This window comes from Entelurus aequoreus, linkage group LG07 (assembly GCF_033978785.1).
Source record: "Entelurus aequoreus isolate RoL-2023_Sb linkage group LG07, RoL_Eaeq_v1.1, whole genome shotgun sequence".
In the NCBI taxonomy this organism is placed as follows: Eukaryota; Metazoa; Chordata; class Actinopteri; order Syngnathiformes; family Syngnathidae; genus Entelurus; species Entelurus aequoreus.
The window spans coordinates 81,069,676-81,141,764 of NC_084737.1; the positions used below are offsets into that span (position 1 = coordinate 81,069,676).

Genomic DNA, 72,089 nt, shown 5'->3' on the forward strand with positions numbered 1-72,089 from the left:
ACACCTGATGAGGCCATATAGGCCGAAACGTACGTAGTGTGATTTTTAAAGACTTGACGGTGTTGACGCCACACTCGGCGCTTGCCGTTCGGGGTCCTTGGGGGGTGTGCGTCTGGTGGGGGCGTCACTCTGGCGGGTTGTTGATTGGACCGTGCCATCCTAATTCCTGTCCCATTCCCCTTACCCTAATCCTAACCCTAACCATAACCCTCTACAAACCTAACTTGCCTGTGCCTCCAATCCGCCTGTTGAGTGGCGTCCATGCCTTTCGTGCGCCCCCCCGGGGGCTCTGTTTGGCGACGTTGGTGTGTGGTGTTTGACAAAGTGCAGACCCACCAAGCATTATTAGGGTCAGAGGTCACAGACATGGACAGATCGTATCTTGATTTCGTTTGAAGTGATTTATACTTCTTTATTTGTGTGCTGTGATTTATTTACTTACCTGTGTGCAGTGCTTTTGAGTCCAGCTGGCCTGGACCACTTTTATCTTTACTTACCTTTTGAGTGAATATATTTTTTGGTGTTATTTTGCACCAAAGACTTGTCCATGTCTGTGGAGTGTGATTATTGCAGCTGTGAGCAATCGCCACCTGCAAACACTCTGAGCGATTCATTGCAGTTGAGGGCATAAGCCACGCCCCCTGCTAGCTCCTTTAAAACCTCTTTATGCATTCGCGGCTCATTTTACCTCCAGCAGTTGAGGGGACAACTGGTCTAGGAGAAGTAATGAAGCCTAAGTTTTTAAAGTTTCACACCTGATGAGGCCATATAGGCCGAAACGTACGTAGTGTGATTTTTAAAGACTTGACGGTGTTGACGCCACACTCGGCGCTTGCCGTTCGGGGTCCTTGGGGGGTGTGCGTCTGGTGGGGGCGTCACTCTGGCGGGTTGTTGATTGGACCGTGCCATCCTAATTCCTGTCCCATTCCCCTTACCCTAATCCTAACCCTAACCATAACCCTCTACAAACCTAACCCTAACCCTAACCCTAACCCTAACCCTAACCCTAACCCTAACCCTAACCCTAACCCTAACCCTAACCCCTAACCCTAACCCTAACCCTAACCCTAACCCTAACCCTAACCCTAACCCTAACCCTAACCCTAACCCTAACCCTAACCCTAACCCAGAGTTATCGACGGCAGAAGTGCTCCTGTGACCTTGTGTAAGCTTCTTTAAATTTTCTTTGACACTATTTTTTATGACATATCGTGCCTGATGAAGGTTTTACCGAAACGTTGCATCGATTTGTCATAGTTTATACATGTTTAATAAATAGTGCTATTTTTTGGAAATTTGGATTTTTCATTTTTCCTTTTCATCTGCCCATTGACACTTTAACAAACTACCTCCGATTCTGTTGCCTGCCTTATATTTGCATACAATGTCCGGGTTGTTGAAAAAGCAAGCCCCTCTTTTTATGGCTAGCAGCATTAGCAAAAGCCATGCGGTGCCACCATTTTGGCTTACTGCTGCTAGCGCCGGTGAAGATGGGCGTGGCCTCAACTATGAGTCACGCTACGGCGAATTAGCAGGCAACAACATCCAGAACGGAGATGGTCTCCAAGACTACCATTTCGGCCCTAAAATAAGAGGTATGCAAAACATTATCACAATGTTGCATCATCTTAAAAATATTAACCAACATGAGCAACCACAAACTATTTCCAAAATGGCAAATACATTGGCCAACAGAATAAGGCCTGCATTAAACAATGCGGACACGCAGGCCTTAATTGTAATTAACGCCAGAAATTGGGCCGGCGCAACTATGGACATTTTGAAGAGGCATTATTTAAACGCATTAAACGTTGAAAAGGACAAGCTGACTCCTATAATTGGATACAATTGGAGGTCTTCCTTTTTTATTGCCTCCAACTGGGCCAAAAAGAAGTTTGGCACAAAGATGACTTTTGACACCCTACAACTGGCGGAGAGCCATATAGCCTCGCTGATGATGACACCCAAAGGCCACAACGAGCGAGCGGTTCCACCAGGACCGAGCGATGACGCCGGGACGACGAAGCCTGTCTCTGCATCCCAGAAACCTCAGGCCATGGTGGAGATTGGCGGCGAGTTCCCTCCTCCTGCCTGCTTGGCGCCGGCTGTTCTGATGACTCCACAAAGTTCCAGCACACACGCAGAAGCTTCCTGCTCCGCTCCTGTGACGCAAGACGACAGACGAAGGCGAGAACGCAGACGGCCCGTGAGTGACCTGAGACCGTGGAACATCGGACCCCGCGCGCCCCAGGTACAGAGTGTGACTTGTGGTTCACCCCCTCCCACCTGCAGGCGACCTGAGACGGAGAGGATGAGACGACCGAGTCCTGAGCGCACCGTTCCTCCTGACTACAGCTCGCTCACGCCCATCGTTGTCCAGCCAGCCACACATGTCGGTGCGGTGACTTGGAAGTCCCCCACTGACGGGCTGACACGCTGGTTCCGTAAATGGGCGGGCCCACCACACATGACCCATATATCGGGGGGATGTCTAAATGGGGTGCAAAATGTCTGACTTTGTGGGTGTTATCTGGTTGGCCTCCTTTGGGGACTTCCGGTGGGTTCTGCGTCTGGCGGGGCTTCGCCTTGGCGGGGAGTTGATGGACCGAGCACAAACCCCTCCCCCCCTCTCTCTCTCTCTCTCTCTCTCTCTCTCTCTCTCTATCGCTCTTTCTTTCTTAATCCCCCAAAAACCTAACCCTAACCCTAACCCTAACCCTAACCCTAACCCCTAACCCTAACCCTAACCCTAACCCTAACCCTAACCCTAACCCCTAACCCTAACCCTAACCCTAACCCCTAACCCTAACCCTAACCCTAACCCTAACCCTAACCCTAACCCCTAACCCCTAACCCTAACCCTAACCCTAACCCTAACCACAAACCTAACCCTAACCCTAACCCTAACCCTTACCCTTTGGCACAAAGATGACCTTTGACACCCTAAAACTGGCGGAGAGCCAAATAGCTTCGCTGGTGGTGACACCCAAAGGCCACAACGCACGAGCTGTTCCACCAGGACGGAGCGATGGCGCCGGGGCGAAGACGCCTGTCTCTGCATCCCAGATTCCTCAGGCCATGGTGGAGATTGGCGGCGAGTTCCCTCCTCCTTCCTGCTTGGCGCCGGCTGTCCTGATGTCTCCGCAGTCCGACACACACGCAGAAGCTTCCTGCTCCGCTCCTGTGACGCAAGACGGCAGACGTAGGCGAGAACGCAGACGGCCCGTGAGTGACCCGAGACCCAGGAACATCGGACCCCGCGCGCCCCAGGTACAGAGTGCGACTTGTGGTGGACCCCCTCCCACCTGCAGGTAACCTGAGACGGAGAGGACGAGACGACTGAGCGCTGAACGCATCGTGCCTCCTGACCACAGCTCGCGCACACCCGTCGGTGTCCAGCCAGCCACAGAGGTCGGTGCGGTGACTTGGAGGTTCCCCACTGACGGGCTGACACGCTGGTTCCAAAGATGGACGGGCCTATCACACAATCCCCATATTTCGGGTTGGTGTCTAAATGGGGAGCAAATGGTCTAATTTTGTGGGTGTTGTCTGGTTTGCCTCCTTCAGGGACTTCCGGGGGGTTCTGCGTCTGACACAGAGGAATCGTCTGGATGTCTTTTATTTATTTATTTAAATACTTACCTTGTTTGCTGTGATTTACTTATCTTGTTTGCAGTGCTTACTTTATTTTGAGTGGTACTTACCTGATTTGCAGTGCTTTGCTTTATTTTGAGTAGAGTTTTATACCCAGCTGGCCTGGATGATTAATTACTTGCTTTGAGTTGTGTGCAGTGATTTCTTTTTTCAAACACCAGACATTCCTTTGCAATCAGTGGAGCGAACTGAATGACCGCAGGTGTGAGCCTTAGCCCCGCCCCCTGCGGCGCTCTAACAAAATCCTCCTCCGTCCATAGCTCCATTTGACAAAAGGCTCCAGCTAATGAGGAAGGCATTATGCTGGAGACCGCAAATGTGGTAGCTTTTACATGCCTGAAGAGGCCAAATAGGCCGAAACGCGTCGCATATTTACAAAATGAATGGTTGATGTGTCTGACACCACTCTCGGCGTTGTTCGATTGGGGCTCCTGGGGGGGGTGTGCCCTTGGTGGGGTGTCACTCTGGCAGACTGTTGATGGACAGTGCATATTCCTAACCCCCTCCCCCAAACCCTAACCCTAACCCCAACACCTAACCCTAACCCTATTTTGGCTTTGCAAAAATATTTTCGTATTTTCTGCCAGCCATGACTCCACCCTAACTCCAATGGTCTCACTTGCCATCTAACCACCCGAGGAGCAACAGCTCACGAATTTGCATGAACAACCCGAATTTCACATTTATTTCGTTAGACAAGTCTTACGCCTGAAGAAGGTACAGAGTACCGAAATGTTGCGAAATAAGACTTGCATTTATCAACATTTTACTGTTTTTTGCATTTCTTTCTCCCTTTTCCATATCTCCCTTTTATTTGGTACCGTGGCGAGCTGGTCTTCCACGAGGCGAAAAGTCCTTCGACAATTCGCTCATTTACGTTTAGTTTTATAAGCCTAAGTTTCTTAGTTAGCTAGTATAACTCCTTACCTTGGGGTTTTTTCATCGTTCTTCGCAGAGCCGCCCTTAGTTGTTTGTATATTTGTTTTTTTGTCGAGAGTGCTTCGCATTCTCGGCCATCTTGAGACATCCGGTCCGGACGGAAGTGCGCTACACAGCGGACGGAAGCCCTCCGGTGTCCTCTTGTTTAACTATTTATATATATAAACTTACATTCAATCTATTTTTCCATTTACCCTACTTACCTGAGTCCCTATCATATGTTCAGTATACCCACTTTATTTTACTTACCAAAAAATGCATTTTATCAAATGGCGGCGTGGCAGGACGAGGAGTGGCATCCGGTCCGTCCGCGCGGACGAAAACAGCGTCAGCAGCGCAAGATGGTTCCGCGTTCCCGATCCCCGTATCAAAACGACCGCCATTACGGCCAAAACACACACTATTCCGGCCGTTTTCAGCACCTCACATATGCTGAAGTGACTCGAGGTTGGCCTCATGATCGCGATCATTGTTGCGGCGGCCATGGTCGTCCCCATGGTGACACGCGTCGCCGTGATCATGACACGCGTCGCCGTGATCATGACGCGCGTCAGATGCGCAACAGCGCCCCACAGTGGCGAAATAACGACACTACACACCAAAACAATAATAACACATTTTTCAGAGGCTTCCAACCTCAATATCCCAATTTTCCGGCAGATGATATGCCCCGCCTAAACAGGGGAAATTTCCATCCCACCCATGATAACCCTCCCTATCCCAGGGGGACTCATAGGGCAAATCATAGGGGTAATAAACAACAAAAAACAGCACGGGGAAAACGCCGCAAGGAAAGAACAGCCAGGAACAACAAGGCACATCCCCCCAGGGCATCTTCTCCTGACAATCAGGACTCTGATTTTAGCTCCATAGCTAAAATTATGTACAACATTATCAAAGTTGTACATCATTTAAAAAATGTCAGCAAGGAACAACAACCGCTTACCATCACTAGGATGGAACTTGCCTTGACGACGGGAATTAGACCAGCTGTCACCAACCCCGACGCAGAAGACCTGATAAAGGGAAATGCTAAAAATTGGGCACATGTTACAATCATAATTCTCAGGGAACACTACCAAAAAACACTCCAATCGGAAGTTGATAAACTGGGGGAATTTATTGCACACAACTGGGAAGCCCCATTCAAAGTGGCCTCGGCGTGGGCCAAGACACACCTGGGGCGCAGGCTGACGGCTGAGACGCTCCGGCAGGCCCAGTCTCAGGTGGACTCGGTCTTGGTTGACACCCGGGCCGTTGAGGAGGTGTTGCCCACAGCGTGGACCCCACCCCTTCATTTGAATGTTTGATTGCTATTGACACTTTACGACTGCACTACCTCTTATAAACGGCAAGGTTAAAAGGTTGACTTTTGCCTACCTGTCGTGCTAACCTGCTAACTCTTGACAAACGAGTCAGGCCTGATGAAGGTATTCTACCGAAACGTTGCCCTCTGACTCGTTTCATGTAAATATACTTATTTTCAAATTTTCATATTTTTCATACACATTGTAGTATTTTTTCTCTGTTTGTTTACTCACCGAGCTCAGCTGGCCTGGGCTAGGAGCGACGCTTTCGTTCCTCTATTCGCTTTTTTCTGTAAATAAACAGCCTATTTTTGATACTACATGTGCTATTATTATTGACGAATCATTCCGGTGGCTGATTGACATCGGTTGCTTGCTAAATGCTATCAGCCAAGACCGGAAGTGCTCCCTTTGACCTCGGCGGAAGTCCCGCCCACGAGCACTCCGTTCTTATTTTTTACAAAAGAAACGGATAAAGACAATTTATTTTTATAAAGCGAACATGTCTTTGTTTCACCAATTATTTTTACCATTATTTACACCAGCGGCATTAAATAAATATTTTTAAACAACGCCACGGTGGGACGATGACGCACGACTTCCTGGTCGGTCCGGGCGAGGACGCGCATCGCGGCGTCAGGCGCCTTTCCAGGAAGGTGACTATTATGATGAGGATGATTACGACCATGAGGATGATTCTCCTGAGCGGTACGAGCAGCGGCCGCGAAGATCTTATGCGGATGTGGTACGGGGACACCAGGATTCCCATCCTGTTTGCCCCTACCATCGCCCCTACCCGCGGACACGCTGTCGTTTTGAGGACGAGCATCGAGAGCGCCGCAGCGCCCCTCAGTGGAATGATTGGAGTAACACACGCTCAGCTCACAACAGGGACTTTATGCCTCCAAGACAGCACTCTCGGGAATATTTTAGACCTCGATACTCACCTCGGAGACGTCCCCGCAATCCTCCTCGTCCCAGGGGGACACGCAGGAGGCGCCGGGATACTTCAAGGAGGGGTGTGCTGCCTCAGAGTTCCAGGAGAGACAGGGACTTTGGACCTTCAAGGCATTATTCACGTCCCCGCAATCCTCCCCGTCCCAAGAAGAAACGTAAGAAGCAGCAGAATGCTTCTCGGAGGAAGGGACCCCCTGACAATTCCCCAATATCCATGGAGGGGAATTTAAAAGCTCAGTGTTTTTATAACATTATTAAAGTCACACATCACCTGACCAATGTTACAAAAGACACTCACCCCCAGTCCATAATTAAAATGCAAGAGACGCTTGCCACCTTGATCAAACCGGCTGTCACCAACCCCGAGGTTGAGGCGCTTATCCAGTGCAATGCCCGAACCTGGGCATCAATGACGGTCGAAGTTTTAACAAAACATTATCAACAGACTCTACAAATAGAATTGGACAAGATAACCAGTTTTATTCAGGAGACTTGGAGACCCGCCTTTCAGCTGGCTTCTATATGGGCTAAGAAACATTTGGGAAAAAGACTTATGGGTACACCCTTGAGCAGGCTGAGGCTCTAATTGTTGCGGCCTTCGCCGACCCCCCTGTCAACGCTGGGGTGGCACGCCCGGCCCAGCCCTTACCAGTCCAGACTGCCACCCCGGTCCGGAGGTGATACACCCGGCCCGTTCTTTGCCGGTCCAGACTACCACCCTGGTATCGGTGGGTACCCTCACTGACCGTATGGGCCCAGTTGGGGCTCCTGACGTGATACGGGCAAGAAGCCCTCCAGCTCAGATAGTCACTCGGGTTTCAGTGGCTACCATCACCGACGCCGTCGCCCCAGATTGGTCTCCTGAGGGGGATCGGCAAGCAGCCCCTCCAGTACGGTTGGCCCCCATCTTCCTTCCTCGCCAACCGCCGGCTCCTGCAGTGGCGGAACCTCCCAAGGAGTAGAGGAGCACAACGCGCCGGGCTCCGGACAGCAGGCCCGCCGAAGACATCATCGATGAGGGTCCCCCGACCCGGCCCATTCCTGCACGCCGCAGGCTACTTTCTCTGGGATTACCTGCAAGACATGACACACAGGATACCCCCACTCAGACCGAGGACGACGATGACTCACCACGTGGGTCCACAGTCTCCGGGCAAAACAACACCCAGGAGACCCCCACTCGGACCGAGGACGGCGATGACTCACCAAGCGGGTTCACAGTCTCCGGGGAAAAATAAAACCCAGGAGACCCCCACTCAGACAGAGTACTACGGTTACTCACCAATGGGGCCCACATTTCATTCGCCCCTCCTTATTGACCTTCAGGTCCAGGAACAGGGACAGGATCTTTCTTCGATGTTGTCCCCAAGCATCTCTCCTGTCGCCGCCGCCACCCCCGTCTCTTCCCCGTTCCAGCCTCATACGGAAGATGAGACGACACCACAAGATGAATTTTCACCACAGGGGCCCACACTTTCCAGGACCCCTAGGGTGGACTGTGAAGACTCACCTTAATACATTTTGCGGGAGACACTCCCTGGGGAGATGCTTCCTCAGGAGTCCCCCGATTGGTCACATTTGTTCCCCGGGGCACTAAAAAAGAAACCACATGGGGGGCCTTTGGTCCCAGGTACTCCACAGCTGTCCATCTCGGATTGTGTCGAGTTGGTAGAGGATGTGACCTGTTTCTCCCCCCGTAGACCCACTAGACACATGGGCTCTCAGAGGAGGATGATGGATTGGAAGTTGTCGGCCAACAAGAAGTACTTGATGATCGGCGACTGCAATCTGTCTCATCTTCCACCTTTTTATATCGACGATCTTCAGATCGATAGCTACCCGGACGCCAATTTCCGACACGCGGAGGCCTTCCTAGTTAGGGCCACAGCCGCGGGAGACATGGTGCTGGACCAGGTTGAAGTGGTAGTACTAGCCTTTGGTATCAACAATCGTGGTCAGAAGGTTAAGGAGACTACTATCAAGCAGCTCCAAGGGGCACGCAGGGCAGCCAGGAACACCTTCCCACGTGCCCGTGTGCTAATCCCCCTGATTAATTATTCAGCTTATCTGCCTGCGGAGCAGAAAACCAATCTTCAAAATCTGAATAGTTATATCGGGAACCATTATGATCACATCCCGGCCCTCAACAGCCAGGCATTTGAGACCGAAGTAGACCGGATCCATTGGACGCCGGACACGGCCCAGCTAATGCTTGTACATTGGCTTAATTATTTAAACTAGGAATCCCCACAATCCCGAACTTTTGGGGGGGCCAATAAGAACGTGGTAAATTTGGCCCAAAAATTCACGCCAACCCCCTCACAAATCTCCCTTCTCAATAAGGGCCTCAACTTTATTCCTTCTACTAACCTGAGTAGTGACTGGCATCATCAACTGCAATTTGATCTGCAGCGCTACCATAGATGTGTCAAACTGGCGGATTATTATGAGAATCAAGACACTCTGACCCACACCTTTTACAGCCCGCTCCTGCTGGGAGCCCTCACCTTGACTTTTGCCTCCGGAATTCCAGGCAATGGTCCGGGCTGATGGGCTCACAGTTTCCGGTTCGGGCTGCGCACCTGCGGCCACCCCCACTTTGACACGCGAAGAAGTAGAGGCCCTGTATAGTCTAAAAACAAACAAACACATTGTGATCAAACCAGCAGACAAGGGGAGCGCTGTTGTCATTTTTGACAGATCACAATACATATGGGAGGGTTCTCGACAGCTGGGTGATACTACTTATTACAAACCCCTGCCGGAACCAATTTATCCCCAAACCATCACCATGGTAGAAAAGATTCTCGATAATCTTCTACTCAAAAAATGGATCAATTTGAAACAAAAAAGGTATCTCCTGGGGGAACCGGATCCTCGCCCCCGCAGGTTTTATATGCTCCCCAAAATACACAAGGAGCCAGACAAATGGAGTAGGCCCCACGAGATTCCTCCGGGCCGACCCATTGTGTCTGACTGCGGCAGCGAGACATACAGAACGGCAGAGTACATCGACCATTTTTTAACGCCCCTCTCCGTTCGACACGACAGCTACCTCAGGGATACCTATGATTTCATTGATAAAATCAAGAATGTGCGCATTCCCCCAGATGCCATCCTATTTACCATTGACATTGACAGCCTGTATACAAACATTGACATCAGTGAGGGTGTCCAGGCTGTCAAAAATGTCTTCTTCAAGTACCGTGACGTCAGCAGGCCTGAAAAGGAGCTCTTGCAGCTCCTGGAAATTAATTTGAGGAGAAACGATTTTGAGTTCGATGGTCATTTCTACCTCCGGCTTAAGGGCACTGCTATGGGCAAGAAATTTGCGCCGACTTATGCCAATATTTTTATGGCAGAGTGGGAGACCTCGGCCTTGGCCTCTTGCCCAAAACGTCCCCTCCACTACTTCCGGTACCTTGATGACATTGGGGGCGCCTGGACTCATTCTAGTGAGGAGTTCGGCACGTTTTTGAACGTGCTGAACACTCTCAATAAAAACATTACCATCAAGTCGACCACGAGTATCACATCTGTCGACTTTTTGGACACGACGACATTCAAGGGTCCGAATTTTGCTAAAACGCAACATTTGGACATTAAAGTGTTCTTCAAGGAGACAGATACCCATGCGCTCCTTTACAAAAGCAGCTTCCACCCCAAACACACCTTTCGGGGCTGGTGAAATCCCAATTACTCAGGTTTCATCGGATCTGCACCAGGCCGGGGGACCTTCTGGTGGCCTCGAAGGCCCTCTTTTCTGCTCTGAAGAGGAGGAGCTACTCCAGGTCCTTCCTCAGACAACAGTTGAGGGTCTTTTTGGACCCGAAGGCTCCCCCTGGGGCAGACATGATTCCCTTGATCACCACCTACTCTCCCTCGGCCGTACGGGTCGTTAGAAAGGCAAAAAACAACTTCCGGACCTTCGTGGAGAGTAGTGGGAGGCTGCCGGAGCATTATGTGGTGCCGGCCTACCGGAAGAATTCTAACTTGAATGATCTGTTGGTCAGGGCCAGGGTCAGCTCATTGAGAGACCCTCCCCCCACCCGGAGGGACACCCTTGTCCGCCATGCGCAGTGGTTGGTGAACCCCCATAACCGCAAGGTTTTCCGGCCGCTGTGCCGTGGCGGCCCACACACCCATAATTGTGTGTATGTGATTCGGTGTCAACGATGTGGCGAGATGTACATGGGCGAGACGGGCAATACCATAGCTAGGAGATTCGCCCAACACAAGTACAACATCGTTAGACACAAAAATACCGACACTCACCTGGTCCAGCATTTTGTCCGACACGGTTGGTCTTCCGTCCGAGCGACGGTCGTCGAGACGAACCCCAGATGGAGCCTCGCCCAACGCCACAGGGCGGAGCTTCTTTGGATCGTTAAGCTGGGCACCAGATTTCCGGGGGGCCGAAACGAGATGTGAGTGTTAGCCGATTGGACTGTTGAAGGACAGTGCACATTCCCTCTTTATTTCCCCTCTTTATTTTCCTTATATCGCCCCGCCCCCCGTCTCCCCTAACCAATTATTTTCTCCAATCCTAACCCTAACCTCTAGCCCTAACCCTAACCCCAAACCTAACTCTAATCCTAACCCTAACCCCAACCTCAACCCCATTTGGAAAAAGGCTCCAGCTGATGAGGTGGCATTATGCTGGAGACCTCAAATGTCGTAGCTTTGCATGCCCGAAGAGGCCAAGAAGGCCGAAACGTGTTGCATGTTGATATATATAAAAAAATGGTTGGTGTGTCTGACACCACTCTCAGCGGTGTTCGATTGGGGCTCTTGGGGGTTGTGCGCTTGGTGGGGTGTCACTCTGGCAGACTGTAGACGGACAGTGCCTATTCCCCTTCCCCCAATCCTAAACCTAACCCCCCAACACCTAACTTGCGAGTGCCTCCAGTCTGCCGTTGGAGTGGCCCCCTGCCTTTCGTGCGTCCCCCCGGGGGCTCTGTTTGGCATTGTTGGGATAGGCTCTGATAATAATCAGACACATTTTAAAATTGGGGTCAGAGGTCACAGACACCAAGGAATTATCTGGATGTGTGTTTATTTTGAAATACTTACCTGGATTTGTTTGCAGTGCTTTCCTTTTCCCAGCTGGTCTGGATGATTTCCTGTATATATTTTGCAGTGATTTATTTGTTTAGATTAGTGTGTGTTGTGATTATTATCTTTCTTATTTTGGATTGATTTTTCCACAACTGATTTTTGCCTTGGTGATCTGTTGAGCTGACTAAATGACTGCAGGTGTGAGTGCTAGCCCCGCCCCCTGCAGAGCTCTAATAAAATCCTCTTCCTTCCATATGCTCCATTTGGAAAAAGGCTCCAGCTGATGAGGTGGCATTATGCTGGAGACCTCAAATGTCGTAGCTCTGCATGCCTGAAGAGGCCAAGAAGGCCGAAACGCGTTGCATGATGACAAAATGGTTGATGTGTCTGACACCACTTTCGCAGTGTTCGATCGGGGTCATTGGGGGGTGTGCGCTTGGTGGGGTGTCACTCTGGCAGACTGTAGATTGGACAGTGCCTATTCCCTTTCCCCCAACCCTAAACCTAACCCTAACCCCTTTGGATCACCAGGTTGGGCACGAGGCATTCGGGAGGCCTCAATGAGGTGTGCGTGTGAGCCCGTCGGATTGTCGATGAACTGTGCACATCCCCCTTCTTACTTCTCTTTTTTATTTTCCTTCTATCCCCCCGCCTCCCTTCTTCCCTAACCCTAACCATTTTTCTTACCTTATTCTTCGGCTTCTTTAGCCCTAACCTTAACCCTAACCCCAACTCTAACCCCTGAGTATTATGCCTTTAGATTCTGAGATGTAACAATTGTTCCTGCGGCATATGCATTCTTGAGTCTTCTAAACACAGTTAAGACAGACTTACTTCTCTTGCTTAGCAGTGCAAACCACTTTCCTACTTGTTTAACAAATGATGCCAAAAGTCGAGTTGTGCTTTTTCTTTTGTGTCTTAAACTACATTTGTTAGACACGTTTACATGTGGATTGGTGAGAAAACCACTGTTGGTGTTACCTTGTTACAGCATGCAGTGAAAGGGAATGACACAGAAATCATTTTGACAGGTAGCTTTTACAAGGCTGTCACCATAAACAGACCGATGTTGATGTTGCTTTGAGTGTTCACGATTTGGGTCAGCTGCACTGAATTGATGTCCTTATTAAAAAAACATTTATGCCTTTCTCATGTGGGTGTGTTTTTGTTTATGATGGCACCTTTCAGGACCTTACCCTTTGCTGCACATCACAGCATAATCCTCTGGATGGGTCTACTGCATGCCTGTGTCAATGGGAATTACCACAAGTAAAAGCAAAGATTTTAAGCATGATAAAGTACCTTATGATTCAATATTGCAAACAAATCAAGAACAATTGCTGTGGCGGATTCTATTACAGTTTTTTTTAGTCGCTAACAAGCGTTTTTCTAAACAGTAGTCACATTTTCAAAACTCTAAACACGATTAGCACAACATCGGTCCTTTGTGGCCATACCATTCACACATTTCATGTTGTTTTCACACAATATGCAGTCAGTGAACACATTTATATAATGCTTACATTTTCTTAACAGACAAGCTATACCTCCAAACAAAATGATGGATTGTTTTTGTATTATTTACAAATGTTAACACACAACATCCCACAATTGCAAACACAATATGCCAAACCTTAGATACAGTATAAAAACCTCTGCTTCTGTAATACAGTAATATCAGTTCTAAAACAATATATCCCAGCAGATAATAAACAAACAATTAAATAATTGACACACAGCTGATGTATGTTGGGTCAACCACAGCTGATTCCACTCTGGCTTAGAATCAATGGCATTACTAAAAGGAGGACTTTGAGGAGTGATGTTTTTGGAAACAGAAACCGAAAAAGATGTCTGGACGAGGAAGAGTTAGAGCAAGGGGCCCAGGGAGAAGAGCAGGCCCAGTGAGAGGAGCAGTGAGAGGTGTAGTAGTGAGAGGAGCAGGAGTAGTGAGAGGTGCAGGAGAAGTGAGAGGAGCAGGAGAAGTGAGAGGAGCAGGAGAAGTGAGAGGAGCAGGTCCAGGGAGAAGAGCAGGCCTAAGGAGAGGGCAAGGTAGAGGTATAAGAATGCGTGGTGGTGGCATTCTAAGGGCTACAAGGGCAGTAGTGAGTGATGGAATTCGTGCCACTATCATTGACCATGTGATAAACCACGGTCTTTCACTAAGGGAGGCTGGTGAAAGAGTAAAGCCCAATTTGGGGCGGTCAACGGTTGCGTCAATTATACGCATCTTTCAACAAACCAACAGGTAAGTTTGCATTTTACATGGATTGTTTCTATTCTCACTTGACATGTCAATGAGGCCATACAGTAATGCATATGTTGATTTTTTTTTGTCCCTCAAAAGATTGTAACATCTTCCTCCCTCTGGGGGAAGAGGAAAGCTCCTTAATCATCAACAAGAGCTTGCCATAGTAGATATGGTTGTTGCAAATAACGCAATTAAACTGCATGAGATTCAAAGCAGAATTTTGGAGGACCAAGAGATATTTCACAATATCAATAGCATCAGCCTCGCAACCATTACGCGGACATTGTCCAAACACAGAGTGCGGATGAAACAGCTCTACACTGTTCCCTTTGAGAGGAACAGTGAGCGAGTCAAGGTGCTACGACAACAATATGTCCAGGTATAGTGTGTATATTCAATTATATGTACAGTTCTATAAACTTTGCACTTTTCAAGTAGGTAACCTACTCAGTAATAGGTTACAGTACTGTATGGTATATAGTACTATAATGGCATGATTTACATACATTTTGTTTCAGAGAGTTATGGAATTGGAGGCCAACCAGGCCCCTCATGAATTCGTATACGTGGATGAGGCAGGATTTAATCTGGCCAAAAGGCGTCGACGTGGAAGAAACGTCATTGGAAAAAGGGCCACAGTTGATGTTCCCGGACAGAGAGGGGCAAATATCACTATGTGTGCGGCAATTTCAAATGCAGGATCACTCCACAAATGTCAGGTTGGACCTTACAACACTGAGCGCCTCCTTGCTTTTCTCGACGATATCCACCAGCGCCTGGTTCCAGAGCAGGATCAGGAGGGTGAAAACAGGAGGACCTTCGTTATCACCTGGGACAACGTGGCCTTCCATCACTCACAAGCAGTTACAGTTCTTATGCCTTTTGATCTCTCTCTCTCTCTCTCTCTCTCTCTCTCTATGTCCACTACTTGATGTCCATACCCCCCCCCGCCCCCCACACCCCTGATTGTAAATAATGTAAATAATTCAAGGTGATTATCTTGTGTGATGACTGTATTATGATGATAGTATATATGATAGTATATATCTGTATCATGAATCAATTTAAGTGGACCCCGACTTAAACAAGTTGAAAAACTTATTGGGGTGTTACTATTTAGTGCTCAATTGTACGGAATATGTACTTCACTGTGCAACCTACTAATAAAAGTCTCAAAAAACAGCATGGTTTGAGGTCCACCCAAGACTGATTCGTCTATTTCTTCCACCCTATTCACCTTTCCTCATCCCCATAGAGGAGTTATTTTCTACATGGAGGTGGAAAGTCTATGACCATCAGCCACATGACCAGTTGTCCCTCCTTGAAGCCATGGATGCTGGCTGCAGGGACATCACAGTTGATGATTGTCAAGGGTGGATCAGGCATTCCAAGCGGTTTTATCCAAGGTGTATCGCCTTGGATAACATCAGATGCGATGTGGATGAAAACTTGTGGCCTAACCCTGAAGATCGCAGGGATTAGATACTATAAAGGAATTTTGTGCTTTTTTTTAGTTCTCCCTTTTTACTGGGCTTTTTGCTGTTGCTTTTTTGTTCATGGATATTTTGTTAACTTTACTGTAAACAATACTGTAAAACGTTTTCTGTTGTATCATACTGTAAACAGTATTTCTACTATACCTCCTGTAGTAAACAGTAAAGGAAAAAAAACGGATTCGCTTTTTACTGGAATGTTTTGAATGTGAACATTACATGTGGATATACAGTTCCCAACCAAAAAAATAGGCGTAGAAAACTGTGGATTGCATGTTTTGCATGCAAATACCTGTAAAACTGAAACATAAAAGTCTACGCAGTTTTTGTAATGTCCACAACAGCCAGTATTTTGAAACCTGGTGTACTTTGATTGGCTGCATGTTCCTTGTGAAGTGAAAACAAGAGTTATTGTTTGAAATAATAATTTCATTTAGAGTCAGATGTCCAGTGTTTTGGTAAAGTTAATGTGTGCAGAGAAAGATGTCTTCTATTTTGAAATGAAGAGTTAGTATATAGTTAACAAAATGTGCTTTTGAGAAGAAAATTATTTATTTGGCCAATTGTGTTTTGTAGGTGTAAGTGTCACGATTTAACAAGATGGCGGACCCAAAAGCAGACAAGACAGGCAGATTAAAAGTCCAAAGGGTTTAATTTGGGCAAATGAGGGATTAGGGAAAGGCGTCGTCAACTGGAGTGGAGGTGTCTGGCAGGCAGGCAGGCTTAGAGGAGGTAGGCACTGGATGCAGAGGAAACAATGGTGAGTCGAGGAACAAGATAACAGGAGCAAAGGCACAAACAAAAGATCATCAAAAGACTACTAGAACTGGCGAGAAGCGTTACCACATGGAGAGCTGTGAAACGATCTGGCAGCGTCGTGTGAGGAGGCCAGGGCTTTTGTGGAGTGGAGGTGATCAGCTGATGGCAGGCAGGTGAGTAGGCTGATCAGCGCCAGGTGTGCCAGACTGAGAAGCCAGGAACCCAAACTCCGCCCACACATGACCACACCCAGACAAACAACACAGACACACAAGACACTGCAGGGACTGTGACAGTAAGTCTGTGTTAAGAGTTTAGTAAAAGTATTTTAAGTATAGGTAAGCGCTTGTTAGCGATGGAAAAAAACTGTAAATACTAAACTAGATGGAGACAATAATCACCACCAAACACCCTTTTCTCCCAATTTATTAAAAGGCCACTGATAAGCTTTGATCTGCAGGATTCCAAATATAATAGCAAATTCAAACTCCTATTCAATATTCCACATAAATTTACAACATTTCAAAGGAGACCTGTCATAATCATTTTCCATACTTTGTGCTTCTCTAGAGCAATTACACACGATTACCCACTCAAAATGTTTGGAAGATATTTTTAGATTTGCATCAAATCCATGTATACAGTATATATATATATATTCCACCCACCCATCCATCCATTTTCTACCGCTTATTCCCTTCGGGGTCGCGGGGGGCGCTGGAGCCTATCTCAGCTACAATCGGGCGGAAGGCGGGGTACACCCTGGACAAGTCGCCACCTCATCGCAGGGCCAACACAGACAGACAACATTCACACTCACATTTATATATATATATATATATATATATATATACATAAAGTAGATAGAATCATTTGGACAGGGGCCAGGCTAAGCCATTGTTGCCCACGAGTCCAAACGTTTGGGCAGGCCTGGTCTAGATCATTTCTAGTGGATATGCTTTGGTTTAAATTGTGTATGAATGTTGCTCCACACTCACTTTTAGAACACGCTGTCCATTTGTGGAAACCGTTTAGGGATCCCCTTGAAAACGAGATGCTGTATCTAAAGGGACTATCCAAATACATTGAAATTGAGGTGCTCCCTAAATATGATTTAAACCCTCCATGCCACACCCTCTTTAAAGTCTCATAATTGATGTTTTAAAAATGGACACTAACCCTAACCCTTACCCTAACCGCCCGAATGCAGCTGAGATAGGCTCCAGCACCTCCCGCGACCCCAAAAGGGACAAGCGGTAGAAAATGGATGGATCTTGAAGACGAACATCAGCGTTTTTATTTACATTTTTTGGTCGCGATAAAATAAAACATTCTTAGGTACAGGGTCCGGGTCAGGGTCAGGGTTCGTCTGGTCACATCAATAAGTAAAGCTGCCCGCTCAGATCAATATCAATATAGCACTGCATATAATTATTTACTATTATTATTATTGTGCCCATGCCAAGATGATATGAAAATAACACTGTAGCCTATTGTCTGTCCTGTTTCCTGAGACCAAACAACAATATTGTAATGGCACCTCTTTTCAAGGCTAATCAAATTTTGCAGTGGTCCAAATGTCGTGTGAAAGTATTTATTTTATAGACATAGATCAGGCGGGAGGGTATGAAAAGAAAAGGAATACGAAAGCAGTTTCAGCTGGGGAGGGGGTCTTCAAATCTGTAGGCTGCTGCCGTTTGGTTTAGTGCACCTAAGGAGTTTGATATGGTGCACCTAAGGAGAACACCCAGGAAGACTTTTCACGTATTCACCTTTATAACTCATCAGATAGCAAAAATATCTCACAGAGAGTCTTTTATATTCCTAATGAATGAAAACAAAAAATAGAGTCTCCAACAAAAATGTTACCTGTGCTCGTGCCTGCCGGGCGCGACATTTTGCCCTGGTTTTGGACTTGCTTTGGCATGGTTTACTGTAACACGACCAAATAACAACAGTTGTAGGTCTAACAGAGGAAAAGCACAATAGAGTCCTCTTTCCTTGAATCATGTCCTGAGAAACACACTCTACATAGCAGGATAGTATACATTGTGCCAGACACAAATGACATGTTCTGATAAACATTTTGTATAAGACATAAAAATTTAAAAAAACTGCCATCAAAAGAAAAAATGTCATAATTTCAAAGCAAAACATCAACCCAACAACTCTATTGAGATACGCGTATATAACGGAAATTTACAGTGTTTTCATGGCACAATATCAAATGTTAAGAATGTCACTGTGAAAAATAAGTCCAAAATAAAGCATTTCTGTATATGACTTTTTGATGTAAGACTGGTCCTTCCTTGAGAGTGGCTCTAAACAAATAATTAGCCACTCTTGTCCTGTGAAAGTTGTGTGCCTTTTTCTCCTATCATCTGGTTGCAGATGCAACCCAAGTGCCCAAATTGTGGTCCCAAATCATTCAGGAAGTGAAAATCTTCTCCCGAATTGCTGAAGGACAGCTCATCCAGTGACTGGCATCTACTGCCCTCTCCTTCATAAGCATAGTCATGTGCTTGGTACTCTGGGTGGTTTCTGTCCATCATGTGGATTCTCTGTGGGGTGAATGGGTTACATGGCTGAACAGAACATAGCATGATGCAACACAAACAATCCTCTTACTCTGTTGAGCTGATCTGAAATGTTATTGTTGGACCTCAAGGAGCCTCCCTGCACACAGACAATTGGATTGTCATTGTAGTGCTGTGGAAACAAGTAAAATCTGAAAGGTGAATATTTGGAAATATTGCATATTTTTGAACTAATGTTAGGATTATATTTTATAACACAAACATTTGTGCCAACAGTGTTGTCTTTTTTCTTCTGTATGTGACCCCCAAGATAAACAAGTCAGATGTATTAAAGTCACATTTATTTTTGACATTGCAATAATAATAATACAAATGATAAATTGCATTTATGTTTCTCCCCAGCAGGATGCTCTCTCATCGACCGCTGGAGAAGGAATGAGCCGTTCAGGCAGGAGGAGGTTTTATAGGAGTGCTGTAGGGGGCGGGGCTTACGCTCACAGCTGCAGTGTCGTTAGTGACTCTCAAAGATAATTCCTACGTATGTGATGTGTCTGCTTGACATATTATGTGCATCACATAGTGGACAAACACACAGGTGAGTATTATGGTATTTGACGAATGTAATAAAATGTTTGCTTTGATGTACCTCTGTGACTCCTGTTTTATGATGTGTTTGAATCAAGTTCCTGATTTATTCGGACCTTTTTTAGGTTCCGGTAGCAATTTTTCTGACTTGTAGCCCCTCACCACATTCACACGGTGTCTATGCACACACATGTTTTACAAACAAAGTCACTAGTGGGCCCACGAACGGCAGGACGCCACCCAAACGACAGATTGGAGGCACGGGCCGGTTAGGTTTAGAGTTGGGGTTAGGGTTAGGGTTAGGGTTAGGGGGAGGAGAGGGTGTGCACTGTCCATCGACAACCTGTCCAAGCAACGTCCACGCCAAACAAAGGACCCGCCGAGGACCCTGAATGAAAAAACTCAAGTCGGTGTTGAATGGTGTGTCAAACACATATGTGGGAACACTAATTAATTATGGGCACGACTGGCCCTAAAAAAAATTGTGGTATTTTGCCATGGCAAGTCTTTCGCTACGCATTTCTGTCTGTTTGACCTTCATCAGGTGGACTTGCAATAAACGCTCAAGCAGGATTACAAACATCTTTCTAACTGCGTAAGAAGGATAACAAACATCTTTCTAACTGCGTAAGCAGGATGACTTTCATCTTTCTAACTGCGTAAGCAGGATGTCTTTCATCTTTCTAACTGCGTAAGCAGGATGACTTTCATCTTTCTAACTGCGTACTTCATGCCTACTTGGACTCTTCTAGTTCCCTAGTAGGTGTGGCACTTCTAATCCCTGAGGCTAATTAATATTGGCTTCCCCATGTTTCTCCCCAGCAGGATGCTCTCTCATCGACCGCTGGAGAAGGAATGAGCCGTTCAGGCAGGAGGAGGTTTTATAGGAGTGCTGTAGGGGGCGGGGCTTACGCTCACAGCTGCAGTGTCGTTAGTGACTCTCAAAGATAATTCCTACGTATGTGATGTGTCTGCTTGACATATTATGTGCATCACATAGTGGACAAACACACAGGTGAGTATTATGGTATTTGACGAATGTAATAAAATGTTTGCTTTGATGTACCTCTGTGACTCCTGTTTTATGACGTGTTTGAATCAAGTTCCTGATTTATTCGGACCTTTTATAGGTTCCGGTAGTAATTTTTCTGACTTGTAGCCCCTCACCACATTCACACGGTGTCTATGCACACACATTTTTTACAAACAAAGTCACCAGTGGGCCCACGAACGGCAGGACGCCACCCAAACGACAGATTGGAGGCACGGGCCAGTTAGGTTTAGAGTTGGGGTTAGGGTTAGAGTTAGGGGGAGGGGTCTGTGCACTGCCCATCGACAACCTGTCCAGGCAACGTCCACGCCAAACACAGGACCCGCCGAGGACCCTGAATGAAAAAACTGTCGGTGATGAATGGTGTGTCAAACACATATGTGGGAACACTAATTAATTAAGGGCACAACTAGCCCTACCAAAAAGTGTGGCATTTTGCCATGGCAAGTCTTTCGCTACGCATTTCTGTCTGTTTGACCTTCATCAGGCGGACTTGCAATAAACGCTCAAGCAGGATTACAAACATCTTTCTAACTGCGTTAGCAGGATGACTTTCATCTTTCTAACTGCGTAAGCAGGATGTCTTTCATCTTTCTAACTGTGTACTTCATGCCTACTTGGACTCTTCTAGTTCCCTAGTAGGTGTGGCACTTCTAATCCCTGAGGCTAATCAATATTGGCTTCCCCATGTTTCTCCCCAGCAGGATGCTCTCTCTTCGACCGCTGGAGAAGGAATGAGCCGTTCAGGCAGGAGGAGGTTTTATAGGAGTGCTGTAGGGGGCGGAGCTTACGCTCACAGCTGCAGTGTCGTTAGTGACTCTCAAAGATAATTCCTACGTATGTGATGTGTCTGCTTGACATATTATGTGCATCACATAGTGGACAAACACACAGGTGAGTATTATGGTATTTGACGAATGTAATAAAATGTTTGCTTTGATGTACCTCTGTGACTCCTGTTTTATGATGTGTTTGAATCAAGTTCCTGATTTATTCGGACCTTTTATAGGTTCCGGTAGTAATTTTTCTGACTTGTAGCCCCTCACCACATTCACACGGTGTCTATGCACACACATTTTTTACAAACAAAGTCACCAGTGGGCCCACGAACGGCAGGACGCCACCCAAACGACAGATTGGAGGCACGGGCCAGTTAGGTTTAGAGTTGGGGTTAGGGTTAGAGTTAGGGGGAGGGGTGTGTGCACTGTCCATCGACAACCTGTCCAGGCAACGTCCACGCCAAACACAGGACCCGCCGAGGACCCTGAATGAAAAAACTGTCGGTGATGAATGGTGTGTCAAACACATATGTGGGAACACTAATTAATTAAGGGCACAACTAGCCCTACCAAAAAGTGTGGCATTTTGCCATGGCAAGTCTTTCGCTACGCATTTCTGTCTGTTTGACCTTCCTCAGGCGGACTTGCAATAAACGCTCAAGCAGGATTACAAACATCTTTCTAACTGCGTTAGCAGGATGACTTTCATCTTTCTAACTGTGTACTTCATGCCTACTTGGACTCTTCTAGTTCCCTAGTAGGTGTGGCGCTTCTAATCCCTGAGGCTAATTAATATTGGCTTCCCCATGTTTCTCCCCAGCAGGATGCTCTCTATTCGACCGCTGGAGAAGGAATGAGCCGTTCAGGCAGGAGGAGGTTTTATAGGAGTGCTGTAGGGGGCGGGGCTTACGCTCACAGCTGCAGTGTCGTTAGTGACTCTCAAAGATAATTCCTACGTATGTGATGTGTCTGCTTGACATATTATGTGCATCACATAGTGGACAAACACACAGGTGAGTATTATGGTATTTGACGAATGTAATAAAATGTTTGCTTTGATGTACCTCTGTGACTCCTGTTTTATGATGTGTTTGAATCAAGTTCCTGATTTATTCGGACCTTTTATAGGTTCCGGTAGTAATTTTTCTGACTTGTAGCCCCTCACCACATTCACACGGTGTATATGCACACACATGTTTTACAAACAAAGTCACTAGTGGGCCCACGAACGGCAGGACGCCACCCAAACGACAGATTGGAGGCACGGGCCGGTTAGGTTTAGAGTTGGGGTTAGGGTTAGAGTTAGGGTTAGGGGGAGGAGAGGGTGTGCACTGTCCATCGACAACCTGTCGAGGCAACGTCCACGCCAAACACAGGACCCGCCGAGGACCCTGAATGAAAAAACTCAGAGTCGGTGTTGAATGGTGTGTCAAACACATATGTGGGAACACTAATTAATTATGAGCACGACTGGCCCTAAAAAAAATTGTGGTATTTTGCCATGGCAAGTCTTTCGCTACGCATTTCTGTCTGTTTGACCTTCATCAGGTGGACTTGCAATAAACGCTCAAGCAGGATTACAAACATCTTCCTAACTGCGTAAGCAGGATGACTTTCATCTTTCTAACTGCGTAAGCAGGATTACAAAAATCTTTCTAACTGCGTAAACAGGATTACAAACATCTTTCTAACTGCGTAAGCATGATTACAAACATCTTTCTAACTGCGTAAGCAGGATGACTTTCATCTTTCTAACTGCGTAAGCAGGATTACAAACATCTTTCTAACTGCGTAAACAGGATTACAAACATCTTTCTAACTGCGTTAGCAGGATGACTTTCATCTTTCTAACTGCGTTAGCAGGATGTCTTTCATCTTTCTAACTTCATCTTTCTAACTGCGTACTTCATGCCTACTTTGACTCTTCTAGTTCCCTAGTAGGTGTGGCACTTCTAATCCCTGAGGCTAATTAATATCGGCTTCCCCATGTTTCTCCCCAGCAGGATGCTCTCTCTTCGACTGCTGGAGAAGGAATGAGCCGTTCAGGCAGGAGGAGGTTTTATAGGAGTGCTGTAGGGGGCGGGGCTTACGCTCACAGCTGCAGTGTCATTAGTGACTCTCAAAGATAATTCCTACGTATGTGATGTGTCTGCTTGACATATTATGTGCATCACATAGTGGACAAACACACAGGTGAGTATTATGGTATTTGGTGAATGTAATAAAATGTTTGCTTTGATGTACCTCTGTGACTCCTGTTTTGTGATGTCAACTTGGAGGTTTGATGTCAACTTGGAGGTTTGCTCCTTGCAGCTGCCCTTTTTTCCGTACCCCTTTGTACGTCACAGAAATTGGTAGTATTGCTCAGAAGAAAACATTACATGTCGATAACAGCATTCCACTTGCTCAACACTTTGATTAATAAATGTGGGATTTGGGGTTATGAATGATCATTCAAAAATGTTCAATGTTTCATGGCTGTATGTCAAATCACTTCAAATATATAAGAAACAGCTTTATTGGCCAGGTATGTTTAACAGACAAGGAATTGGACTTGGTAGTCAAAATTAACGTTGTCCCTCACTTGCTCCCAGAGCTGAATGGTTCTATCAGGCTTGTCCCTGACAGTTTGGCCATGTTTTAGTTTTTCCTCTGCGTTTGTCTTTGTTTCCTGTCAGTGCTCTTATTTTGGTTATTTCCTGATTATCTCCCTGAGTGCTTTGTCCCCTCAGCTGTGGCTGATTGGCACCTGGCCACACCTGGTGTCAATCAGCCAGCTGCTATTTGAACCTGCCTTCCCCTCCAGTCAGTGTTGGATTATTGTCGCTAATACTTGTTGATGTCGTTCCGACCTGTCGTGTCGATATCAGTGTAGCTGTATGCAGTAAGCTATATTTTGTAGCTGTTTGTAGATTACTGTCTTTTTGTTCCTAGTCCCTGTTTGGTGGATCCCTGTTTCCAGTTTGTCCATTCCTAGTTCCTGGTTTGTGTCTTTTCTTTATTTTTCACATTTTGGACATTAAATCATGTTTTCTCGCACAATGCCTGCCGCCTTCTCTGCATCTTGGGGTTCATCACCAACACAATGTGACAGGTTCTTCTATTTACAGCAAGTCCAAAACACTGCTAGCCCTGTGCTACATTCATAACATGCTGGAAACATGGCTGTAATTACTCACACTGTACTACAATCATAACATGCTGGAAACATGGCTGTTATTACTCACACTGTACTACAATCATATATCCTTCATAGTTGACATGCTGGAAACATGGCTGTAATTACTCACACTACAATCATATATCCTTCATAGTTGACATGCTGGAAACATGGCTGTAATTACTCACACTGTACTACAATCATATAATCCTTCATAGTTGACATGCTGGAAACATGGCTGTAATTACTCACACTGTACTACAATCATATATCCTTCATAGTTGACATGCTGGAAACATGGCTGTAATTACTCACACTGTACTACAATCATATATCCTTCATAGTTGACATGCTGGAAACATGGCTGTAATTACTCACACTGTACTACAATCATATATCCTTCATAGTTGACATGCTGGAAACATGGCTGTAATTACTCACTGTACTACAATCATATAATCCTTCATAGTTGACATGCTGGAAACATGGCTGTAATTACTCACACTGTACTACAATCATATATCCTTCATAGTTGACATGCTGGAAACATGGCTGTAATTACTCACACTGTACTACAATCATATATCCTTCATAGTTGACATGCTGGAAACATGGCTGTAATTACTCACACTGTACTACAATCATATATCCTTCATAGTTGACATGCTGGAAACATGGCTGTAATTACTCACTGTACTACAATCATATAATCCTTCATAGTTGACATGCTGGAAACATGGCTGTTATTACTCACACTGTACTACAATCATATATCCTTCATAGTTGACATGCTGGAAACATGGCTGTAATTACTCACACTGTACTACAATCATATAATCCTTCATAGTTGACATGCTGGAAACATGGCTGTAATTACTCACACTGTACTACAATCATATATCCTTCATAGTTGACATGCTGGAAACATGGCTGTAATTACTCACACTGTACTACAATCATATATCCTTCATAGTTGACATGCTGGAAACATGGCTGTAATTACTCACACTGTACTACAATCATATATCCTTCATAGTTGACATGCTGGAAACATGGATGTAATTACTCACACTGTACTACAATCATATATCCTTCATAGTTGACATGCTGGAAACATGGCTGTAATTACTCACACTGTACTACAATCATATATCCTTCATAGTTGACATGCTGGAAACATGGCTGTAATTACTCACTGTACTACAATCATATAATCCTTCATAGTTGACATGCTGGAAACATGGCTGTAATTACTCACACTGTACTACAATCATATATCCTTCATAGTTGACATGCTGGAAACATGGATGTAATTACTCACACTGTACTACAATCATATATCCTTCATAGTTGACATGCTGGAAACATGGCTGTAATTACTCACACTGTACTACAATCATATATCCTTCATAGTTGACATGCTGGAAACATGGCTGTAATTACTCACTGTACTACAATCATATAATCCTTCATAGTTGACATGCTGGAAACATGGCTGTTATTACTCACACTGTACTACAATCATATATCCTTCATAGTTGACATGCTGGAAACATGGCTGTAATTACTCACACTGTACTACAATCATATATCCTTCATAGTTGACATGCTGGAAACATGGCTGTAATTACTCACTGTACTACAATCATATAATCCTTCATAGTTGACATGCTGGAAACATGGCTGTAATTACTCACACTGTACTACAATCATATATCCTTCATAGTTGACATGCTGGAAACATGGCTGTAATTACTCACACTGTACTACAATCATATAATCCTTCATAGTTGACATGCTGGAAACATGGCTGTAATTACTCACACTGTACTACAATCATATATCCTTCATAGTTGACATGCTGGAAACATGGCTGTAATTACTCACACTGTACTACAATCATAACATGCTGGAAACATGGCTGTAATTACTCACACTGTACTACAATCATAACATGCTGGAAACATGGCTGTAATTACTCACACTGTACTACAATCATAACATGCTGGAAACATGGCTGTAATTACTCACCACCGTGTGCCACTGATGGCCTTTGGACATTCCTCTGTGAGATTGCTGGCCCAATGAAGTCATGTCAGAGTTCCTCTTTTAGAAACAAACATTAATATACAGGTTTCAAAGTGGGATAGCAATGCATATATTAAGGTAAGTCCCTGAAAATCTATAATATGTGCTGTGTCAATGAAGACAAATATAGTCTTGTTACTCACCAGAGTGAGCCCAGCATTGTAAGTATCAAGGTATTCTGTCATTATTGGAGCCACTTGAGTTATCTGAGAAAAAAAACAAAAACATTTCTAGTAAAAAACACTGATAAATGTGTTTGGACTCATGTAGCTTTATATGGCAAATACTTGAGAGTGTGTTGAAAGACGTGTCAGAAAAGTTTCAGGACAACTGCAATTGATCACATTCTTGGAAGTGAGCGGTATTATTCACTGCGAGTATTTCCACAAAACTGGACAATTAGCATGTCTACTGTCGGGACAGCGCATGATCAGTTGTTGGAATGACGCACATGCAACGTGCAGGTAAAAGCTGATTTATTGATAGAAATGAAGGGAGCACCATCCTGATCAAGGCAGTGAACCACTGATGGACAGAACACGCAGACGTGCCAACAGAATACCGAGATGAACAGGCGCTGTCCAGAGGATGGCGGTGGTTCATCCATATGCAATCATGACATTTACAAAAGGATCCCGCTGTGTTTCCTTTATCAGTTATGTGAGAACAGGTGAACATTGTCACATAACAATGTGGCTGCTACTCCATGAAAACAGGCATGCTCACAACGCCCTGAACATCCACTTGTTCCTGGCTCCCAAGAAGATGGCATTGCTGGAGCAACAGCTCCGTTTAAATTGTTCTTCTTTTTCATGCTCAATGAGGTCATCAATGGGCTCTGGTTCGCATGAAGGTTTTGCGTGGCAGAAAAGAAGAAATGTGGCTGGGTTGCGCCCAGATTCTACCAGTCTTGGAACACACCTCAAATATATCTGGCTGTATTGGCTATAGTGGCTCCATTTATCTTAGCTCTTTGAGGGTTGCATTTTTGACAATCATAACATTTTATTAAACAAGCGTTCTGTTCTGGTAGTCAACTTCATCTCAAATTAAAAAAAAATAGAATTTGTATTTCTTCTACTATGTAGTTGTTGACTGATTCCATAGTGCAAACACTAATTAAACAGAAACATTCAGTTGCCAAAAGGTCTTGGTCTATAACAAGTAATACCTGAAGAGTGCCCGGGTGTTGTCCATTTGTAAAAGTCATTGCGACATCCTTTGCACGTGTCAGCAGCAAGGATGGCTCAGTCTAGCACAGGCACATTGGAAAATAACTGAACTTGCAGACAGTACAATACAATAGCTGGTTTATTTCCTATTGTCATTCCTCGTCATTTGTGTAAACCCAACACACCTTGCATTCAGAACCGCCTCCTTCTTGGTTGTACTTGATTAAGGTCTGGTGGCCCTCATCTGGTTGGACCTCGGACACATGCTTGAACTTGTTTCGACACTTACACGTCAGGAGGAATAACAGTACTGCAAACACATAAAACAAACAGTTTGTATGCATAAGGTGAACAAAGGACCTGTGAATAACACCCAAGATTCCCAACACGATACGAGCGTCCAATGGCCTACAGACGAGACTGTAGGCTGTGCTGTTGTCATAGTAACACTGTTGCATTGTATTGTATTGTATTGCAAGGATTTATTTCGGACATGTGCAAGAACAAAAAAGGGAAAAAACGAAACGAAAATAGTAATGTAAAGAAAAATAATACTAATACAGGAATTTGTGTTTTCAAATATGTTTAGTTACAAGGTTATAAGGTTCAGGATGTTTAGCATTTTTCCCCTTCCTTGTACTTTGTAAACACTTAAGTTTGAACGGTTTCTTAAAGTGGATCGTATTAGTACATTATCAATCCATTTCATAATTTATTTCCACATACTGATATATACTAAAGGTCTTAAGTGTTGTACGTGTGTACAAATGTTCAAATTACATTTTTCTCTAAGGTTATACTTTGTCTCTTTTGTTGAGAGTAATTGTTGTACATTCTTGTCTGGCAGGTTATAGTTTGCTTTGTACATCATTTTAGCTGTTTGCAAATGCACCAAATTGTTGAATTTCAATATTTTTGGTTCAATTAAGTGTTTGTATGTTTTCTATATTCTAAATGATGTACAAAACCCAAAAGCAGTGAAGTTGTCACGTTGTGTAAATGGTAAATTAAAACAGAATTCAATGATTTGCAAATGATTTTCAACATATATTCAATTGAATAGACTGCAAAGACAAGATATTTCATGTTCACACTGAGAAACCAATGTTTTTATTTTGCAACTAATCATGAACTTAGAATTTAATGGCAGCAACACATTGTACACAATTTGACACAGGGTCATTTTTTAGCACTGTTTTGCATGGCCTTTCCTTTTAACAAGACTCAGTAAAGGTTTGGGAAGTGAGGAGACACATTTTTGAAGGGGAATTATTTCCCATTCTTGCTTGATGTACAGCTTAAGTTGTTCAATAGTCCGTGGTCTCTGTTGTGCTATTTTAGGCTTCATATTGCACCACACATTTTCAATGGGAGACAGGTCTGGACTACAGGCAGGCCAGTCTAGTACCCGCTCTCTTTTACTGTGAAGCCACGTTGATGTAACACGTGGCTTGGCATTGTCTTGCTGAAATAAGCAGGGGCGTCCATGGTAACGTTGCTTGGATGGCAACATATGTTGCTCCAAAAGCTGTATGTACCTTTCAGCATTAATGGTGCCTTCACAGATGTGTAAGTTACCCATGTCTTGGGCACTAATACACCCCCATACCATCACAGAGGATGGCTTTTGAACTTTGCGCCAATAACAGTCCGGATGGTTCTTTTCCTCTTTGTTCCGGAGCACACAACGTCCACAGTTTCCAAAATCAATTTGAAATGTGGACTCGTCAGACCACAGAACACTTTTACGTCAATCCATCTTAGATGAGCTCGGGCCCAGTGAAGCTGGCGGCGTTTCTGGGTGTTGTTGATAAATGGCTTTGGCTTTGCATAGTAGAGTTTTAACTTGCACTTACAGATGTAGTGACCAACTGTAGTTACTGACAGTGGGTTTCTGAAGTGTTCCTGAGCCCATGTGGTGATATCCTTTACACACTGATGTCACTTTTTGACGCAGTACCGCCTGAGGGATCAAAGGTCACGGGCATTCAATGTTGGTTTTCAGCCTTGCTGCTTACGTGCAGTCATTTCTCCACATTCTCTGAACCTTTTGATGATATTACGGAGCGTAGATGTTGAAATCCCTAAATTCCTTGTTGAGAAATGTTGTTGTTCAACAATTTGCTCAGGCATTTGTTGACAAAGTGGTGACCCTTGACCTGTGACCCTTGACCTTTGATTGATTGATTGAGACTTTTATTAGTAGGTTGCACAGTGAAGTACATATTCCGTACAATTGACCACTAAATGGTAACACCCGAATAAGTTTTTCAACTTGTTTAAGTCGGGGTCCACTTAAATTTGTGACCCTCGCCCCGTCCTTGTTTGTGAATGACTGAGCATTTCATGGAAGCTGCTTTTATAGCCAATCATGGCACCCACCTGTTCCCAATTTGCCTGTTCACCTGTGGGATGTTCCAAATAAGTCTTTGATGAGCATTTCTCAACATTCTCAGTATTTTTGCCACTTGTGCCAGCTTTTTTGAAACATGTTGCAGGCATCAAATTCCAAATGAGCTAATATTTGCAAAAAATAAAGTTTTCCAGTTTGAACGTTAAATATCTGCAGTCTATTCAATTTAATATAAGTTGAAAAGGATTTGTTGTATTCTCTTTTTTGACAGGTGACAATTTCACTGTTTTTGGGTTTTATATTATTATAACTGATATTTGTTTGTAACAGTTGGTGAAAGAAGAGTACTTTTTGTAATTATTTCCCCATATTTGTAGACAATTATGGAAATACTAGCGAGTAGAAGAGAATATGAACTGAGTTGTCATCCTCAATATATTTAGCTTGAGTGATTATTGAAGTATTTCTTGCTACCTTATGTTTTATATGAGATGTCAAGTTCATTCTATCTTTTTTTAAAAAAAATATTCACACATGTAGTTTATTTCACTCTGTCAATAACTACTCCATCTATTTGTATTAATCTTTGACTTTCTCTTCTGAGATTGTAGGATACACTCTGTCAGTCCCAGAATTGATTCCTGGGGTACGCCACAAGATAGATTTAGCTCTGTCGACAAACGTTTGGCTCGCTTCAGGTATTGTTTCTATTGTAATGCCATACCGTTCTATAATTGGTCAATTAGAATATTATTATTGTATGGAATGCTTTTGTCAGATCAATAAACAGCAGCTTCACACTATTTATGTGTGAAGTTGCCCCGATTTACATTTATTCACAATTTTTCACAATTTAGGTGATTTTTTCATATGTCATCTTCTTGACGAACATCAAGATGGAATTTATTTCTATGGTGTTATTCAAGTCCTCAACTTACTGGGCTCAATGTTGCTACCAGAGTTTTTGATCATTTTGAAGCTCTTTTGACCACTGATTGCGATTACAGCCCCAGAAGAGTTAGCTAGCATCTTCGGACAATGTTTGGTCCGGTAAGAAGCACACATTTGCTGAAGTAAGGCCAATTGGAAGAGCTGTTAGCCTCCAGCCAACGGCCCCCATGCACCGCAATCATACTTGCCAACCCTCACGATTTTCCCGGGAGACTCACGAATTTCAGTGCCCCTCCTGAAAATCTCCTGGGGCTACCATTCTCCCGATTTTTTCCCGATTTTCACCTGGAAATCAATATGGGGGGCGTGCCTTATAGGCACTGCCTTTAGCGTACTCTACAACTGTCTTCACGTCCGCTTTTCCTCCATACTAACAGCGTGTCGGCCCAGTTACATAATATATGCGTCTTCTACACACATATACTTGTAAGTGAATGCAAGGCATACTTGTTTAACAGCCATACAGGTCACACTGAGGGTGACCGTATAAACAACTTTAACACGGTTACAAATATGCGCCACACTGTGAACCCACACCAAACAAGAATGACAAACACAATTCGGGAGAACATCCGCACCGTAACACAACATAAACACAACAGAACAAATATCCAGAACCCCTTGCAACACTAACTCTTCCGGGACGCTACTATATACACCCCCGCTACCACCAAACCCGCTCCCCCAACCCCCCATCTCCAGAATTCGGAGGTCTCAAGGTTGGCAAGTATGACCGCAATTCAAAGCAGATACCTAGTAACGAGAAGCTTCAATGAGATTGCACGGCAATAGTTTGGAGCTGTGTTAAAGTGTTTCGATCACACAGAGTGATCTCTGTTTACGGGATGACACCTCCAGTTGATCGCTGGACGGCGCAAGGTATGAAATTGTTGAAATGAACAAGTTACAAGTACTGCAAGTTGCTAAAGAGGTAACTGCTGTTAGCGATAAGCTGCAATGTCAAAAGCTTAAAAGAACCATCAAATCCTGGAACTTTCAGTGTCATCTGGATTAAATGAGTCTCTGGATACAAGAAACGATAGAAAGCAAAACTTAACGTTTCAAAAAGTAGCTGAACTTAGAGAAGAAATAGAAAAAGCAAGATTAGATAATAAGTGTGTAACGGTACGTGTATTTGTATTAAACTGTTTTGGTACTGGGTGTTCTGTTCGGAATGAAGGTGCACTGAACGAGTTTCCACGCTGACATATTAAGTAGCGCACCGCAAGTACGGACATAAGTAGCGTACCGCACGTTGTGTAAATAATGCACAACACATGGCATGATAGCAACGACCGAGCTAGGACAACATGCAAAAGCCAGAGCTGGAAGACCCTCCTGCCTCGTTAAAATCTCCCGTTTGGGAACACTTGGGCTTTGCGGTGCGATACAACAATGGAGGACGAGAGGCGAACAAAACGAAAGTGGTTTGCCGACATTGTTCAACAGCGGTAGGGTATGCTTCTGGCAACACGTCAAACATGTTAGTCAAGTTAGCCAGGCACTACCTCGCCATACCTGATAGCTCCGTGCCCAGCGAAAAGGTATTTTCCACAGCCGGAGACATTGTAACTGCAAGCAGGTCTGCTCTTTCTGCACACAATGTGGGTAAACTGATTTGTCTGGCAAAAAACATGAAGATTGAGTGAAAGTCACCAGGGTTATAGGCTGGGGGGGGGGAATAAAAGTTAATCTGAGGCTGAGTTGATTTAAAACTGTTTAATGTTGCACTTTTTATAAGTAGAAGAAAAGTTTTGTTAAAATCTGAGTCATTTTATTCCATCCGAGCAACAACTTGAAGCAGTTTAATGTTGCACTTTATATGTCAAGAAACCAATTCTGAGCCTTATCTTATTTAGTTTGAGTTTTTATTTGATAAATGTTGACCACATTAACCCTGGCAATGGACCCTGTGTGTGTATATGTATGTTATTGTTATGTGTGTGTATATGTATGTTATTGTTATCCTGAGCGTTCATGACTGCCTGTGTGTGTATATGTATGTTATTGTTATGTGTGTGTGTATGTGTGTGTATATGTATGTTATTGTTATGTGTGTGTGTGTATGTGTGTGTATATGTATGTTATTGTTATCCTGAGCGTTCATGACTGCCTGTGTGTGTATATGTATGTTATTGTTATGTGTGTGTGTATGTGTGTGTATATGTATGTTATTGTTATTGTTATGTGTGTGTGTGTATGTGTGTGTATATGTATGTTATTGTTATCCTGAGCGTTCATGACTGCCTGTGTGTGTATATGTATGTTATTGTTATCCTGAGCGTTCATGACTGCCTGTGTGTGTATATGTATGTTATTGTTATCCTGAGCGTTCATGACTGCCTGTGTGTGTATATGTATGTTATTGTTATCCTGAGCGTTCATGACTGCCTGTGTGTGTATATGTATGTTATTGTTATCCTGAGTGTTCATGACTGCTTGCTGTTGCACTGATCAGCCTAGTGGTGGCTCACATCCATCACACACAGAGCTATTTCTATTTTTGGGTAGAATTATTATAGTGTTCCCAATGTTAAAAGGATAAAGTCATTTTTTACAAATTTGGAAAATAAATAATCAGGAAATGTATATTTTGTTGTTTTCTTACTGTACCGAAAATGAACTGAACAGTGACCTCTAAAGTGACGTACGTACCGAACCGAGATTTGTGTGTACCGTTACACCCTTCTTAGATAACAAAGCAGACTTGGAATGAGCAATATTAGAACAAAAGGAAGGTCTGAGAAGTCTGCAGGAAAATATAGAAAGTCTGCAAACTCAGAATAATAACGCGAGAAAGAAAATTCAAGAAATGAGTCAAGAGATGAAGATTCTCCAAAGAAAGTTTTCGCAGTGAAACATAATCCCGAGGAATATCATAAATGAAATGGATCAGGATGATTGAATGACATCATTGTGACAGGGCACCAAATTAAAACAAAGATCCCCCGCGAAAGGTATGAATATTGGACGAGAACCAGAAGAAACGGATGTCTTCAGCAGATTAGCAAGCGGTGAACTTTCTGCAATCAAGGGAAATTGAAGCAGACACAAACACCATCCAAATATAATATTCTATACCATCTTTATTTATAAAGCCCTTTAAAAACAACCACAGTTGAAGAACAAAGGACTGTACACCACAAAGAAATACAGGCAAAGGACAGACTAAAACATAACATTTAAAACAGAGGTAAAATGCAAATTGAAAAAGCAAATACAAATTATCCTAAGAACAATTTGTTAGATAAAAAGCAGTTAAAAAGTTAAAAACAGTTTAAAGTTTCATGCTAGGTTGAAAGCCAGTGCATAAAAATGGGTTTTAAGAAGGGTCTTAAAAATAGCCAAAGAAGGGGCCTGGCTCACATGGAGAGGGAGATGGTTCCAGAGTTTGGGACCCGCAACAGAGAAGTCCCTGTCCCCTTGGACTTTGATTTGGGTACCTCCAGGAGCAGCTGATCAGCTGACCTGAGGGAACGGGTGGGGGCATAGAGGTGGAGCAGCTCAGAGAGGTACGGTGGGGCAAGACCACGTAAGGATTTAAAAACAAGTAAGATCATTTTAAAATGGACTCTAAAAGACACAGTGGAGGGAGGCTAAAACAGGAGTAATGTGCTCTCTTTTTCTTGTATTAGTTAAAAGTCGGGCAGCTGCATTTTGGACCAGCTGCAGACGTGAGAGGGAGGATTGACTAATTCCAAAATATAAAGCGTTACAGTAATCCAGCAGAGATGTGATAAAGGCATGGATTACTGTCTCTAACTGTTGCCTAAAAAGAAGGTTTTTAACCTTGGCCAGCTGACGTAAATAAAAAAAAAAAGCTGGCTTTCACCACTGTGCCAATCTGACGCTCCAAGTTAAAATCACGGTCAATACCAAAGCCCAGGTTGGTGACCATGGTCTAACGTGCAAAGCCAAGGGGCCAAAGTCAACAGGGGGAGCTCACAGGTACCACTGGGTCCAAACACTATTACTTCTGTCTTCTTTTCATTGAAATGTAAGAAGTTTAGGGCCATCCAGGCCTTGAGAACAGTCAGGATCAAAGCCCGCTCTGAACCATGGATGAATCCAGACCTATTAGCTGCGATAAAAGACAGAGACAGAAAATACTCAGAATACCAAAAGTGCAAAACCGAAGTAGACAAACAACCCAATAATAACCTTATATCACTCCTTACAACACTCAAAAAGCAATGCAATAAATTAAGAAATAAGACAACCAACCTGACTAAATCCTTAAAAAAAAATACATTACCGACAAAATAGAGGAAAACACAAATAAGCCACGTGAGCTCTGGAAAATCCTCAACAACCAGCTTCCTGGTTGCAGCCAGAAACTTAAAACCAGACTCACCAACATCAGCATCAAGGAGGGTGACTCCCTCATTACAGACAAAATGAAGGTAGTTAGCAGACTTAACACCTTTTTCACCAGCATAGTTACAACTCTTGTCAACAAGCTGTCCCACCACTCTGGTCGCTTTGGTGTAGAACACATTAAAGCCTTCTACAGAAAGCTAGGAGTATCCAACAACGATTTCAAATTAGAAATGGTCTCAGCTGACAAGGTGTTTAAAAAATTGAGCGCGCTCCACCCAAACAAGGCCACCGGCCTTGACAATATCCCCTCCAGATTCCTCAGGGACTCTGCCACCACCATTGCCCCAATCATCATGCACATAATAAACCTATCAATTACTCAAGGCCAAGTACCAAAAGATTTCAAAATACCAAGAGTAACTCCCCTCTTTAAAAAAGGAAGCAAATTAGAACCTGGCAACTACCGACCTGTTTCTATTCTCAGTTCCATTTCGAAAGTAATGGAGAAAATAGTTTATGAACAGGTCGATAGTTACCTTGCCACTAATAAACTTGTGTACTCATATACAAATTCCAATCCGGCTTCAGAACTAACCACTCCACTGAAACATGCCTTCTCTATGTGAGCGACCACATCAAACATGAGGTGGACGCGGGCAAATACTGCGGCATGGTCATGCTGGACCTTCACAAGGCCTTTGACACCGTTAACCACATTATACTGTTAGATAAGTTCAGAGCAATCGGATTTGATAAAACCTCATCGAGCTGGATGCAATCTTACTTGGAGGGGAGGAAACAGGTGGTAGAGGTGAACGGCACCGTGTGTCCCCCCCCCCCCCCCCCCTCTCTCAGTAAGCTGTGGAGTCCCCCAAGGCAGTATATTAGGGACTTTACTGTTCCTAATATACATAAACGACATGTCATCAGCATGCGACTGTGAATTGTTCTTGTTTGCGGATGACTCGGCCCTGCTGGTATCAGACAAGGACAAGTCACAGCTGGAGAAAATCCTCAGTGCTGAGCTGTGTAGAACTTGCACCTGGCTCGCTGACAACAAGCTATCCATACACTTGGGTAAAACAGAATCCATCCTGTTTGGGTCCCAATTCCACCTTAAGAAAGTCAGTGACTTCACTATTGAAGTGGGTGACATTGTTATCACCAGGAAGGATGAGGTCACCTACCTAGGTTCCATTCTAGAGGCTAATCTTTCCTGTGATAAAATGGCAACCAAGGTAATCAAAAAGGTCAACCAACGGACGACATTTCTCTATAGAATCTCCTCTCTGGTCAACAAAAGCACCATGAAGATTCTGGCGGGAACTCTCTTTCAACCCTTTTTCCATTACGCATGCACCTCCTGGTACCCTAGCACCTCCAAAACCCTCAAATCTAGACTTCAAACATCTCAGAACAAGCTAGTCAGGTTACTTCTAGACATCCACCCCAGATCCCACCTCACTCCTACCCACTTCTCCAAAGTGGGCTGGCTCAGGGTGGAGGACAGAGTAAAACAACTTGCACTGAGCCTAGTCTATAAAATCCGATACACCTCCCTGATACCGAAGTACATGTCAAACTACTTCCTTAACGTAAATGACCGCCATAACCACAACACCAGAGGGAGCTCCACTAACCACGTTAAACCCAGATTCTGATCTAACTTAACTCATTCTCTTTCTATGCCACATCAATGTGGAATGCACTCCCAACAGGTGTAAAAGAAAGGGCATCTCTATCCTCCTTCAAAACCACACTAAAACAACACCTCCAGGCAACTTCAACCCTAAACTAATTTTCTCTGATGATGCAATTGTTGATGACTGAAGTGTTGACATCAACCCAATCCTAACCCCCCCCCCCCCTCCATATCCCACACCCCGGATTGTAAATAATGTAAATAATTCAATGTATATACTCTGATGATTATCTTGTGTGATGACTGTATTATGAAAATAGTATATATCTGTATCATGAATCAATTTAAGTGGACCCCGACTTAAACAAGTTGAAAAACTTATTGGGGTGTTACCATTTAGTGGTCAATTGTACGGAATATGTACTTCACTGTGCAACCTACTAATAATAGTTTCAATCAATCAATCAATGATATCATCAAGACAAGCAAGTAGTGGCTGCATTGAAGAGGCATGATTTCTCTTTAACGCAAAATAAATGTGTGTGTCATCAGCATAACAATGGAAATAAATATCATACTTTCTTAGGATTGAGTCCAGGGGAAGTAAATAAATAGAAAAGAGCAGTGGCCCTAAAACTGAGCCCTGTGGGACCCCACATGTCAAGAGAGCAACAAAGGATTCTGAACCAGCAACATTTACAGAGAAGATCAAATATGACGTCAGCCAACTCAATGCAGTACCACAAATGCCCACTTGATGCTGTAGGTGGCTAATTAAAATATTATGGTCCACCGTATCAAATGCTGCTGTTAGATCGAGTAAGACTAAAATCACATAAACATGCATCCCACTGAATGGAAGAAACAACAACAACACTACCCCGGTCACCCTCGTGAAACTCGTTAACAGGAAATGTAGGCAACACGGCACCAATATCATGAAATAATAAACATAGATTCAACCAGTTGGATAGCTAAAATGTCAAGAAGTTGAGTGCTTGAATCCTTAATCAATGATACAATAAAAGTAATGTGTCTATGTAGCTAAAATACCTGGAGTTAATAATACAATAAATATACAATGAATCCTTCAAAAAAACAAGGACTGAATACTGTTCATGAGTCTGATTGGGTTGGGTATGGTGTTAAACTGGACATTGCTCCCTTAAATCTCAGCGAATTTAGACTGACCTTTTCAATAGAACTTAATTCTGAGCGATATTTTTGCTCCATCACAGTGTAGGTGAAGATGGTGATACTCACCCAAAAATAGGAGCAATCCTGCTATTATCAGTCCAATGGCAGCTGCTCCCAGACTTGTTGAGAGCCGTTTGTGGTGACACACGTTTCCCGCTTGGCAATCACACACCGTTATGACCGCAGTGTCCTCTCCAGACATGCCTTGTTGATCCTCAATCAGAAGGGGTACTGTGTATTTGCCATTAGCAAGTGTCTTCAGGCTAACCAGCCCAACTTCCTCACCTGACGCAGAATGAAGAGAAGCACGAGTGGTCTCTAGAATTTGGACCAATTTCAACTTTGAACAGAAAAGCTATAATTACAACATTTACCGGTGGAGGGGTCCACTTTCCATCGCTGTAACTGGGTTGCATCATCACGCTTCAGTGAAACGGTAAAGGGTCCGCTGTAAGGGTGTGAATCCAGATCCTTTGCAGCAATCATGACTTTGTTGAACTTGTTTCCACACATTGTGACGCTAGTGTTGATCAGCTTTGGCTTGTTGTCATTTACATCCAGGAGGTGAACCAGTACGGTTCCGGTGCTCGTAGCTGGAGGATCACCTTGTTAACAAATATTTGTATTATTTGGTGTTTTGTCCTATATGGTCGTTAGTAGTGGCTTCATACCATCATCTATTGCAGCCAACAGTATTTTATAAATGTTGTCATGGACAAAGGGTGACTCCCGGTCCATTTTCTTAGTGGTTGTGACTTGTCCTGTTTTCTTGTCAATTGTCACCCAATCAGCTGCATCTTCTATCTTTGTAAACCTAGAAAACATCATGTTTTCAATTCCCTCAATGACATATTGTATTGCCATTGTTATTGATTCTAACAATGTGAATGTCTGTTCCATATCATCTGTGTAGTTTTGAAATAAACACCAATTCACCGGTTTAAAGAAAAATCCCAATTAATCTTTCTGACACCTTTAACCAATTCATCTTGATACACATTTGACACATAAAGATCAAGTTGGTCCATTTATTTGTATTGTTATGGTTAAAAGATCCACAAAGATGTATTTAAAGTTATGCTCATAGTGAATAATATTTACAAAGCCCAAAACCAGTGAAGTTGTCACGTTGTGTAATTCGTAAATAAAAACAGAACACAAGGATTTGCAAATCCTTTTCAACTTAAAATCAATTGAATAAACTACAAAGACAAGACATTTAATGTTTGAACTGAGAAACTTTTTTTTTTTTTTGCAAATAATTATTAACTTAGAATTTGATGGCAGCAACACATTGCAAAAAAGTTGGCACATGGACATTTTTACCAGTGTGTTACATGGCCTTTCCTTTTAACAACACTCAGTAAAAGTTTGGGAAGTGAGGAGACACATTTTTGAAGTGGAATTCTTTCCCATTCTTGCTTGATGTACAGCTTAAGTTGTTCAACAGTCTCCCTTCTCATATTTTAGCCGCCACACATTTTCAATGTCTGGACTACAGGCAGGCCAGTCTAGTAAAGCATCCACTTCCTTTTAGAAGTTGTCTCTCTAGATCTGCATTTGCCATTGTTTTCAGGTAGCCATTGATCAGCCAGCATGAGGAGTTTGTTTCTTGAAGTGGTCATCATCGAATCATGTAAACACCCACCTAATGTTTGATATGTCCGAGTCCACATCAAGAACCTTTGGAGTGTACAGCAATCTTCCTGGTTCCTGCTCTTCTTTCTCATAGACTTTGACGGTATATTGTTCAAAGTCAGGAGGGTCATTAACGTCTGTCACTTTCATTGTAATGTTAACGGTATCCCAGAAGCCTTTGCTGGTGGTTGCTGCATCCCCACAGACATACAATGCTTCCTCATTCTCTACCCTGATTTGCAGCGTTGTCATGGTTGTTCTCTCGAAATCTTTCCCCTAGAGGGCACACATGCCAAGTCAGCTTTGGTGCAGCTCCAGTCGTGTTTGATGAATTGTTGACACATTTACCTTGATGACACTCAAAATACCCTCATTAGTCTCAGGGTCAGTTTCAATTTTGTAGTTGTTTTCCTCATTTCCTTTGACAAAGAAGTATTTGGCCCGCCAGCCAGGGGTTTTAGGAGTGTCTTTGTCTTCTACTGAAAGCCTTAAAACATTTTCACGTGTGACCATTTCCTGAATGTCACCAAGATACTGCATAGATGGAGTATCAACATCATTAGGAACTTCAATAGTACTTGTTGCAGTATGATACAAAACGAGCTTGCCTTCTTTGCTTTGAACGTCGGCGGATGACTGTTGCTGTCAATGATATTGAGAGTGATGACAGCGGTTGATGACAGGGATGGTTTTCCATGATCTTTCGCCTGAAGTATTATTTCATACGTCTTTACTTTCTGAAACATATAGACCAGTATTATACTTGGGATGTCACGTGAACAAGTTTTATCATGCGGCCTTAGGTAGGAAGTTAGCAAGACTTACGTCGTAGTCAAGACATCCTTTAAAAGTAAGCTGAGCCAGCCGGTCATCAATCTGGTGTAAATCCATTTTGGGGAGTTGTGGGGACTGTGATATGACACTCAGGCTAATGGTGGAGTTCGGGGTGTTCACTCCATCAGGGTCTGTGACCTCGACCCTAACTGGCAAGAGGCCTTGGCAGGAGTTGACACCCAAGGTAGTAAGAGTAAACAAGTAAAAAATAGGATGTAAGGAAAATAAATATTGTAATATTCATTTGGTACCAATTTGGAAACAATAATAATAAATCATTGACCCTGTTTCATATATTTTTCACAAAAAGCTCCTTATGTTCAATTGCTAGTTGAATAGATGACTCAAGATTTAGCTTGAACTTACCAGATTTGTTAGGAATATTAACAATTTGTCACTTTTTTATTTTCTTGCTTCCAGTGTAAATAAATCCATAAAAGGGTATATATACACTGTATCTGGCAAATGTATGTGGCCCTCACATTGCTCTGTGGTTAGGGTGTCACATGTTTTGTTCAGAAACTCACCCTCTGGTGTGTTCTCGCTCACATCAACGCTCATTCGTGGATGGAGAAATGTCGGTGCGTTGTCATTAATGTCCTGTATTTCTACATCGAATGCTAATTCTCGGTCTATTGTGCTGCCTGTGTTTATGTCCAAGATGTCGAACTTGATCTGTGGGTAGGCAAATGTTCTAGTTTTCTGAATGAAGATTAGAAATATGATAAATGTATGATGCACTTTGAACTCACATGAAAGAAGGCGTGCTTCTCTCTGTCAATGGGTTTATGGGCGAAGAATTCCCCACTTTGTTCATCAATAGAGAACACACCAAGTGGCTCCTCAGTCACACCCATTCCACTTATCACATATTTATGATCATTGTGTTGATAAATCCTGTCATTGAACATCTGCAAAGAAAAAGCACGGTTGAGTTGTTGGCTTGACTTTGCCGACAGTGGATTTTGGCTACAAAATGTTGTTTTAACCTGAGCAATTTGTTTAGGGTACGGTCCTGGGTCTTCTTCCACTACTTCAATGGTAGACAAAACCCACCTTCTTTTGGAACGTGCTAAAAGCTCCTGTTGACCACACAATGACCATGAAGCCAGACAGCACATGTTCTTGCACGTCATTGTGAAAGTGACAGTTACCCGCTTGGCACGCTGGCTGTTGTGCCCTGGAGGAGAGGCCAGTGTCGACATGACTAAAGCCTACAGAAACAACAGAACAAGATCACTTAGAAAGCACTTAGCTGAGTCTAGGCTCAAACATCGGTCACCTGCAAAGGGTTAGGGTTTAGTTTTTAGGGTTTAGTGTTACTAAAAATAACAATACTATAGGATGCATACATCCATGTAGTACCATACTAGCACCACTGCTGAATTGATCATAATTATTGTGAGTTACCCGGAAATTGAATGACATTAATCAACAGATTCTCATTGTAATAAAACGGTTCATGTCAGTTGTAACCACACCCCTTTCTTATTGTCCAGCCAACACAAACACACACTCTCACCCTTTTCCGACCCTAACCCTCAGGACTTACCTGTATACATTTACAGACTTTACAGAACGCAAACAAAATACATAAGTTCTGGGTCACTGCACTATTGACTTAGTGGTAACTGTAGAATGATCAAGGGCAAGTTCTTGGTTTCTTATGTGCATACTTGCCAAACCTCCTAGATTTTCCGGGAGACTCCTGAAATTCAGCGCCTCTCCCGAAAACCTCCCGGGACAAATTTTCTCCTGAAAATCTCCCAAAATTCAGGCGGAGCTGGAGACCACGCCCCCTCCAGCTCCATGCGGACCTGAGTCCGCTTTCCCACAATATAAACAGCGTGGCGGCCCAATCACGTTATAACTGTAGAATGATCAAGGGCGAGTTCTTGGTTTCTTATGTGGGTTTATTGTTAGGCACTTTCATTAACGTCCTCCCAGCGCGGTAACAACACACAACAACACACGTCACGTTTTCGTCTACCGTAAAGCAGTTTGTCTGCCGTAAACAGCAATGTTGTGACACTCTTAAACAGGACAATACTGCCATCTACTGTACATGCATATGTGACGATAACATCTACGGCTTTTAGAGAGTGCAGTGCACAACTGCGCACACAACAAGGAGACGAAGCAGAAGAAGGAGGAAGATACAGCCGTGGCAACGCCGACGACGAGTAAGATAAAGAAATACGCTTGTAAGTTCCAAGCCGCAGCTGCGATTGGACCTGGATAGCCTCCGGGAAGAAGTAGTGGACTACCAAGTGCTTGGCAGTGAAGATCTTCCTCAGGAAGCAAAGATTGACCGGTTTTGGGCCATGCTAGGGAGAGATGGAAGATTCCAGACTCTAGTGCATTTGATGAAAGCACTTTTGTGTGCCACACAGCAATGCATCACCAGAGAGGGTGTTCAGCATCACCAGAGAGGGTGTTCAGCATCATCAGAGAGGGTGTTCAGCATCACCAGAGAGGGTGTTCAGCATCACCAGAGAGGGTGTTCAGCATCACCAGAGAGGGTGTTCAGCATCATCAGAGAGGGTGTTCAGCATCACCAGAGAGGGTGTTCAGCATCACCAGAGAGGGTGTTCAGCATCATCAGAGAGGGTGTTCAGCATCATCAGAGAGGGTGTTCAGCATCACCAGAGAGGGTGTTCAGCATCACCAGAGAGGGTGTTCAGCATCACCAGAGAGGGTGTTCAGCATCATCAGAGAGGGTGTTCAGCATCACCAGAGAGGGTGTTCAGCATCACCAGAGAGGGTGTTCAGCATCACCAGAGAGGGTGTTCAGCATCATCAGAGAGGGTGTTCAGCATCATCAGAGAGGGTGTTCAGCATCACCAGAGAGGGTGTTCAGAATCATCAGAGAGGGTGTTCAGCATCATCAGAGAGGGTGTTCAGCATCATCAGAGAGGGTGTTCAGCATCACCAGAGAGGGTGTTCAGAATCATCAGAGAGGGTGTTCAGCATGGTAGAAAAATAGTGACAGACAATAGAACAAGGATGGACAATTCAACCCTTAACTCAACAATGAGTAGATGAGTGTTATGTGTGTGTATATGTGTAAATAAATGAACACTGAAATTCAAATACAAACCCCGTTTCCATATGAGTTGGGAAATGGTGTTAGATGTAAATATAAACGGAATACAATGATTTGCAAATCCTTTTCAAGCCATATTCAGTTGAATATGCTACAAAGACAACATATTTCATGTTCAAACTCATAAACATTATTTTTTTGCAAATAATCATTAACTTTATAATTTGATGGCAGCAACACGTGACAAAGAAGTTGGGAAAGGTGGCAATAAATACTGATAAAGTTGAGGAATGCTCATCAAACACTTATTTGGAACATCCCACAGGTGAACCGGCTAATTGGGAACAGGTGGGTGCCATGATTGGGTATAAAAGTAGATTCCATGAAATGCTCAGTCATTCACAAACAAGGATGGGGCGAGGGTCACCACTTTGTCAACAAATGCCTGAGCAAATTGTTGAACAGTTTAAGAAAAACCTTTCTCAAGCAGCTATTGCAAGGAATTTAGGATTTTCACCATCTACGCTCCGTAATATCATCAAAGGGTTCAAAGAATGTGGAGAAATCACTGCACGTAAGCAGCTAAGCCCGTGACCTTCCATCCCTCAGGCTGTACTGCATCAACAAGCCAAAACCAGGTTTGTAAAGGATATCACCACATGGGCTCAGGAACACTTCAGAAACCCACTGTCAGTAACTACAGTTGGTCGCTACTAGGGATGTGCGTATCGATCCTGTGGTATCGATATATCGATACTCACACGCTACTCATTTGGCATCACTTTTTTGAAAAAAGTATGGATATAAACCAAAAAACGGCATGTGGGGGGTGCAAGCATCACTTTCAGATGTTTTTGATGACTTACTTAACTTCCTATGTGCTGGGACACACCTGTACCTGGCAGAGTATAGAGCTGGCCCAGTCACGTGACAGGAGACAGCCAATGAGCGTCGTCAACGTGCAACACACACAGCCAGCCGACAGCGGAGGAGGAATGGAAAAGCCAGAGATGCGATAATGGCAGACAAGAAGCGAAGCGTGGTGTGGTGTTATTTTTCACCAGTAGATAAAGCCACGGCACGGTGCGAACTGTGTGACAAACATGTGCCACACAGCAGCAACACCAGCAATCTATTTAAACATTTGAAGACCACACATCCCGAGAGCCACAGTGAGCTGGAAAAAAGACAGGCTCACGCTGCTGTGAAAGCACCTGCAGCGCCACCCGCAGCCTGGCAGAAGACCCTGCACGAAAGTCTGCAAAAAAGCCACGTGTATCCAGGTAGCCTACAGACAGTTAGCGTCCGACCTTTGACAGTGTAGTGATGAAGTCTATAAATATTCCGATCACAATCTACTAATAACAGACACTTCAGGTGAAGGGGAAATTATATCCAGTTTTGTCCAATTGTTGACTTAAAACAGGCATTGTTTTTTTTAGTAATGTTTACTGAATATTTTTGTTTAAAAGATTATCCTAAATTCAAATAATTTCCACACAGGGGAATTTACTGTTAGTTGAAAATTGCTTGAGTATTTAAAACAAGATAAGAAAGAGATCAAATTTGGAGATTCTTCATCTTTGCATTACAGTTTTATTTTTTTCCAAGAAAATCTTGAAATATATGATTGAATGTGATTTTGGTTTTAATCTGTAACATGATTTCTTACATTTAGAAAACATTGGCCTATTTCATATTTCATTAATTGCTAATTATATCACAAACTTTAAAAAATAACTGCAGCTTCTTGCAATTCGGATTTGGCAGTTAATTGGAAAGCCCTAATATCTGATTAAATCCTTAATATCTTTTATAACAAATACATTTTATCTTCCCTATTGTGACATGAAAATGTTATACTTTTCAGATGAATCTCAAAGAGCACGTGAGATCACAACAAGCCTTGCCAAAATGATTGTGAAGGACTTGCAACCCATTTCAATAGTAGAGGACCAAGGTTTCCGGCATTTTATGAAGGTGGTAGATCCTCGATACCAGATCCCTAGTCGGAAGTCCATGATGACAGGTGAAATTCCCAAACTGTACAAGCATGCACAAAAAACAGTAAAGGACTCCATGCAATCAGCAAGCAGTGTGGTTTTAACAACCGACATGTGGACTGCAAGAACCACTGAAGGTTATTTGACTCTGTCAGGACATTTTATTGACAAAGACTGGCAGATGCAATCCTGCAACAATCCATGTAGCTGTGCAGCACACAGCAGACAATATATCTGAACTCCTCAAAAAAACAACTGATGAATGGGCATCACCAGTAAGGTTCATGCGGTTGTTACAGACAATGGAGCCAATATGGTCTCTGCTGTGCGTAAAACTCGTTGGAAACATATTCCTTGGTTTTCTCACACACTCAACCTCATTGTGAAGGACTCCATTAAGGCTGACACAAGTCTTGAGTCCAGCTTGGAGAAATGCAGTGCCATTGTTTGGTTCTTCCGTCACAGCACCAGAGCAACTGACAAGCTAAAAGAAGTACAAAATCAGTTGAATTTACCACAGCATAAACTAGTCCAAGCAGTGGATACTAGATGGAACTCTGTGTTGTACATGATTGACAGACTGTATGAGCAACAACAAGCCATCACAACAACACTTTGTCTTCTCGGGAGAAACAACATGTGCCTATGTGATGAAGAATGGTCCCACATCAGGCAGGCCAGTGATGTCCTCAGGCCTTTTGAAGAGGCCACCAAGGAGGTTTCAGCAGAGGAGTATGTCACGATTTCCAAAGTCATACCTCTGGTCTGTCTTCTTCTCCAGAAAGTAACCACATCTGCTGACCAGGGTAACAGTCTGGCTTCACAACTTGCTGCACAATGCAAGCGAAGGTTCCAAAACATTGAACACAACCACACTCTTCCAGCCAGCACCTTTTTGGACATTCGCTTCAAAAACATTGTGTTCAGTGATTCTGCAAATGTGGAGATGATTAAATCACGGATCATCACAGAAATGCGAGCCCTGGCCTTTACGGAAACACAGTCAACGAGACATGAGGCCGCCGCGACTGCATCAACTGTGACACAAGAGTCACCTTCTGAGTGCTCATCATCCAAGGGAATATGGCAGGAGTTTGACAGTCGTGTTCTGGCTTTTCAGAGCAATCGCACAGCAAACATAGATGTGTATGTTGAAATGAGAAGATACATGGAGGAAAAGGTGATCCCAAGGAGTGAGGACCCTTTGGTTTGGTGGAAAAAAAATGAAACCACATTCCCAATGCTGAACAAAGTTGCGAACAAATACCTTGGAACTATTGCAACGTCTGTTCCAGCAGAGAGACTCTTCTCTAAGGCCGGAGAAATAATCAGCCAGAGGCGTAATCGCATCAAAGCAGAAAAGGTGAACATGTTACTTTTCCTGAACAGCGATTTGAGACTTCACTAAAGGTGTGATGGTGTCAGACATTTTTGTTGATCATTTTTCCAAGTTCATTTTCTTTCGTGTGCAGGTTTATAGGACAAGGAAATCCTAGTTTATTGTGTTAAAGAAATTGTTGACTTTGCTTCAGAGAAGTGTTATAAGTTTACTTCCACAAAGAGGTTTGAAACATAACATTGTTATGAATAATTGTTTGTTTAAGATTTTTCTACAAATATTTTTTTTTGAGAAATAAGAAAAGTGAAAATGTGTATATTTTTGTTTATAATTAATTTATTTTTCATATTTATGTTATTTATTTTAATTTTACTTTTATCATATATTGACCACAATAAATGTGGTATAAATGGTCTGTATTTGTCTTGTGATTTGTCTTAAATAATAACAATAGTAATAATATTTTTGACTGACAAAAATTGCAATAAGAAATTAATGGTATCGGTATCGATGTGGCCGTTGTGTCTTCCAGACCAAAGAGGAAAAGAACCATCCGGATTGTTCTAGGGTGAAAGTGTAGAAGGCAGCATGTGTGATGGTATGGGGGTGTATGAGTGGTCAAGACATGTTCTAGGGTGAAAGTGTAGAAGGCAGCATGTGTGATGGTATGGGGGTGTATTAGTGGTGAAGACATGTTCTAGGGTGAAAGTGTAGAAGGCAGCATGTGTGATGGTATGGGGGTGTATTAGTGGTCAAGACATGTTCTAGGGTGAAAGTGTAAAAGGCAGCATGTGTGATGGTATGGGGGTGTATTAGTGGTCAAGACATGTTCTAGGGTGAAAGTGTAAAAGGCAGCATGTGTGATGGTATGGGGGTGTATTAGTGGTCAAGACATGTTCTAGGGTGAAAGTGTAGAAGGCAGCATGTGTGATGGTATGGGGGTGTATTAGTGGTCAAGACATGTTCTAGGGTGAAAGTGTAAAAGGCAGCATGTGTGATGGTATGGGGGTGTATTAGTGGTGAAGACATGTTCTAGGGTGAAAGTGTAGAAGGCAGCATGTGTGATGGTATGGGGGTGTATTAGTGGTCAAGACATGTTCTAGGGTGAAAGTGTAAAAGGCAGCATGTGTGATGGTATGGGGGTGTATTAGTGGTCAAGACATGTTCTAGGGTGAAAGTGTAAAAGGCAGCATGTGTGATGGTATGGGGGTGTATTAGTGGTCAAGACATGTTCTAGGGTGAAAGTGTAGAAGGCAGCATGTGTGATGGTATGGGGGTGTATTAGTGGTCAAGACATGTTCTAGGGTGAAAGTGTAGAAGGCAGCATGTGTGATGGTATGGGGGTGTATTAGTGGTCAAGACATGTTCTAGGGTGAAAGTGTAAAAGGCAGCATGTGTGATGGTATGGGGGTGTATTAGTGGTCAAGACATGTTCTAGGGTGAAAGTGTAGAAGGCAGCATGTGTGATGGTATGGGGGTGTATTAGTGGTCAAGACATGGGTAACTTACACATCTGTGAAGGCACCATTAATGCTGAAAGGTACATACAGCTTTTGGAGCAACATATGTTGCCATCCAAGCAACGTTACCATGGACGCCCCTGCTTATTTCAGCAAGACAATGTCAAGCCACGTGTTACATCAATGTGGCTTCATAGTAAAAGAGTGCGGGTACTAGACTGGCCTGCCTGTAGTCCAGACCTGTCTCCCATTGAAAATGTGTGGTGCATTATGAAGCCTAAAATAGCAGAAGGGAGACCCCCGGACTGTTGAACAACTTAAGCTGTACATCAAGCAAGAATGGGAAAGAATTCCACTTCAAAAATGTGTCTCCTCACTTCCCAAACCTTTATTGAGTGTTGTTAAAAGGAAAGGCCATGTAACACAGTGGTGAACATGCCCTTTCCCAACTACTTTGGCACGTGTTGCAGCCATGAAATTCTAAGTTAATTAATATTTGCAAAACAAAAATAAAGTTTATGAGTTTGAACATGAAATATGTTGTCTTTGTAGCATATTCAACTGAATATAGCTTGAAAAGGATTTGCAAATCATTGTATTCCGTTTATATTTACATCGAACACCATTTCCCAACTCATATGGAAACGGGGTTTGTATTTCTTTATATATATATATATATATATATATATATATATATATATATATATATATATATATATATATATATATATATATATATATATATATATATATATATATATATATATATTATTAAATATATATATATTTATAGCTAGAATTCACTGAAAGTCAAGTATTTCTTTTATATACACTACCGTTCAAAAGTTTGGGGTCACCTAAACAATTTTGTGGAATAGCCTTCATTTCTAAGAACAAGAATAAACTGTCGAGTTTCAGATGAAAGTTCTCTTTTTCTGGCCATTTTGAGCGTTTAATTGACCCCACAAATGTGATGCTCCAGAAACTCAATCTGCTCAAAGGAAGGTCAGTTTTGTAGCTTCTGTAAGGAGCTAAAGTGTTTTCAGATGTGTGAACATGATTGCACAAGGGTTTTCTAATCATCAATTAGCCTTCTGAGCCAATGAGCAAACACATTGTACCATTAGAACACTGGAGTGATAGTTGCTGGAAATGGGCATCTATACACCTATGTAGATATTGCACCAACAACCAGACATTTGCAGCTAGAATAGTCATTTAGCACATTAGCAATGTATAGAGTGTATTTCTTTCAAGTTAAGACTAGTTTAAAGTTATCTTCATTAAAAAGTACAGTGCTTTTCCTTCAAAAATAAGGACATTTACATGTCACCCCAAACTTTTGAACGGTAGTGTATATAAATATGAAATACTTGACTTGGTGAATTCTAGCTGTAAATATACTCCTCCCCTCTTAACCACGCCCCCCTCCCGAAATTGGAGGTCTGAAATTGTCAAGTATGCTTAGGTGGGTTTATTGTAGGCTGTTTTCATTAACGTCCTCCCAGCGCGGTAACAACAGTCACGTTTTTAGTCTACCGTAAAGCAGTTCTTCTGCCGTAAACAGCAATGTTGTGACACTCTTAAACAGGGCAATACTGCCATCTACTGTACATGCATATGTGACAGTAACAATATGAGATACAGCTGTAATATAGGTATGCAAGTGTGACAATATTCAGCCACCTGGAACAAGAGCTTGAAGGTGATATTTCACAAGTACGGTTTAGTTAATGACGTCATTTAGCCCAATTGGTAAATGACTCTTGCACGTACCATTAACCAGCAAACAGTGTAGTTAACAGTTGGCTAACATCGCCAGGATTTTCCATCAAAGATCAATCTCTGCTCCGATTGCACTTCAACGGCACAATGTTTGCACTTCAAGTACTTATTTTGGAATATTCCCTGCATTCTATATTGGGATTATTTGTTTTGAATTGTATTCCATTTTGGTAAAAGCATTGTTTGCTTGTAATTTAATGTATATTAATTAAGAATTTGATATCCTATTTCCATCCGTTCTTGGCACCGTTTAAGCACCGACGTTATTTCCAAAATAGCGATTTGCAGCGGTATTGTCCGATATGTAAACGACACCCAACTCCACTGCTCTAATGAGACGAGACCTGATGATAACATGTTAACTATGACTATGACTACAGAACTATGCTGGAAGATCAGAATGGTGAAATCTGAATCCTGATAGAACTGCACACCAAAAGGAAGGTTTGAAAATGTTATCACCAATTACTCAATACAACTTATAGGAAACACATTTGAGGAGCACCTATCATACTTTTCAGCAATACTGTAGGAACAAATGAAATGTATACAACTTTAGTTTTAATGTGAGGAGACTCACCTTGAAAGCAGTAGTTTACTTCTTTGTTTTACCAAGCCTGTCTTTTGAAAACTAAGTGTCAAGAGTTCTACTGTACACGACTGTACTCGTTTACGACAGTTAGTCTTAAAAAGCAAAATGTCTTCTCATTGCCTTCTGAGCAGTAAACTTCCCTCCATAGGTTTTATGTTGTTTTTATTTCATTTTAACAGCAGTTTTCTTCTTTTTATGTTTGCATACCAGGTAATAATGTTACCTGTACAGTTCATGCCTGTTTTATAATGGCCATGGTTTGACTGTGAATCACATTATTATTTGAATTTCATATTTAATTCCTACCTTGCAAAATATAATGTAAATCAAAACAGCTTTGTAATTAAAAATGCTCTAAATGGAGTTTTCTTGATCAAATTGTAATCTGTTAAACTCCAGACTAAAGCCCTTTTAGTCATAAAACATTCAAAAGTGTTCTAGCTCTTTTGTATCGTTTTGTAAGGTTGATCTGTGATTAAGGTTAATCTTTCATTCCAATTAGGATTTTCTTAGCAGTTTTAAACAATAACAGCATTGTTGTGGTCGCGTATAATATGACATAAACATTCAAAGTTCTAAACGCACATACAGTAATACAATATAAATAAAGTACTACACTGAACAACACCAAGTCCACATTTTCAAAATAATGTCTGTACCAGTATGGTATTATTAGACAGTCGACAATAGTGTGGCGTAGCAACAAAACTCCTTCGGGACAAATCCACTGTAATTGATGTTATTCATTCAAATTGGAGACATTTTAGGATCAGACCTACCAGCAGAGGTATGGAAATGGTCCTCATCTTGATCCTCCCAGCTCTCAGCAGCTATGTGGTCGTGCTCATCAGCTTTGGTGCATAACCCACTACGCCTGCAGGCAGTTGCATCATGCCATTGTATCAACAAAGGAGTGTTTCTTCATTTCACCTCCACTTACTTGTGATCCAGAGGCCTACACGTTCATATTTGCAACGTTTGAGAGTTGAAGTCAATGTCAACTCAGCGCTACTCGTTTGCTGAGAAATAACACATTAGGCTCAGGTGTACCTTATTCTCTGTCCTCTGCAAATCAATGCCAAGCATTCTAATCATTGACACTTTAGACCAGGGTCACCAACCTTTTCCAGCCCGAGATCCTCGGTCTCAGCCAAAAACCAATACAAGATCTACTGTTAAGTGCGGGTGTTGTGGATCCCAAAAATGCAGAGACGGTTAGCGTTTTGGCGAAAGGGTCTTCCTCTCTACTGTGGAGGACAAACAATAAGGCAGCAAACAAAAGGCGATGGCGGCAAAAACTCGCATGCCATGAGTGAACTACAAAGAAAAACAAAATACACAAATAAGAACGCTAGGCTAGGCTAGGAAAGTACTGAGCAGACCTGGGAAACGGGGCATGTGGAAAACTCGGACTCTCTCTTGCAGGACCACGGACCATGTGGCTGTGGTGAGTGCATACAAAGCTCTGGTGCTAACATGCTGCACCAGCACGGTTAAGTAGAGTGACCCTAATTTGTATTTCCCCTCGGGGATTAATAAAGTATTTCTGATTGAAATCAGGGGTGGCCTGCATGCCACACCGTGGAAGAGAGAGTGGACGACCACACCTACCTCTGCGTCAACTATGTCTATATATGTATGTGTATATTTCATTTCTATTTATTTTTCATTTCATTTTTATTTATCTCCTTCATTGATGTGCATCTTTGATAGACAATTATACCACAATTATTCAGTTACACACCAATGCCTGAGAAGGAGCAGGATGAAGAAAAATCTTATATTTTCCTGCCCCCTTCAACATAATATGTAGTCTTACTTAATGATAACCAACAATTACATCCAAATATAACGAAAACAAACAAAAAAACACAAGTGTAAAACTTCATGAAATACAAACCCAACAAAAGAAGTAATATATACATATATTATATATTATATATATATATATATATATATATATATAATATACACCTCACGGGATGATACAAAACAAATACAAAACCAGGCAAAAAATAATAAATATAAAGCAAAATGTAAACACTTATGGCTGTCCCTATATATTTTTTTCAATTGGAATATATTTGTACAATCTTTTATGTCATTGTAAAGAGAATTCCATAGTTGAAGCCCCACCACTGATATGCACGTTTGTTTGAAAGTTGTCCTTGAATACTGATGTTGGAAATGACCTATAAATACTATAAACATTTTCTGTTAGTTTTTTAAAGACAAAGCTTTGTGGTTTTATTATTCCTAATGTCAACATGTACTTGTTTTCTCATTGTGCATCCTAACTGTTTTCCCAATTTTGGTCGGTGTTCTTTTAATGTGCCGATGACAAAGGAGTCAGGGCCACAAATGGCCCCTGTGCCACACTATGAGCACCGTGGCTGTACAAACTAGACATGCGCGGATAGGCAATTATTTAATCCGCGACTGCATCACAAAAGTCGTCATCCACCCACCATCCACCCGAACTAACATTTGATCAAAACCACAAGCGCCCGCCACCCGCCCGTTGTTATATATCTAATATAGACCATGCAAGGAGTAGTGAGGTGAGAAAGGAGACTACATGTAATATAGACCATGCAAGGCATTAGTGAGGTGAGAAAGGAGACTACATGTAATATAGACCATGCAAGGCATTAGTGAGGTGAGAAAGGAGACTACATGTAATATAGACCATGCAAGGCATTAGTGAGGTGAGAAAGGAGACTACATGTAATATAGACCATGCAAGGCATTGGTGAGGTGAGAAAGGAGAAAGGAGACTACATGTAATATAGACCATGCAAGGCATTGGTGAGGTGAGAAAGGAGACTACATGTAATATAGACCATGCAAGGCATTAGTGAGGTGAGAAAGGAGACTACATGTAATATAGACCATGCAAGGCATTAGTGAGGTGAGAAAGGAGACTACATGTAATATAGAGGATGCAAGGCATTAGTGAGGTGAGAAAGGAGACTACATGTAATATAGAGGATGCAAGGCATTAGTGAGGTGAGAAAGGAGACTACATGTAATATAGACCATGCAAGGCATTAGTGAGGTGAGAAAGGAGACTACATGTAATATAGACCATGCAAGGCATTAGTGAGGTGAGAAAGGAGACTACATGTAATATAGACCATGCAAGGCATTAGTGAGGTGAGAAAGGAGACTACATGTAATATAGACCATGCAAGGCATTAGTGAGGTGAGAAAGGAGACTACATGTAATATAGACCATGCAAGGCATTAGTGAGGTGAGAAAGGAGACTACATGTAATATAGACCATGCAAGGCATTGGTGAGGTGAGAAAGGAGAAAGGAGACTACATGTAATATAGACCATGCAAGGCATTAGTGAGGTGAGAAAGGAGACTACATGTAATATAGAGGATGCAAGGCATTAGTGAGGTGAGAAAGGAGACTACATGTAATATAGACCATGCAAGGCATTGGTGAGGTGAGAAAGGAGACTACATGTAATATAGACCATGCAAGGCATTAGTGAGGTGAGAAAGGAGACTACATGTAATATAGACCATGCAAGGCATTAGTGAGGTGAGAAAGGAGACTACATGTAATATAGAGGATGCAAGGCATTAGTGAGGTGAGAAAGGAGACTACATGTAATATAGACCATGCAAGGCATTAGTGAGGTGAGAAAGGAGACTACATGTAATATAGACCATGCAAGGCATTAGTGAGGTGAGAAAGGAGACTACATGTAATATAGAGGATGCAAGGCATTAGTGAGGTGAGAAAGGAGACTACATGTAATATAGAGGATGCAAGGCATTAGTGAGGTGAGAAAGGAGACTACATGTAATATAGACCATGCAAGGCATTAGTGAGGTGAGAAAGGAGACTACATGTAATATAGACCATGCAAGGCATTAGTGAGGTGAGAAAGGAGACTACATGTAATATAGAGGATGCAAGGCATTAGTGAGGTGAGAAAGGAGACTACATGTAATATAGACCATGCAAGGCATTAGTGAGGTGAGAAAGGAGACTACATGTAATATAGACCATGCAAGGCATTAGTGAGGTGAGAAAGGAGACTACATGTAATATAGAGGATGCAAGGCATTAGTGAGGTGAGAAAGGAGACTACATGTAATATAGACCATGCAAGGCATTAGTGAGGTGAGAAAGGAGACTACATGTAATATAGACCATGCAAGGCATTAGTGAGGTGAGAAAGGAGACTACATGTAATATAGACCATGCAAGGCATTAGTGAGGTGAGAAAGGAGACTACATGTAATATAGACCATGCAAGGCATTGGTGAGGTGAGAAAGGAGACTACATGTAATATAGACCATGCAAGGCATTAGTGAGGTGAGAAAGGAGACTACATGTAATATAGACCATGCAAGGCATTAGTGAGGTGAGAAAGGAGACTACATGTAATATAGAGGATGCAAGGCATTAGTGAGGTGAGAAAGGAGACTACATGTAATATAGACCATGCAAGGCATTAGTGAGGTGAGAAAGGAGACTACATGTAATATAGACCATGCAAGGCATTAGTGAGGTGAGAAAGGAGACTACATGTAATATAGAGGATGCAAGGCATTAGTGAGGTGAGAAAGGAGAAAGGAGACTACATGTAAAATAGACCATGCAAGGCATTAGTGAGGTGAGAAAGGAGACTACATGTAATATAGACCATGCAAGGCATTAGTGAGGTGAGAAAGGAGACTACATGTAATATAGACCATGCAAGGCATTAGTGAGGTGAGAAAGGAGACTACATGTAATATAGACCATGCAAGGCATTAGTGGGGTGAGAAAGGAGACTACATGTAATATAGACCATGCAAGGCATTAGTGAGGTGAGAAAGGAGACTACATGTAATATAGACCATGCAAGGCATTAGTGAGGTGAGAAAGGAGACTACATGTAATATAGACCATGCAAGGCATTAGTGAGGTGAGAAAGGAGACTACATGTAATATAGACCATGCAAGGCATTAGTGAGGTGAGAAAGGAGACTACATGTAATATAGAGGATGCAAGGCATTAGTGAGGTGAGAAAGGAGACTACATGTAATATAGACCATGCAAGGCATTAGTGAGGTGAGAAAGGAGACTACATGTAATATAGACCATGCAAGGCATTAGTGAGGTGAGAAAGGAGACTACATGTAATATAGAGGATGCAAGGCATTAGTGAGGTGAGAAAGGAGACTACATGTAATATAGACCATGCAAGGCATTAGTGAGGTGAGAAAGGAGACTACATGTAATATAGACCATGCAAGGCATTAGTGAGGTGAGAAAGGAGACTACATGTAATATAGACCATGCAAGGCATTAGTGAGGTGAGAAAGGAGACTACATGTAATATAGACCATGCAAGGCATTGGTGAGGTGAGAAAGGAGACTACATGTAATATAGACCATGCAAGGCATTAGTGAGGTGAGAAAGGAGACTACATGTAATATAGACCATGCAAGGCATTAGTGAGGTGAGAAAGGAGACTACATGTAATATAGACCATGCAAGGCATTAGTGAGGTGAGAAAGGAGACTACATGTAATATAGAGGATGCAAGGCATTAGTGAGGTGAGAAAGGAGACTACATGTAATATAGACCATGCAAGGCATTAGTGAGGTGAGAAAGGAGACTACATGTAATATAGACCATGCAAGGCATTAGTGAGGTGAGAAAGGAGACTACATGTAATATAGAGGATGCAAGGCATTAGTGAGGTGAGAAAGGAGAAAGGAGACTACATGTAAAATAGACCATGCAAGGCATTAGTGAGGTGAGAAAGGAGACTACATGTAATATAGACCATGCAAGGCATTAGTGAGGTGAGAAAGGAGACTACATGTAATATAGACCATGCAAGGCATTAGTGAGGTGAGAAAGGAGACTACATGTAATATAGACCATGCAAGGCATTAGTGGGGTGAGAAAGGAGACTACATGTAATATAGACCATGCAAGGCATTAGTGAGGTGAGAAAGGAGACTACATGTAATATAGACCATGCAAGGCATTAGTGAGGTGAGAAAGGAGACTACATGTAATATAGACCATGCAAGGCATTAGTGAGGTGAGAAAGGAGACTACATGTAATATAGAGGATGCAAGGCATTAGTGAGGTGAGAAAGGAGACTACATGTAATATAGACCATGCAAGGCATTAGTGAGGTGAGAAAGGAGACTACATGTAATATAGACCATGCAAGGCATTAGTGAGGTGAGAAAGGAGACTACATGTAATATAGAGGATGCAAGGCATTAGTGAGGTGAGAAAGGAGAAAGGAGACTACATGTAAAATAGACCATGCAAGGCATTAGTGAGGTGAGAAAGGAGACTACATGTAATATAGACCATGCAAGGCATTAGTGAGGTGAGAAAGGAGACTACATGTAATATAGAGGATGCAAGGCATTAGTGAGGTGAGAAAGGAGACTACATGTAATATAGACCATGCAAGGCATTAGTGAGGTGAGAAAGGAGACTACATGTAATATAGACCATGCAAGGCATTAGTGGGGTGAGAAAGGAGAAAGGAGACTGATCCAATGCAGCAGAGACATTCAATGCGTGCCACACATGAATATCTCTTGGCCACGCATTAGAGGCTAAGAGATATTAATGCATGATAATATTATTTATCATTATTATAATATTATTGTCATTTCCATTAAGAAAGTGTTGACTATTATTGTTATTTTTACCCTGGTCTTTAGTATTCCCTTTTTTAGTTTGTCGCGTACCACGTTTGCTGCCATCTTTTTATTTTTTTCTTCTTCTGCTGTTGTGTTGTGTTGTGCTGTGTCATGCCAAATTTCTTCCCCCTACAACCCCCCCCATTTACTTCCGTGGTCATGTTTCCTCTTACGTCATTGACAGCGATGGATATCACTTGGGCTTTGACTGGCCGTCGCTGGAAGGATACTTCATCTTTGACAGCTGCTGGAATCTGAAGAAATACATTATTGTTTTTTTTTGTACAGGCGCGAAACAGGACAGTCGCGTGCCGGTAAAGGACCCCCGGCAACTTAGTGACTTTATTGGACGCAGCCCCGGAAGTAAATGGGGGAGAAGGTTTTTGTAGGGGGGAAGAAATTTGGTGTGCCAGCTGCAGTGCCTGATGAATAATTGCATGTTTAAAAGAGTGCTGCTCCTTTTTCCTATGTGGGTAACAACATTTAACTATGTATATATATTTACCAATTGGTTCAACCGCCACCCGCCCCAATCTATTTCAAATCTATTTTTTTCGTCATGCATCCGCCCGACCCGCGGATTATCCACGGACTCCGCGGTTGTGTCTGCAAACCGCACATCTCTAGTAGAAACTAACTGTTTATGGCCACTATAGTCCAAGTGATGTCGTAGATTTATTCATCCTATGGTCACATATGTCCAGTCAGCTTACGTCAGCACCAAAAGTAATCAAATCAGTTGTTTGCCTGACGGGTTTGTCCTTTCTGATTAAGAGGAGATAAAGAGGAAATCCTTCTTGAGCCTGCGCCTTGTCTCATCATATATTACTGCCTTGGCACTTGGAAATGTTTACTTTTGTATATAAATCAAAAAGAAACATTTTTTAAGTAGCAATGTTCACGGACTCTAGTATTTAGCTTGTTAGCTTCCTGTTGCAGGCGAGCGATACTGCTGCTGCTGCTGACGATGCTGATGAGGGTTAGTTGATATCCTTACACCGTAATAATCAGTTCACGTGTTTGTGCCCAACTATTATGACTATTAGTAAAAGTGTGTATGTAATTGATACTGCTGTGCCAACACAAAGAAAGGAATATGTGACTCTCAATAAAGTACTATCTATCTATCTATCTATCTTCCCACTCCCGCTGCCAACCCCCAACAGCAAGGAAGCAGCGAGACATTCTACTTGTGTTACTCTTGTTTTGTTAACAGTCTTCTTAGAGCCCAGCGATCACTCGCTCATCAGGTAAGACATTTGTTGAACACTGGTAAATAATTTCTCCAAACGCTGTCCTCATCGTTCCTGAGACAAATCCTTTTGTCAGGCTTGTTCACTCAGAAATGTATTGAAGTTTCTGCTCTTGTTGAATATTTCAAGGCTAAGAAGCACTGCTCCCCCGACAATAAGCAGAATATACACTTTCATCACCTGCAACACACAATTTACTCGACTAAAATGTCATCAGGTCGTGTCTTGTTGCGTGTTTGGGTTATTTGCTTTGTCCTCAGCGCTCCTTCCTTGATTTACTTTTCATGTAGCTGGCTGTGCTGAGTCACTCCTGTTTCTCTTTAGTGTCCTCACCTGTTTCTGCCTCTAATCCAGTGGTTCTTAACCTGGGTTCGATCGAACCCTCTGGGTTCGGTGAGTCGGCCTCAGGGGTTCGGCAGAGCCTCCGCCGCAGCGGTCAAGACACACCAGACTCATGAATTGATTAACGTGGACCCCGACTTAATTAAACAAGTTGAAAAACTTATTGGGGTGTTACAATTTAGTGGTCAATTGTACGAAATATGTACTGTACTGTGCAATCTACTAATAAAAGTTTCATTCAATCAATCAATCAATCATGTACCGTATTTTTCGGACTATAAGTCGCAGTTTTTTTCATAGTTTGGCCGGGGTGTGCGACTTATACTCAGGAGCGACTTATGTGTGAAATGATGAACACATTAGCGTAAAATATCCAATAATATTATTGATGTCATTGACGTAAGAGACTAGATGTATAAGATTTGATGGGATTTAGCGACAGATTGTTTGGTAAACGTATAGCATGTTCTATATGTTATAGTTATTTGAATGACTCTTACCATAATATGTGAGGTTAACATAGCAGTTGGTTATTTATGCCTCATATAACATACACTTATTCAGCCTGTTGTTCACTATTCTTTAGACATTTTAAATTGCCTTTCAAATGTCTATTCTTGCTGTTGGCTTTTATCAAATACATTTACCCCAAAAATGCGACTTATACTCCAGTGCGACTTATATATGTTTTTTCCCTTCTTTATTGTGCATTTTCGGCAGGTGCGACTTATACTCCGAAAAATATGGTAAATAAAAACTTCTCCCTATCGGCGTATCTGTACTGTAAAGTTACAATTTGAATGACAATAAAAAAGATGTCTAAGTCTAAGTATTATGGATACCCCCAAACAATGTTCCCTCTAATTTGCAAGTGTGTCATTTGTTGTGAGTTTATGTTTGTTTTGTTCTTTGAACAAGGTGATGTTCATGCACGCTTCATTTTGTGCACTAGTAAAAAAAACATAACTTTGTCTTGAATTTGAAAAAAAACCATTGTATTTTTCACTAAAGAAGGGTTGTGTGAATGTGCATATGAAACTGGTGGGGTTGGGTACCTCCAACAAGGTTAAGAAGCACTGCTCTAATCAAACCACTTGATATACTGTTGTTACCCAGCCCAAGTCGCTGGATCATTGCCTTCGATCGCCACACTCTGATGCATAATGTAAGTTTAGTTTGGTAGCTACTCAATGACCTTCATGCAAGTTCTTTTATTAGCTTTGCCGTATATTCCCGTGCCAGCGGCACATTTATCTTTTGTATTTTTGCCTTTGTCATTGGAATAGGTATTCATCTTACCTGCACGCTGCTTCTGCCGCTTCCTGCTTATCCCGCCGCATGCTTGAGAACACAATCCTCGCAACTATGCGAGCCCACGATTGCAACACAAAATGCTTATCAGTGAACACATTTTCTATAATCAATATTCAATAATGAAAAAACGTTCACTATCAACACATTCTATCTAAGAGGGCCTGGTGTCAAATGAAATCCATTTCAATGACAACATATCTTTCAGACAAAGGAGGGAAAATACTATCTAGATAGTTCCAGGGCTTAGGGTCATTGATATGGAATGACACTCAATGTCTTTTGTAAACAAAGATCTCAAGCTGTATATTACTATTTGTTTCCTGTATGGAGAGAAAACTAAACACCCAAAGGGGGTACTGGCATACAAAAGGTGACAACCGATACTACACATGAGAAACTTGTTAATAAACCTGTCCTATAAAACTAGAAACTTAAGTATACAAAAAGAAGGCTGATCTTCTCAAAGTCTGCGTGTACTACAACACATGCTGACTTTTACAATAGACCACGGTTCTGCGCTTGCATGGTGACTTATCATACCTGAAACTGTTTTGCATTTGTATTTAGCTCGTTTGGAATGTGCGTACAAACTGGAACAGTTACACGCAAAAAACCTTCAGAAGGAGGCGATCAGTTCATTATGGCAGACAACGTGGAAAGATCATTTTCCATGCTTATGGCAACAATCAACATATTTACTGTCATAAATACAAATATGTGCAGCAATGAGCTGATGAATGACTTAAGGACTGATTTGGAGCCAGCAGTTCTTGTTGGTGTTGTGTGATAGCATTTGTTCATATAGGGATTATATTATTGACATGTCTTCTAAATTAAAGATGTATTCTCAACTGATTGATTGACAATGTGCCTTTTCTTGTGTCTGGATCATTCCAGTACACCACGGCAGTGATTGCCATTGTGCGGTTTCCGAGAGTGCAGGTTTAGCGTGCTAAACATGAGTTCTATTGTCTATATTGCACTTTTATTTTGCAGAAAAGGTGACACGTAATAGACAGTAGATTGATTTGCAGGAAATGAGTGTAACCATGGTAATAGCAGGTAGTAAATCCTCATTTAGGACTTTTGTACCTGTTATCAATTGTGCACACACTAATAACTGCATAATAATTAACCTGTGATTTTATAGCTCCCACACTCCATGTAGCACTTTTTATTTGGGATATGCATCAGGCTCCTACGGTATGGTCCTTAACCCACTTCATGGCAGGGCATGCAGTCTACCATCAATAAAGTGAAGGTAAGAAACCAGTCACATATTCGGCTTTCTGTCCAACATATTGATGAAGTACCGACTTTTGTATCCACACCCACTCAAACTAACTCCCACTTTGCTTCAACAAGCATATTTGTCTCGTAAACATCCATCTTAGGCCATTTCACAGGAGGGAGAGGAAGAACACGAAGTACATAGCCATTAATACCAGGTGACACTCCAGCTGGAGTCATGCAACACAAAGCTGTTGCGTAACCTAAATAAAGATTGTCACAAAGGGGATGCATTTACCGCTTCAGTTGCATTTGTGATCACACCACGGTATACTTGCACGTGCACACAAGAGGTTTTGTCACAAACATACATATTTGTGTAAGGGAGTTTAACAGATTACTGATGACATTATTGGAATACCATGGTGTAGTTGTTGAAGTTAAAGTTAAAGTAGTTGGAGACACCCAAAGCAAACGGCAGGTGCCTTTGTGGGGGAATTACGCAATACCAAATATTACATATGGATAACAGCACAGTTTTCTGAAGTTGCAGTTTCAAGTTTAGCTATTGCACTTCATTTGTAACACACCACTGGAAGAACAATATCACGAAATTAAAGAGGTCACATTAAATTAATCCAGGTGTTTTAAAGAATACTTTAAAAAAAAAACGTCTGCTTTCAGTCTTTCAAATCAAATGAGAAGGTCCATGTCAAGCAACTACTGTATGTGATTATGGCTGCAGGGCATCACTGTACATATTAGGCATACATACACATACACACATACATACAACTACTGTATGTGATTATGGCTGCAGGGCATCACTGTACATATTAGGCATACATACACATACACACATACATACAACTACTGTATGTGATTATGGCTGCAGGGCATCACTGTACATATTAGGCATACATACACATACACACATGCATACAACTACTGTATGTGATTATGGCTGCAGGGCATCACTGTACTTATTAGGCACACATACACATACACACATACATACAACTACTGTATGTGATTATGGCTGCAGGGCATCACTGTACATATTAGGCATACATACACATACATACAACTACTGTATGTGATTATGGCTGCAGGGCATCACTGTACATATTAGGCATACATACAAGTCTGTCCTGGCTCTCTCTGTTTTACTTCATAATGGGTAATAGTCATTTAAAAAAGAAAGTTGTTTTGTCTTTTATGCAATGATTCATCAAGTGCACCTGGTCTTTGTCATGCTTTTTGCAACCTTAGTTTAACAACGAGATGTGTTTACTCTGAAAGAAATACCATCATATAGTTTAGGTGACATCGGTAAAACAATCTATGTTAAGATTTTGGAAGTTACTCAGAAAAAGCCCAAAGTTTTTCTATTTTTCAAGACGTCCGTAATTTACACAGACATAGCAAAGATTCCTGGAAGTTAGAAAGTCACCATAACAACATGGAAAACCTAAGCATGGAAGTGTTTTAATTTCAGTCTTACAAAACATTACAGTTTTAACGTTCAACTTTACACATGCACACAAAAGAAGAGCGTGCAAATTAAGTTAACTTTTACTACAACGGAAATGTTTCAGCCAGAGTAACCCTCAAAATGTTTGTCAAGCTTGAACTCAAAAGACTTTAGTTTGGTCATTACATTAGGCACTCCTGCAACACCTTGAAAAGGTTATTTTTTGCTTGAAATTTCATGGCTTTTATCTTTTATTGAGAAGGAAATGTGCAAAGTGAAGAAGCACTGCAGCGTTCTTGTTCAAAATGGCTGCTTGGTACCTTCTCTGGAGACAAAGCAAAGCAAGAGGCCGTAAGCAAACACAACATTTAGGTGTGTAAGCGTTGGACAAATCACAACTGTATACCCTAACTAGTCAGGAAATAAGGAAAAAGCACTTCAACTGAGGACAAGAGCAGATATATTCATGCACACTAACATTCAAAGGACAAACAAGAGCAGATATATTCATGCACACTAACATTCAAAGGACAAACAAGAGCAGATATATTCATGCACACTAACATTCAAAGGACAAACAAGAGCAGATATATTCATGCACACTAACATTCAAAGGACAAACAAGAGCAGATATATTCATGCACACTAACATTCAAAGGACAAACAAGAGCAGATATATTCATGCACACTAACATTCAAAGGACAAACAAGAGCAGGTATATTCATGCACACTAACATTCAAAGGACAAACAAGAGCAGGTATATTCATGCACACTAACATTCAAAGGACAAACAAGAGCAGATATATTCATGCACACTAACATTCAAAGGACAAACAAGAGCAGATATATTCATGCACACTAACATTCAAAGGACAAACAAGAGCAGATATATTCATGCACACTAACATTCAAAGGACAAACAAGAGCAGATATATTCATGCACACTAACATTCAAAGGACAAACAAGAGCAGGTATATTCATGCACACTAACATTCAAAGGACACACAAGAGCAGATATATTCATGCACACTAACATTCAAAGGACAAACAAGAGCAGATATATTCATGCACACTAACATTCAAAGGACAAACAAGAGCAGATATATTCATGCACACTAACATTCAAAGGACAAACAAGAGCAGATATATTCATGCACACTAACATTCAAAGGACAAACAAGAGCAGATATATTCATGCACACTAACATTCAAAGGACAAACAAGAGCAGATATATTCATGCACACTAACATTCAAAGGACAAACAAGAGCAGGTGGACCATGCTGGGGTTTCTCTGAAGATGAAGAGAGGCAGTAAGAGGAAGATGTTGGACCTTTATTCACCCTGTCTGCTTATCTTTCCTTCAGTCTTTGTGAAGGTTTAGTACCAGGGCCTCTTTGCTCCTCTTCTTCATCCTCTGTTTCTTCATCCCTAGGCTGAGCAACAGAGGTCAGCAGTTGGGTGTCGGCATGAACTTCCTCGTCATCTGACTGGATTACGGGTGTGTCGGCATGAACTTCCTCGTCATCTGACTGGATCACAGGTGTGTCGGCATGAACTTCCTCGTCATCTGACTGGATCACGGGTGTGTCGGCTCCGTCCCCACTTGTATCGCTGGAGCCCGATGACGTTGACGACAAACGAGATTTGGACCCGTTGAGGACTTCATTTTGCCGTAGCAAAGGTGGACACACCCGGTAGACAACCTCAGCTTCTTCATCGTCGTCCTCCACCTCTGTAAAGAGAAGCTGCTCAAAAGGTGTGTTCTGTCTGGTTTAGTTTTCTTTGGGTACAGTCGCTGTCATTATTCAGTGGCTGAAATGAGCTGAGATGATAGCAAAAACACAAAGGTGTCAGTTTAACAGTTTTTAAGTCTGCATGTAAAACTCTTTTGTCAGGACTGCGTAATTACATAATTCAACCTTCTTCAAAATGTTATGTCTGATTATTCTCACAGACGCAAACATTTTCTCAAGTATGCACAGCTTCTTTCACACAGAAGTGTACAATATATATATATATATATATATATATATATATATATATATATATATATATATATATATATATATATCAGTCCTTTATTTGTCTGTGCCTTTCATACAGAACTCAGCCAATTTCGTACGACACAAAATGCTCTAATCAGATAGTAAGTACTGTCTCGTATTGTATATAAGACTGTAGTTTTTAATTGTTCTACAGCTTTCTTTATCACTTCTCAAACATATTTAGTGGTACTATTTAACTTGCAAATCACCCGATCTCTGTCCCACCACCCTTTCCTCAGCTAGCTAGCTGCTAAGCTGGCGCGGAGAAAGGCAGCGCCGGTCAGAAGGTAAGTAGGAAGCTACTCCCGCAGACCGCGACCACTTCCCTGAGGACAGCAGGAACTTCACTCGGTGACAGAAAACACTGTGAGTAATGGCTTCCTGCGCGTCTTGCACCATACTCACGGAGAGGTTGGCTCTGCTAGAGGGCCGTGTCCGCCAGTTAGAGCAGAGTAATGTCGTAACTTTAGATGCTGCGGACACATCTGCTAGCGTTAGCTGTAGCGAGCTAACTAGCCCAGCTTGTAGCAGTCCTAAGCGGCCTACAAGCTACGGTGTACCGGTTGAGACGCATAATAGATTTAGCTCTTTAGCTAGTCCTACACCCCAGTCTACCGGGCACCACACCTTAGTCATAGGGGACTCCATCACCCGAAACATAAAGCTTAGCAAACCAGCCACAGTAAAGTGTATCAGAGCACCTGACATTGAAGCTAATCTTAGGGAGCTAACTCGCAACAGGCCTAGTAAACACGTACGACAGGCTAATCGCACCACTAATTATGCGAATATAGTTGTACACGTTGGCTCCAATGACACTAGAATGAGACAGTCAGAGATTACAAAGAGAAACATAGCCAGGACTTGTGATCTCGCCAGAAAGATGTCCAGGCATCGAGTAATTGTCTCTGGCCCCCTGCCTGCGAGAGGCAATGATGAGAGATATAGCAGATTAGTCTCGCTTAACAAGTGGCTGCCTAGCTTCTGTAGGCAACAGGGACTAACGTTTATTGATAACTGGCCCTCTTTCTGGGGCAAACCAGGCTTGCTGATGAGAGACGGCCTTCACCCTAACCAGGAAGGCGCCATCATCCTGTCTAGAAACATAGACTACTATTTAAGTCTCACTTGACTGACTACACTAGAGCAAGCCCGGTCACAGGCAATTACAATGTCTGTTAGTCCGGGTGAGGAGTCAGTTAAACTAGAACTAGTCAGCGCCAGGCTGGATAATCCATGTACGCATAGCAATTCTCTTAGAATAATACACAATTCACATAATGTTTTTTCTGTTGTGTCTGTGTCAGAGGTGGACATGCATTCTACTGAGGTGGCAAATTATGATATGTCCAGTCTATTGCAGCACCAAGCAAACAATCGGAAATTTCCCGTCATATCAATTCCTAGATATGGTCGAAACTATTTAAAGTGCACTACGCATAATAAACGCAACATTGTTAATATTGCCACTACAGATAATCTTAACAAAAACTCGTCAAAACAGCCCAATACCTATAATATGGGCTTTTTAAACATAAGATCATTGTCTCCCAAGGCGTTATTAGTTAATGAGGTCATTAGAGACAACAATCTTAACGTCATTGGTTTTAGCGAAACCTGGCTCAAACCAGACAAATTTTTTGCGCTCAATGAGTCATCTCCTCCTAACTATACGAATGCGCATGTTGCCCGTCCTCTTAAAAGGGGAGGGGGTGTCGCACTAATACACAATGAAAATTTCAACCTTACCCCTAACCTAAGTAATAAATATAAATCGTTTGAGGTGCTTACTATGAGGTCTGTCACACTGCTACCTCTCGACCTGGCTGTTATCTACCGCCCCCCTGGGCCCTATTCGGACTTTATCAGTGAATTCTCAGAGTTCGTTGCTGATCTAGTGACGCACGCCGACAATATAATCATAATGGGGGACTTTAATATCCATATGAATACCCCATCGGGCCCTCAGTGCGTGGCGCTCCAAACCATAATTGATAGCTGTGGTCTTACACAAATAATACATGAACCCACGCATCGCAAGGGTAATACAATAGATCTAGTGCTTGTCAGGGGTGTCACCACTTCCAAAGTTATGATACTTCCATATACTAAAGTAATGTCCGATCATTACCTTATAAAATTTGAAGTTTTGACTCATTGTCAACAAGCTAATAATAATAATAACTGCTATAGCGGCCGCAACATTAATGCTACCACAACGATGACTCTTGCTGACCTACCGGTAATGGCACCATTCCCAAATTATGTCGGCTCTATTGATAACCTCACTAACAACTTTGACGATGCCTTGCGCGAAATTATTGATAGTATAGCACCGCTAAAGCAAAAAAGGGCCCCTAAAAGGCGCACCCCATGGTTTACAGAAGAAATTAGAGCTCATAAATTATCATGTAGAAAACTGGAACGCAAATGGCGCGCGACTAAACTTGAGGTTTTCCATCAAGCATGGAGTGATAGTTTAATAACTTATAAACGCATGCTTACCTTAGCTAAAGCTAAATACTACTCAAATCTCATCCGCCTCAACAAAAATGATCCTAAATTTCTGTTTAGTACAGTAGCATCGCTAACCCAACAAGGGACTTCTCCCAGTAGCTCCACCCACTCAGCAGATGATTTTATGAATTTCTTTAATAAGAAAATTGAAGTCACTAGAAAAGAGATTAAAGACAATGCATCCCAGCCACAACTGGGTTCTATTAACACAGATACGACTGTATATACGACGGATACTGCCCTCCAAAATAGTCTCTCTATTTTTGATGAAATAACATTAGAGGAATTATTACAGCGTGTAAGTGGGATAAAACAAACAACATGTTTACTTGACCCACTTCCTGGGAAACTTATCAAGGAACTGTTTGTATTATTAGGTCCATCAGTGTTAAATATTATAAACTTATCACTTTCCTCTGGCACTGTTCCCCTAGCATTCAAAAAAGCGGTTATTCATCCTCTACTCAAAAGACCTAACCTCGATCCTGACCTCATGGTAAACTACCGACCGGTCTCCCACCTTCCGTTTATTTCCAAAATTCTCCAAAAAATTGTTCACAGCAGCTAAATGAACACTTAGTGACTAACAATATCTGTGAACCTTTTCAATCCGGTTTCAGGGCAAATCACTCTACGGAGACAGCCCTCGCAAAAATGACTAATGATCTATTGCTAACGATGGATTCTGATGCGTCATCTATGTTGCTGCTTCTTGATCTTAGCGCCGCTTTCGATACTGTTGATCATAATATTTTATTAGAGCGTATCAAAACACGTATTGGTATGTCAGACTTAGCCTTGTCTTGGTTTAACTCTTATCTTACTGACAGGATGCAGTGCGTCTCCCATAACAATGTGACCTCGGACTATGTCAAGGTAACGTGCGGAGTTCCCCAGGGTTCGGTTCTTGGCCCTGCACTCTTTAGTATTTACATGCTGCCGCTGGGTGACATCATACGCAAGTACGGTGTTAGCTTTCACTGTTATGCTGATGACACCCAACTCTACATGCCCCTAAAGCTGACCAACACGCCGGATTGTAGTCAGCTGGAGGCGTGTCTTAATGAAATTAAACAATGGATGTCCGCTAACTTTTTGCAACTCAACGCTAAGAAAACGGAAATGCTGATTATCGGTCCTGCTAGACACCGACATCTATTTAATAATACCACCTTAACATTTGACAACCAAACAATTACACAAGGCGACTCGGTAAAGAATCTGGGTATTATCTTCCACCCAACTCTCTCGTTTGAGTCACACATTAAGAGTGTTACTAAAACGGCCTTCTTTCATCTCCGTAATATCGCTAAAATTCGTTCCATCTTGTCCACTAGCGACGCTGAGATCATTATTCATGCGTTCGTTACGTCTCGTCTCGATTACTGTAACATATTATTTTCTGGCCTCCCTATGTCTAGCATTAAAAGATTACAGTTGGTACAAAATGCGGCTGCTAGACTTTTGACAAAAACAAGAAAGTTTGATCATATTACGCCTATACTGTATATACCTTTATATACATATATATATATATATACCTATACTGGCTCACCTGCACTGGCTTCCTGTGCACTTAAGATGCGACTTTAAGGTTTTACTACTTACGTATAAAATACTACACGGTTTAGCTCCAGCCTATCTCGCCGATTGTATTGTACCATATGTCCCGACAAGAAATCTGCGTTCAAAGAACTCCGGCTTATTAGTGATTCCCAGAGCCAAAAAAAAGTCTGCGGGCTATAGAGCGTTTTCTATTCGGGCTCCAGTACTCTGGAATGCCCTCCCGGGAAAAGTTAGAGATGCTACCTCAGTAGAAGCATTTAAGTCCCATCTTAAAACTCATTTGTATAATCTAGCCTTTAAATAGACCCCCTTTTTAGACCAGTTGATCTGCCGTTTCTTTTCTTCTCTCCTCTTCTCCCCTGTCCCTTGCGAGGGGGAGTTGCATAGGTTCGGTGGCCATGGATGAAGTGCTGGCTGTCCAGAGTCGGGACCCCGGGTGGACCACTAGCCTGTGCATTGGTTGGGGACATCTCTGCGCTGCTGACCCATCTCCGCTCGGGATGGTTTCCTGTTGGCCCCGCTGTGGACTGGACTCTCGCTGATGTGTTGGATCCACTGTGGACTGGACTTTCACAATGTTATGTCAGACCCACTCGACATCCATTACTTTCGGTCTCCCCTAGAGGGGGGGGGGGGGGTTACCCACATATACGGTCCTCTCCAAGGTTTCTCATAGTCATTCACCGACATCCCACTGGGGTGAGTTTTTCCTTGCCCGTATGTGGGCTCTGTACCGAGAATGTCGTTGTGGCTTGTACAGCCCTTTGAGACACTTGTGATTTAGGGCTAATAAATAAACATTGATTGATTGAGTTCTTCCCCAGAAACAAGGACTAAAACAATGGTTGTTTCACATTGCATGTATGCACACACAAGTTGGTGGTCTTGAAGGGGTCACTCACTTTCTGCCCTTTGTCAATATTTGGACAGCTACACATGCATCATTATGAGAACAGAAAGCTTCGTAGATCTTTGTAAATCTGCATTAGTTCTTTGTATTTTCTGCATCCCACAAAAACAGGGTGATGGGTCAAATGCAGAGGTTAATTTCACCACACCTGGTGTGTGTCTGACAATCATTGGTACTTTAACTTTAGGTACGGTCAGCGGCCAAGTCTGTTTTGCAGTAAAAAATAGTTTTGGGACAGCAGCAATTATTTTGAACTCAACAGGGTATACGTAAAGTTTGGGTTTTGAAATTGTACACACTGGTGCCAGCGTTCTGTTATTCCTTATTTACCACAGAAGCAGTTAAATTGCAGCCTTCGACTTCAGTCTTAATGTAACCCATCCAACCATTTTCTACCGCTTGTCCATTTTGGGATCGCGGGGGGCTGAAGCCTATCCCAGCTGCACTCAGGCACAAGGCAGGGTACACCCTGGATAAGTGGCTACCTGATCGCAGCTGAATGTACTCAGTTCTACATTTAGGAAAATAAAAGCAAACACAAACCAGCAAGCGCTCCCTCGTCTGCTCCTGAGCCTGAGTTGAGGAACACATCCAGGACCTCTTGGTCAGAAACATCCATCAGGTCCATTTGCTCCAGCACATCCACGTTCACCTCCATAGATGAGATACTTCCCATGGGGGCTGCACACACAAATAGTGTTATGTTGTGACCTGCCATTCCATGTTTGACTTTCTATCTTGATTTTACGCTATTTAGCGTTTATTTCCGTTTCAGCGCTCCCTCCTTCCTGTTTTGCCTCCTTTTTGATATGAGCACTGATTGTACACACCTGCCTCTGATTAGCGATCAGGAGACTCGCTGATTACTAATCAGAAGGGTATGTAATCCAACCTCACTTACATCTTCATAGTCACATGTACAATGTATGCTTAGCAAAATGTAGTCTCTGGATTAGATCCATACTCTGGAGGAGCAGTGGACAGTCATAGTTTAGCACTCAGGACTGTATTTTCGCTGGATTGGTTCGGCCACCAGTTGGTGAGGCAACCTAAAGGGCAATGTGCCCAAGGACACAACCGCAGTGACCAGGAAGGCGGAAGCTGCAATCGGATCAGGTACCGTGAAGTTTCTTAGCGACTCCTTATAAGGTGGGGCCGGATCATTTATTGTTTCCTTGCCTTACACATGTCAGTGCTGCGTCCAGGCTTCATAGCATTCCCAGCTAGCTGCAATTCCCTGTTGGACTATTATTCATTAATTACTCTTTTTCCTGCACACCCTCTTCTGTCTCGGCTTCTTAGGGTTACACCCAGGGCCGCATTAATTTAGTGGGGGTCGAGGGGGTTTTGGCCCAGACGTAGTTTTCTGGACTTCACACAAATTGCGCCCTGCTCGGAGTAGTAGGACAAAAACAAGGTACTCAGCCATAAAAAGCGGGGGCCCATGGGCTTCAGCCCAGGTAAGCCTGTGCTTTAAGGCGGCCCTGGTTACACCTCCGGCAGTGATGTGTAATCGTAACAATATGTGGCTTATTTTAAAAAGACCCAAAATGTTGGCAGGAAATTGTTCTCTTAAAAGCGTTGCTGTGGACAAGAGATATAAAACTATGTACAGCACATCAGTTGCTTCTAATATGGTAAATCTTATTCAAACTCAAGTCTAGTCTCTAAAGGCAAAGTCGGAGTTGCAGTTGTCACTCACGTTTTCTGCTGTCTATCTGCAGGTGAGCTGAAGGAAGGTAGTTGTTCACATCCTGATGGTAGACTTCTTCAAAAAAGAGTTGTCTGTCCT

General features: G+C 42.6%; 2 protein-coding genes across 6 annotated transcripts in view; both read right to left on the reverse strand.

Annotated features, from left to right (window-relative positions):
- Positions 1-17,218: 17,218 nt before the first annotated feature.
- LOC133653212 (cadherin-like protein 26) lies at positions 17,219-51,787 on the reverse strand. 2 transcript variants are annotated; one of them, XM_062052276.1, is made up of 18 exons: positions 51,730-51,787; positions 41,880-41,939; positions 41,715-41,807; positions 41,478-41,636; positions 41,253-41,400; positions 40,717-40,886; positions 40,500-40,628; positions 40,240-40,425; positions 39,902-40,167; positions 38,925-39,067; positions 38,628-38,858; positions 38,320-38,538; positions 27,976-28,100; positions 27,790-27,870; positions 26,762-26,824; positions 26,562-26,636; positions 19,047-19,094; positions 17,219-18,979 (listed from the first exon to the last, which is right to left on the reverse strand). In XM_062052276.1, the coding sequence occupies exons 1-18, from the start codon at positions 51,754-51,756 to the stop codon at positions 18,752-18,754; spliced, it is 2,451 nt and encodes an 816-aa protein (XP_061908260.1). In that variant the 5' UTR covers positions 51,757-51,787; the 3' UTR covers positions 17,219-18,751. The 2 variants fall into 2 exon arrangements, with proteins under 2 accessions (XP_061908260.1, XP_061908259.1); XM_062052275.1 differs by having other exon boundaries at positions 19,047-19,127.
- Positions 51,788-64,346: 12,559 nt separating this feature from the next.
- Positions 64,347-72,089, reverse strand: part of LOC133653213 (dysbindin-like) — a 23,122-nt gene continuing 15,379 nt past the window's right edge. For 2 of the 4 annotated variants that reach the window (XM_062052278.1, XM_062052277.1), the window contains 3 exons: positions 72,000-72,089; positions 70,841-70,978; positions 64,347-64,991 (listed from right to left, as the gene is read on the reverse strand). The exon at positions 72,000-72,089 is cut by the window's right edge and continues 60 nt beyond it. In XM_062052278.1, coding sequence (XP_061908262.1) covers positions 64,609-64,991; positions 70,841-70,978; positions 72,000-72,089 — 611 coding nt within the window. In that variant the 3' untranslated portion in view covers positions 64,347-64,608. The remainder of the gene's footprint in view (positions 64,992-70,840; positions 70,979-71,999) is intronic. The other 2 variants (XM_062052279.1, XM_062052280.1) reach the window with 2 other exon arrangements.

What these genes read in the sequence shown, in the direction of transcription:
- LOC133653212 (XM_062052275.1), bottom strand. Translation starts at nt 51,756, where the DNA reads ATGAGGACCATTTCCATACCTCTGCTG. An exon ending in ACAGCCAGCGTGCCAAGCGG is followed by an intron (nt 41,808 to 41,879) that starts GTAACTGTCACT and finishes TGTGGTCAACAG; the next exon opens with GAGCTTTTAGCACGTTCCAA. An exon ending in AGAAGCACGCCTTCTTTCAT is followed by an intron (nt 41,401 to 41,477) that starts GTGAGTTCAAAG and finishes GCCTACCCACAG; the next exon opens with ATCAAGTTCGACATCTTGGA.